At 43.1% G+C, this 72,089-nt stretch overlaps 2 protein-coding genes and 4 pseudogenes across 2 annotated transcripts; 2 read left to right on the top strand and 4 right to left on the bottom strand.

Annotated features, from left to right (window-relative positions):
• Window positions 1–2,801: 2,801 nt before the first annotated feature.
• On the bottom strand, window positions 2,802–3,245 carry LOC136524227 (carboxylesterase 15-like). The gene has a single exon (XM_066517675.1). The coding sequence runs from the start codon at window positions 3,243–3,245 to the stop codon at window positions 2,802–2,804; it is 444 nt and encodes a 147-aa protein (XP_066373772.1).
• A 37,044-nt stretch (window positions 3,246–40,289) lies between these two features.
• Window positions 40,290–40,779, bottom strand: LOC136524226 (uncharacterized; annotated as a pseudogene).
• A 1,461-nt stretch (window positions 40,780–42,240) lies between these two features.
• On the top strand, window positions 42,241–42,723 carry LOC136524225 (uncharacterized). Its single transcript, XM_066517674.1, has one exon. It carries the CDS (start codon window positions 42,241–42,243, stop codon window positions 42,721–42,723), a length of 483 nt encoding a protein of 160 aa, XP_066373771.1.
• Window positions 42,724–46,206: 3,483 nt separating this feature from the next.
• On the top strand, window positions 46,207–47,968 carry LOC136520286 (acyl transferase 7-like; annotated as a pseudogene).
• A 1,593-nt stretch (window positions 47,969–49,561) lies between these two features.
• Window positions 49,562–68,849, bottom strand: LOC136522657 (uncharacterized; annotated as a pseudogene).
• LOC136521753 (uncharacterized) lies at window positions 55,712–58,180 on the bottom strand (annotated as a pseudogene).
• Window positions 68,850–72,089: the final 3,240 nt, after the last annotated feature.

Here is a 72,089-nt window from a genome sequence, read left to right as displayed (position 1 = left end):
AGGGAAGGCAGACCACCTAACCAAGCCTCGCAACCGAACCAGTGAGGATGTACTCGATATGGTCAATGATGTGAAAGTCATCTTTGGAAAAGGACATGGCAGCCAACCTATTCCAAAAGACGCTAACGGTCATGCACCCATGTGGAAGAAGAAGTCCATATTTTGGGACCTACCCTATTGGCAAGTCCTAGAGGTCCGCAGCTCGATCGACATGATGCACCTAACGAAGAATCTTTGTGTGAACCTGCTAGGCTTCATGGGTGTGTATGGAAAGCCTAAGGACACATTTGAAGCACGACAGGACCTGCGTTGTTTGAGAGAAAGAGACAACCTGCATCTAGAGAAGACAGATGATGGACGCCATTACCTACGTCCTGCCAGCTACACTCTAAGCAAGGAAATCATGTTTGAATGCTTAAACAACATCAAGGTACCATCTGGATTCTCCTCGAATATAAAGGGTATTATAAATGTGCCAGAGAAAAAATTCTGTAACTTAAAGTCCCATGACTGTCACGTTCTCATGACGTAATTACTTCCAGTTGCATTAAGAGGAATTCTACCTCCAAATATACGTCTAGCCACCATGAAGCTATGTGCATTCCTCAATCCAATTTCTCAGAAGGCAATTGATCCAACTGATCTAGCTAAACTACAGAATGATGTGGTTCAATGTCTCATCAACTTTGAGTTGGTGTTCCCTCCTTCCTTCTTTGATATCATGACACACCTCCTAGTTCACCTAGTCAAGGAGATTTTCATTCTCGGTCCTGTGTTCCTACACAACATGTTCCCCTTAGAGAGATTCATGGGAGTCCTAAAGAAATGTGTTCACAACCATGCTTGCCCAGAAGGAAGCATTGCCAAGGGCTATGGAACAGAAGAGGTCATTGAGTTCTGTGTTGACTTTATTCCCGACCTTGACTCAATTGGTGTTCCTGAATCAAGACATGAGGGGAGACTAAGCGGAAAGGGGACACTAGGGAGGAAAACATATATTGGTACGGAGGATGATTATTTTAATAAAGCGCACTACATAGTTCTACAGAACTCCTCTTTGGTAGATCCGTATATTGAGACACACAAGGATCTCTTACGATCCGAGTTTCCAGGGAAGACTGAAGCTTGGATTATGCATAAGCACATAGAAACTTGCGGCGGTTGGTTGCGAAAAAAGGTCAAGGTGATGAGAGCATCCATGAGCAACTGTATTTATTGGCTATGCAACCATCATGGCATATCGTCACATACAAAGGGTATGAGATAAATGGGAACATATTCTACATAGTAGCCCAAGATAAAAGGAGTACCAACCAAAATAGTGGTGTCTACATAGATGCCACAGACCCGAATGGGAATAAGCAGACATATTATGGCCGCATAGATGAAATATGGGAACTAGAATATGCACCTACTTTGAAGATCCCATTATTCAAGTGCCAATGGGTCAAGGTGACCAGAGGCGGGGTAACAGTAGACAACGAGTATGGAATGACAACAGTAGACCTTAGTAATATTTGGTACAAAGATGAACCATTCGTCCTTGCCAAGGATGTGAATCAGGTGTTCTATGTCAATGATATGTCTACCAAACAAAAAAGAGGGAAAAACGATAATGACTCAACCAAAGAGCCAAAGCGCCACATAGTTCTTTCAGGGAAAAGAGTCATCGTGGGAATTGAGGACAAGTTGAACATGTCAGAAGATTATGAAAAGGATGACCAAATTCCACCCTTCAAAGTGAACAAAGACCCTAGCATCTTGGTAAATGATGAGGACACTCCATGGTTACGACGCGATCATAACCAAGGGACATACGTAAAGAAGAAGTTCACTGCTGTGCCCACTTGATGATATAGTGATTTAATGTAGTGTGTGTTTGAGATATTATGTAATAATTGTGAATTCAGATGTTTATTATGTCGTGTTTCAAATTAAATCAATGTTTGATTTGGTGGGATTTCTCTCTCGAAAAGTTAAATTAGGATATTGAGTGATGAAAAATTAAAATATTAACGTTAAAATGATGTGAAAACAAATTTCCTATCCAAAACCAATAGTTTTAATAATTTTAATTAAACACTACATTTTTGCATTAACGAAATAATAAATATTAGTTACATTATGTTTTATAATTATAACAAAAAATAAAAAAAGTTAGGTTATAGATTTTTCCTATGTGCAATAAAGAAAAAAATCCATATTTTTAAGAAAAAATAATTTTATGCCTTTTATTTAATTTACTATGTATTTAACAAGACTATTGCATTTTATTAAAAATTTTTGCTCAAAATAGGCGGGAAACGAAACTGTGGCCCACCTTTACTCCCGGGTGGGAATCCCACCCGGGAGTAAAGGTGGGCTGCAGTTTCGTGGCCCGCCAAAAAAACCCTTTACTCCCGGTGCGTATTACCAACCGGGAGTAAAGGTATACCTTTACTCCCGGTTGGTGACACGCACCGGAAGTAAAGGTACCTTTACTTCCGGTTGATAACACGCACCGGGAGTAAAGGACCTTTACTCCCGGCTAGTGGCTGGCACCGGGAGTAAATCTCCCTGGTATATATGCGCCAGTGCCTGGCGCAGATCGATCCCCTCCTCTTCTTCCTCGTTGAATAGCCGCCCTTTCTCCTCTTCTTCCTCGCGCCGCCGCCGGTCGCCACCCCACCTCGCGCCGATGAGCCCTCCACCGCGCGTGCCTTCGCAGTCTTGAGGTGAGTTCTCTCAGACACCGTCCTCTCCTCGGACAACAAGGCCGTGCCGTGCCATGTTCATGTTCATCGAACAGCGCCGTGCCGTCGTCAACAAGGCCGGCCGGCCGCCTCGGACGCCATCCTCTCCTCGGCGATGAAGAAGGGCCAGAGGATGCACCCAGCGATCCGGATGACGGGGTCGAGGGCGAGCTGCCCGCTACCATACCGGACAGCGACGTGGTGCACGCGCAATGTTGCCGCCGGCCGAGTCGCGCCGCAGACGAACACCCTGCCCAGGTCGGCCGAGTCGTCGGCCAGCCATGGGTCGGCCTCGGCCTGGGCGAGGAGCCACGACAGGACGGCCTCGGCGTCGTGGTGCATCGCAGGGAGGCGGTGCTCGGGCGCCAGGCGGTAGTCAGCGGAGAGCATGGGCGCTGGGAGCTCCGCGGCGAGCCTGAGCGTGCCGGCATGGAAGTGGGGCAGCTCGAAGCTACACAGGCAGAAGCCGCTGCCGTGGAAGTAGACAAGCATCGGCAGCTTATTATTGGCCATCGTCATGTTGTCATCGGTGGGCCTGTACATGCGGAGGCGGAGCGCGTGCGCGTCGTTGTAGACGACATCCTTCCACTGGACGGGTAGGTTGGACGGCACCTTGCCCTAGAGAGGGAGCACGGAGTACTTCGCGGAGCGCGTCATGGTGCTGTTGCTAAGAAGCTGCACGATGCTGAGGCAGTCGTCCACAACGTGCGGCGCGGTCGCTAAGAAGAAGTTCACTCCTCGGCTAGCTCCACGACGTTTAGGGTTTATACGGTGGAGCACCACCGCCCTCGTTAGGGTTTATATGGCGGAGCACCGCCACCCTCGTTCACCCTAGGGTTTAGGGTTTATACGGCGGAGCACCACCGCCCTCGTTCGCCCTAGGGTTTAGGGTTTATATGGCGGAGCACCGCCGCCCTCGTTCACCCATGTGTACAAACATATATACGACGGAGCAAAGCACCGCCACTCTTGTCACACCGCCCTCTCTCGCGGCCTAGTCGATCAACATTCGTATTATTGTTATCGTTAACGCTAAACAATCACACTAGGGCAAATTGCGTCGGTGACTAGGGCGAACCACGTTGTTGATGTCACCGACGTGGTTCGCCCTAGTCACCGACACAATTCGCCCTCGGCTATTTATGTATAGCCCTAATTCGCCCTAGTACCGACGCAGTTCGCCCTAGTGTGGCGAATTGCGTCCGTGACCGAGGGGCAAGATTTAATAATGCATATTGTTCGTAGATTTTACGCATGTAAGCAAAGATTTAACGTACTATATATTGGTTTTGTTTTTTGAAGCTAGATGGCCGACCCGAGAAACATGGATGAGGAGGAGTTGATGATGAATTTAATCAACACTAGCACTCAAGTTGCCGGCGATGATGGTGCTAAAAATAACGTGCAAGAGGATGTAGATGACGGGAGTCAGTACTTAGCTCTTGAACAAAATGAGCAACAACATATTGGCCAAGTATATATTTTTTATTATTAGCTATTTATATTATCATATGTCTTATGTGTGACATTAAAAATAATGTTTATGTTTTGTAGCCCTCTAGATCGACATCAACAACTACAACGAAGAGTAAAAATGTTCGAGGTCCCAAAAAGCCATTGGAGGGCCGCTTCATCATCTCAGAGTTCAATGTGGATATAGGCGAACCGGAGGGGGGCCAAATAAAACAAAATTCATGCACCACTGTGGTTACCTTGTATGGGACTGGCTCCCGATCAGTACCCGCGAATGGAAGAAGAAGACCAATGCTCCTCATATCAGTTTTGTCTCCGATCGTGACAAGACGTTAATTTGGAATGATGTCTTGGAACATTTCATGCTCTAAACAGATGGTTATGATGATATAATAGATGGTGATGAATTGAAGGAGCGAGTTAGGGATTGGGCAATGAAGAAGATGGCCACCCAGTTTCAGACTTGGAAGAAACACCTATACACGACGTATGTCAAGAAGAACATAGCACCAGATTTTACTGTCCCAGGCCCGATCTTAAAGCAGAGGCCCTATTAGGATGAGTTTATATAGTACAAGACGTCGGAAGAGGGTGTGAGTCGGGTGATAAAGAACCAACGTAATGCCCAACAGAAGACATACCACCATAACTTGGGATCAGGTGGCTACCCGACTGCCATTAAGAAGTGGAACAAAATAGAAGCATACCTTCTTGCCAAGGGTATCACACCAGAATCACTCGAGTGGGGAGAGCGTGCAAATAATTGGTTTTTCGCTCATGGGTGAACACTGGACCAGGAGACAGGGAAGTGCGTTTATGGCGCAAGACTGCAAGAAGCAGCAGAAAGATTGTTTTATGCTCAGAGAGCTACTACTAGTGGTGCGTTCAGGCCCAACAGAGAGAAGGATAAACTGACATACGCCATCGGGACTATTGAACACGGTGGCCGAACTAGAGGCAAAGGAAGTGTCTCGTGGGAGCATGGATTCCCTCAGGACAGACCTTCCTACAGAAGCCGCTAGAGAAAGAAGGAAGAAGAGGCACAGCGGCTCCAGAGGTTGGAGGAAGCGGTGCGTGAAGCACAGGAGCGGGGAAAAACCTTGAAGCGAGAATGCAGGAGGAAATCAGAAGGCAAGTGCAAATAGCAGTGAGTGCAAGCAAGCAGGCATCAGAGCTAGGAATCAACATTAGCCAATCTGTTCAGTTTAAAAGCAGTTGCGCTTCCACAGAGATACCAAATCAAGGGGACATAGGACTGTGCTTCCCTGTGGATGACGTCACTGAACCTTGTACATCGTGTGAGCTACACATTCCGAAGGGGAATTCCACAATCAAGGTGGCTATCGGTCTTGTTAATCCTATCGACCGAACCAAGACACCAAGGATTCATGGGAATATAATCCAAGAAGGATATGCTACCACCTCGGTAGGTAAAGCTGAAAAAGGTTTTAGTGATTTGCCTCTTGACATTCCTGGAGGTGATGGCGAGAAGACTCTCGGAGAAGCTGAGAAGACATTCATTCTATGGCGCAAGCGCTACATCATCATTCCCGGGATGTCGCCTCCACCTCCTCCTAAACTACCTCACCATAGGTGCGGATGAAAACACTACATCATTAATTTATATTGGCTTAAATAATTAACAATCTGCTTATAATAATATGTCATTCCTTTTTTGTAGCAGATCCTCCCCCAACCTAAGTCTAATTGTTCAATCGCCAGATCATCATAGTGCTCTGTACGATGACAATGTGTTGGAAGGCGAGGCTGCATCCACACCATCTCCAAGGAGGTCTCCAACGCTGCAGCCACCACCTCCAAGGAGGTCTCCAATGCCTCCCCTGCCCCCACCTACCAAGAAGCCAAGTACTAGCAAGAGGCCAGCCCCGCAAACGAAGAACCATCCCTCGCCGGCAAAGAAAGCCACCGTGAAACCAAGGGCTATTCCCAAAATAATATCTGAAGAGAAGGAAGAAGTAATTGATGCATATAAAAAAGATATGTCCAGATTCTATGACAAACTTAAAAATGATCAAGAAGCAAGGAGAAACCTGGAGAAACCATACTTCTTCGTAGCTCTAGATATTCTAAGAAAAAAGGTGGCTTCTTACCAGCAACAACAGCGGGAATCTCGTAAGCCATCCAAATCAACGTTAACGGACTATGACCGCACTCTCACCAAGTCAATTGAGGCGGCACAGAAAAAGAAGCGGGCAGGGAAAGGAGTTGCACAACTCAGACAATAATCGCACCAATCAGTCCCCCCGCTAGTTGTTGGTAATGAATATGGTTCGAATTTAGGATTAATGCATCAGGCAAACATACCTCCGGATGTTGATTTGGATCACCTTGGTGAATTTATTGAAGAGACTGGTCTCGACCTTTACCAGATGTTTGGTGATGGAAACATTGAGAGTGCGGCGGAGGTTGATATTTAGAAGAAAAAATTTGTACTAGGCCAGAGTCTATACAACCCTCAAGCCTTATGTGATCTGGGGACACAAATGTACCTGCTAAACAAGTGGTACATGCAGGCGTCTACCAGTGGAGACTTCTACGTTGGTATCAGAATTAGAGACGAACATTGGTTCCGTGGCGATGATGTTATGTATGTTGACTTTGCAGAATTTCATCAACTATGCCATCTGACCTCTCTGGACAAAGTTATCATTAGCTGCTATTGCCTGTAAGTAATAATTCTTTCGATCTATTATTAAACTCATCATGTGTGTGTATATGCATATAAATTATCCTAACAAGTACTATATATATGCAGATTTACAATGACGGAGCTCAGAAAGGAAGGCTGCAATGAAATTGGTTTTGTTGATCCCCATATAGTATTCAAAGACCCAGTTACTCCAAAGCCTAATTGGAAGTCTGAGTCAGAGAGTAACCTCATGAACTTCTTAGTGAACCAACGCCACAAGAAGGATATACTCTTTCCCTACAACTTCAAGTGAGTGTTAATAATGTCAATCATCCTTAATGGCTCATATGTTGATTCTAGTTAATTAATGAGTGTTATGCGTTATATCCTATAAACACATGCAGCAATCACTGGATATTGATGGACATCGATCTGGTGAAAAGTCACTTGATAATCTATGACTCGATGAGAAAACCACAACAAGACTATCAAGATATGATAGATATTATCCAGAGGTAATTTCGATATCTCTAGTAACTATATATACACACAAACATGATGATTAACTATATCTAATGACGTGGTAAATTTTTTATTGGACAGTGTTTGAAAAACCTTTATTGAGAAGCAACACATGGGAAAATACAAAGCGCCACTGAATATAATCCCTTTGAAAGTAAGTCTCCTAAATCACATCATTTTTATTAATTAAACATATAGCTTTCACCGGATCACCAGATTGGATGACAAATATTTTTCTCGTAAAGTGGTGTCTAAGGCAGGAACAGGGGAACAACTACTGTGATTACTATGTTTGCAAGTTTATCAAGGTGGTCTCCCAAAGAACTCCTACAGAGAGACTCAAAGTACGTTAAAAATACACTATTTATTCATTTAATTATTATTATTGATTGTGTTACTATGTCTTTATATATATATGTACATATATTAATTTATTTTCCTTTAATTCAAACCTGTAGGCTCGATGGTTGGAGGAAAAGGTCATACGGCAAGACCAAATCAAAGCAATTCAAGAGTCTATAGCCGGATTTTTTAATGACCAGGTCATCGATTCCAAGGGCGAGTTCTACTTCGACCCAACACTGCCATGGAAGCCAGGCTAGAGGATGAGAGAAAACTTGTTATATCACAACAACTGTAATGCAATCTTTTGTAATATATGCACATGCAATAATATAATGTAAAATACACATATGCATGCATGCATGTAAATATATATATATATGATGCATGCATATATATATATATATATATATATATTTCTATACTTGAATTGTGTGATTTAATACGTTCATTGTGCTTGAACCGAAACATACTATACGCGCGTATAAATGTATAATTAGCAGCGTACAATACGACTTCAAAAACCTATTTTGAAAAGAAAACAAAAAAATAAAAAGAAAAGAAAAAAAAAACTTTAGTCCCAGTTCGTATTACCAATCGGGACTAAAGGGTGCCGGCCATCGTGGCATGTCAGGAGACACCTTTAGTCCCGATTGATGTTACCCACCGGGACTAAAGGTCCCCCTTTAGTCCCGGTTCCTGACCCGGGACTAAAGGACCCCACTTTAGTCCCGGATGCTTGCTCCCGGGTGGAGAACCGGGACTAGAGGAGGTTCTCCACTGGGAGTAAAGCTCTGTTCTCTACCAGTGAAGTGCTCTGATGGATGCAACCATCACATGCAGGGACGTAGCCAGCGGTGGGGCTAGGGGGGCTTCAGCCCCCCCTACCCATCCTGAGCACGTGGAGTTTTCCTAAGTCCTCTCTTAAAATTTTATGCATACATGTATTAGGTAGGAGGGACTAAGGTTAAGAGAAGATAAAAAAACATCTATTCTTTTGTTCAGCCCCTCCTAAATTTTTTTCTGGCTTCGTCACTGATCACATGTCATCTTCTTGATGCCACCGATATAAGTTGCCCGCAGTCACGTACATCTGGACTACCTGCATATGCATGGATTAGCCCCAGTCGAAGTCGTTGCCACCATGGCATGGTGGTTCGCCACGCCGTCCATCAGAAATTGCAATCGGCGCGCACACAGCACCGGCAGCATCCGGGTGTCACCACGAGCCAAATCGTGCAGCCGCGTCCGGCATCGCAGCGACTCAAACACGCGCGCAACGGAACATGCATCCGTGACCGTGCTAGCTAGCTCATAACTATGGTGCACGATCGACTTAGACTCCCCGTCAGCAGCCCAACAAACATGCATGGCCTGCGTCGTCCATAGCCTCCCCACGCTTATGTGGCCTGTCGCTCCATATGCACTTGGCTGCCGCCTGCATGCGGTGATCTGTCACGCTGTTTTGATGCCTTGTATGTCGCAGCTATCCACGACAACATTGCCAAGGACAAGCACGCCTGGTTGAATCAGGCTAAAGGAGGAAATCTCTTAATAACATATCAAGACTAAAGAATTTAAGCATCGAATTAAGAAAAGGGGCTAGCTAATAGATCCGAAGTCTTATGATTAAGCTTCGAATTCTTAAAGAATTTAAGCATAAGTCATCTATTTCTGCAGAATGGAATCTATGTTTCTCGTAAAAGTGAATATGAATTTATGGTATTTTTGCACACCACCCTTTGGAACATTCAGTTTTTAAAGAAGTTTTTAACCCTAGACCTGTTGTTAATACATATTTACTGTACCCTCTTATATTTTGAATTGAATATATAAGAGTTCATACACAACTTTGAATCTGCAGTTTAATTGTTGTTTTTGCCTAGCTTTATTTTTCAGAATTAAATAGTAGATTAATTCTAAAAATTTTCTACACTTTGAAATTAGTTCTGAAAAATGCTAGCGCAATATCATTATGAATTATATACCATGTAATTGTAAGAATAAAAACTTAAATTATTAAACTAAAAACATGGTATAAGGTATATGGCCTCTCTAAATCCTACAGACCTTAGACTTATCACCTTTGAGAGGCTCATATTTGTTTTTCATAGCATAATGAATTTTTAGGATGAATGAATGGTTTGTATTAATTCTAAAAATTTGCATATACCATAATCTTAAAAAATGTTAGGATGCTTCTAAGAGTATTTGTATAACCATCCGCTATCTTTTTGCACTTCGCCACTTGTTCACATGTAGTAAACTCATACGCAAATGATGATTCCGGTAATAATAATATATGCATGCCTTCATGAAGAAGGAATATCCTAAACTTGTCCTGAATGATAGAATTATATAGCATGTCATTTATTAAATCCTAGTAGGATATTCTACTATACTGAAGTGGAGTGGACCTTAACCATTATAGTTCATGATATTACTCTCAAAGAATGAGTATGTGACCAAACTAAATCCTAAAGGTCTTAGGAGACTCACTACATGAGAAATTCTAGAAGATATCCTATATTATGATGATTGCATAATGTTAGAAATATTGAAAATTGAATTTTCAAGCTTATATGACCATATGGGATATAAATGGTACTCTATAAACAAATACAATTAGCTTGAAACTTTGTGTTAAAAGTCATAGAAGACGAGATGATAAAGACGAATTTGTCTAAATTTTAGAAGAAATATTTCTTGAAATAGAAGATCAAGAGCATTGAAGTACTAGAAGTATCCAATATCATCCAGAATTACTCAATATCGAGTAGAAATTGAGTCAGAATTTTTAGATTGCTCTATAAATTAGGATTTGTGATTTGCATATATTATACTCCTAGAAGGATCGAGCAAGCATGAAGCTGCTAAATGTCAAGCATTGAAGCTAAGACAAGTAAGAATGGATAGAAATTAGAACATTTAAAGTTTCTCTTGAAGAAGAACTTAAATGATGTGCTTATAGATTTATTGCTTTTGAAATTCATATCCTGAATTATTGATAGTAGTGGTGGTGGTGCTTTAAGTTTTAATTCCTGTTGAATTAAGTGGATTATGTAAACTCGTAGAAGAGTTAATGGCTGCTTTATTAGCTTGAAGACTAATATGAAGTTCTTAGTTGCAATTTTTACTGGCAATAATATATGTTAATCTTGCATGGAATGAATTAGATTTATATGTTTTACATATAAACAATTGCCTATTGCCTATTGCTTATCTAAACAAATTTTGCATTGATTTTATTATAAAGAAGCCTCAATTAACTATGAAGGTTATATAGTTGTTTGTGCACTACTAGTGTGTACGTAGAAAGGAAACTGAATTTCTAGAAGCACATGAACAATTGGATTATACTAGCATATTAATTGATCTTAGAAGGGTCAACTTAGTCAAGAAATATTATAATCCATAAACTAAGTATTTAATACTTCAGCCCAGAAACTAGAAGTTTAAAACCTACCCTGAATATGTTGTTGTACCCTGAATAGTATACTTGATATATGAATTTCATGTCAGAACCAATGAATACCAGAAGATTGGATTCTATGCAACATTAGATATGATTATTCATAGGATGATGCATGTAGCATATTACTACTTGAAGTAACTATGGCATGAAAAGGGGAGGAATTTTGGGTAAAGGCATAAAAAAATGTGGAAAATATATATTTAATAGGCATAGCCTTCCAAAATCTATCTTTAAGTGCATGTATCAGGACTTGAAGTCCTAATCCACGTCCCTTCCGGCCAAGTTAACTTTCTCTATATTGCACTAATTGCAAGCAAGCTATTAGCTTTGTATTTTGTTGTTATCTATTACATTGAATTGAATACCAACAGTCCACATTACACATGAATGTGTATCACTATGTTATGCTCTCGTCGAGCTACACTATCTCCACTCCTGTATGAATACTACTATAGCAGATACATTTGTAGCTAGTAGCTACCTTTGCACTTCCCTCATAATTACAATGGCTAGCTAGTATGTTATGTCTATATAGTTCTCGTTGAACTAAGGAATATTTTGCTTTAAATTGCATTGCATGCATAAGCAATAGATTGGTCTAGAGCTAAGTAGGCTAAGATCAGGGGGAGTTGGTTAATCTAAAAGGGCCAATCTGAAATTGGCTAAATAGAGAAGTGACCCACTTGAATAGACTGAATTATAGTGAAAATTGAGTTAATAGATAAAACACTTAATGATGATTTGAGATTTATGAAGAAAAGGCATTTGGTTAGAAAATTATAGAAGAAATTTCATGTAATTTTGAATGTTGCATATTTATACATTTGAAGTATATGATCCATTTTTTTAATTATGTATGAGTAATTGGATCATTTTTTTGGCTAAACAATGAAGAAGCTAGACAATGAAATAGTTTTTTAAACTATTATATGTGCAAATTAGGGGGAGAACATCCATGAGTTTGTAGGACCGCTAAACATTATTAAGTACACTTTATGTATTCTAGCTCGCTGCATTTAATGAATACTAACCCTCGTGTTTAAATATATGCGTGAATATTTTCCATAAAATTTTATCATAGCATATAAGAATGGGCCTCCGCTTGTAGTTGGAGACGCATGAATTTGATTATTTTAAGCCCATGATAGGGGATATCTTTTGAAGTATGCTATTAAAGATCTAATATTGGCATTAGGAAGAGAGAAAGCCTATTTTGAATGCCAAATATTGTTTCCACAGAAGGAAAATGATCAAAAGAAAATATTCCTCGAAGCTTGAAGCGGGAACAATATCACGTACTAAATCAAACAATAGTTTGACTAATGCTCTTGTGAAGCATGAAGAGGAGCATATGATAGATATTTTTGAAAAATGAGAGGAGTAACTTGAAGTTATAAACCATAAATTGTGTTTACTAGTAGTAAACGAAATATTATATGCTATCAAGCTAAAATCTATGGAGACGCCTGTGGATTCTAGTTTAATGTATACTTGTCAAATGAAATAAGAACAAACTCCTCCATTCTCATGAAGAGAACACCTCATGAAGAAGGTTAAGCACCTCATGAAGAGGATCATCATGAAGATGAAATCCAACACACTAAGCGCGCACATCATTAGTGTTGGATATGCAGAGCAACAAATCATCTCTTGTTTAGAAAATAATAAAGAGATAGAATAATCTCACATTATGAGAATATTGGGAGAAAACAATAGTTGTCGACAACTCTACCTCTATAATTGCAAATGTTTCTCTTATGAGAACCCGGATTCGAAAAACAAAGTCTATGGCAAAGTCGTCTGTAGCGATTATATCAGGTCAATGAAGAATGCAATTGAGGTTGAATCTCCTACTAAGAAGAAATAAATGTTCTACTATATCTCTGGCAAATGAATTGAATTATGCAGTTAATAAGTGGATTATGAAAATCCATATAATTCCTAAAGAATATAAATCGCAACATATGAAAATTAAATCTCATACAAGTACTAAGAAGTCTAAGGTAGAATATATTTATGATGAATATTGAAGTCTCAAGAAGAGCATATACTAGAAAGAATAGAATCATCGAATGACTTTATTGTGAATAACACTATTTCATTGTGTATATCACATAATAATCTCTCATGTAGTAGAGAATATATTTCATAGAAGAGAAATATTATTCACCAAAAATGAGAAAGCCCTTGAAGGAGTTAATCCATTAAGGATTTATCAGTTGATTCTTGAATAAACACCATTAATCCCTGAAGTGAATAGAGACCCGAGAGAAAGGAAATGACTAAATACCATAGAAGGTATAAGAATAATGGTGACTTCGGCAATTGAATTATCCCCTAAATGCCAAATACAAGATTGGATTTATTATTTAGTGGTACAATCTAAATTTTGAAGATTTGTAGAACATATAATATGAAAATCCACTAAGGAAGAATTATAACTATTCAAACTCTAGTATGAGATTTGATGCACTATCTTGAAGATATTTAATATTGTAACTTATTTACCCCTATAGTCCCCTGAAAGGATTTATTACCCTGAAGGATAAAATTTATTTGTTTTGCACAACTAATAAGTGGTTATTATGCATGAAGCATATTGCTCTTGTTTATACCCATATAATTCATAGAGGAATTATAAGCCAGCTTTTTTGAAAGATATAGTATTGTGGTATTGCGTACCATTAATTAAGCACACATTTATATAAAGTGTGATTTGAACAATGAAGTTCAAAATTTGGCTTTATGAGGTGTAGCATATTTTTATTGAATCTACCTTGAAGATAATCCACTAGAATTACAAATATCAAGTAGATCATATATTTGCTAAAACACTAAAGTTTATGCATAAATCATTAAGGTCAATATCTATTCATGAAGAATAGAATATCCTGAAGAATACATGACCAAGAAGGTTAAATGTTGTACTCTTTTTCACTATGTGAGTTTTTACTTGAAGGTTTCTCACACAAGGTTTTTAATGAGACAACATGTGCAAAGCAATTAACGAATGCAATGTACTCTTTTCTCCAAGAACCATTTTTCCCCACTGGATTTTCGGATGGAGTTTTTAACGAGACATGTGCATATCGTGGTAATCGCCTAAGGGGGAGTGTTGTAAAACATACGAACTCTGTCCTAGAAGGAAAGGAGAAGGATGAATCTTAATCCTAGTCCGTTTGCATGTGGGCTCTTACCAAAACTCTTAAGCCTTGGTAGGACTATATATGTGTGGGAGCTCTATGTTGTAATGACCAATATTGAGAGAAATAAAGAATAGTCTCCCTATCTCTTGTGTCTATGTGTTCTATTTTTTTCACTATCTTGATCATGAGAGACGGAGAGGGGAAGATCCTCACCGCTGGTAACATGTTTTATAACACCATCGACCAATGAGCTGCCCACTGCCTCGACGCCGACGAATAAGGATGGCAACGGGGCGGGTCGAGGTCGGGTGAAGCATCTGCGGACCCAACCCTAAAACCCGACAAGGAAACCTAACCTGGCCCCGAACCGTGATTCGGGTGGAAATCTGCACCCGCCCCCGAACCCGATTGGGGCCCGAAACCCGAGGATGCTTGTCAATTGTTAGCTCAAATAGGCTGCAGGAACATAATTATAGAACGACGTACATGACAGATGCCTTTGGCCATAGCAGTAATGAAACACACAAGTGCATTATTACAAGATATTTGCTGCCCAACGAGTAGATTACACAAAAGAGAAGCAGATTAGACCTAACCATCTGCATTTTGCCCAAACTAGTTTCTCCATCACGCCGTGCAAGAATAAAGGAGGAACCTACAGAGACCAATTCACGATTCGCAACCATGCGCCTGCTGTGCAAGAACCTAAAGGGACCAAAAGCACGACAATCAATAAATCAAGTTGCAAGAACCTAAAGGAACCTACATGAACCTCAACATTCAGAGACTTCACCTGTTGTCATGTGCGTGATGAAGCAGCGGCGAGCAGGAGAGTACACGAGCGGATCAGCAGGTGCTAGCATGTGCATCCCGTGCGGCATCAGCCGGAGGTGCTGGCGCGTCCCGAGTCACCGGCGCAAATTCGGTTCAGGACGAATAGAACAGACTATGTCGAGCCAAGAGTATTTTCATTACTATAGAAGCATTGGACGTGGCACTGCGCCTGGGTGAAGCATCCGCGGACCCCACCCCGAAACCCAACAAGGAAACCTGAACCGCGATTCGGGTGGAAATCTGCACCCGCCTCCGAACCCGATGGGGATCCGAAACCCGAGGATGCTTTGTCAATTGTTAGCTCAAATAGGCTGCGGGAACATAATTACATAACGACGTACATGATAGATGCCTTTGGCCATAGTAGTAATGAAACACACAAACAAGTGCATCATTACAAGATATTTGCTGCCCAACGAGCAGATTACACAAAAGAGAAGCAGATTAGACCTAACCATCTGCATTTTGCCCAAACTAGTTTCTCCATCACGCCGTGCAAGAATAAAGGAGGAACCTACATAGACCAATTCACGATTCGCAACCATGCTGCCTGCTGTGCAAGAACCTAAAGGGACCAAAAGCACGACAATCAATAAATCAAGTTGCAAGAACCTAAAGGAACCTACACGAACCTCAACATTCAGAGACTTCACCTGTTGTCATGTGCGTGATGAAGCAGCGGCGAGCAGGAGAGTACACGAGCGGATCAGCAGGTGCTAGCATGTGCATCCCGTGCGGCATCAGCCGGAGGTGTTGCCATGTCACCGGCGCAAATTAGTCTGTTCGGTTGGCTGGTTCGTATCGTTGCTGGTTCGTGAAGAAGTACTGCTGGTTGGTTTGTGTGAGAGAAAAATACTATTCTGGCTGAAAATTTACGATCGTTTACGACAAGCCATAGTCAAACGAACAGGTTGTGGCAGTTCGGGACGAATAGAACAGACTATGTCGAGCCAAGAGTATTTTCATTACTATGGAAGCATTGGACGCGGCACTGCGCCTGCGTGATGTGCTCGAGACGAGAGACAGGGATGGCGGCTGGCCGGCTAGAAGGGGGAGAGAATGGATACGGATGGATAGAAGTTAGGGTTGTTCCTGCTACTTATATACCAATGGTCACTCATGGGCTGTGAAAATTTCAGGTCCCCACAGGGAACCGCGGAGGAAATCATAGACCCGGCCCCGACCCGGCCCGTTTCGGATCCCCGAACCCGCAAACCCACGGGACAAAAATTGGACCTAGCCCCGCCCCCGCCGGGTCTGAAACCCGCGGGTTTCGGGTCCAGACCCGACCCGCTGCCATCCTTACCGGGAGCCGGAGCCGGAGCCATCAGGAGCGGCACCAAACGGACACATACTGCCTTCACAGAATTTATTTGTCCAAGTTATATAGTTGGTGAAGGATCACATCGCACTAGCTAACCTTTGCAACCCCATTCCTTCCGTAGCACAAGGACGACTGTTGTAAAGGCAATTCCTAGTTTCCGTTCACCCTAGCTTTACTGCGTAAGCCCGTGTTTAGTCGGTGGAACGTTGAAAATTTGGCTACCGTAGCACTTTCGTTTTTATTTGGTAATTAGTGTTCAATCATGGACTAATTAGGTTCAAAACGTTCATCTCGCAATTTCCAACCAAACTGTGCAATTAGTTTTTTTTCGTCTATATTTAATGCTTCATACACGTATCGCAAGATTCGATGTGAAGGGTACTGTAGCACTTTTTGAGAAAACTTTTCGCGAACTAACTTAAAGCTGCTGTTGACTTTAGATCTACAATGATCACTCACTCCTCGTATCATGAAGCGAGCATTGTGCAACAAGCAAACCAGGACAGCGGACGGCGTAATTGCAACCGCTTCGCAGGACTACGGAGCCAATGCAATGACCTGCGTGAGTTCGGTCTGCTGGTCTAGCGTGGTGTGGGGCTATATATGGGCACATACGGTGCGAATTCAAAGTGATTATAAAAGGAGTGTTTCTTTTTTTGAACTAATGGCACAGTACTAGTATGTTTGTTGTGAGCTTTCATCGAGCCCGACAGCGCAGCTACAGGCGTTGCCTACTCCCGGAGCTGATTCTCAGCCTGTTCGCTTGTTGGTTTCAACCAGCCCAAACCAGCCAGCCAACAGTGTTTTCCTCTCACAACAAACCAGCACCAGCCAGTCCAAACCAGCCCAGAAACCAACCAGCGAACAGGCCGTCTGATTGCAACCGAAACCTATGACGCGGCGCTAGCGTTGAAATGTCGACTGGACAACGACATGTGACGCGGTCTTGTTGGGTGGGGTGATGCGGGTCCATCGGCTTTACGGTGAGTAGGAGTGCAGACGTACAGTACGTCCGTGGCCACAAGGTTGTTTGGCTGTGGCTTGTCGTAAACAATCGTAAATTTTCAGTCGGAACAGTATTTTTCTCTCACACAAACTAGCCAGCAGCACTTCTTCACGAACCAGCAATGATACGAACCAGCCAACCGAACAGGCAAGTCTCCCTACCGTACCATCGATGATGGCCTCGAAGCCTACTAGCCCAGTTCGGATGGTATAGTTTCGGACGAATTTGAATGGCCTGGAGAAATTTTAGAGGAATTTGTGAGAGGAAAATACTATTTCGGATGAAAAAAGAAATTGATCATAAGTCAGGTTTAAGAGCACGTGAGAAGTAGCAGTTAGCCCGCTGCGCCGTACTCCCTCCATCTATAAAAGAATACAATTATACAATCCGTGTCGGTCAAATTAGCTCAAGTTTAACTAAATTTATAGCAAATAATATTAATATTTATGTCTCCAAATAAATTTATTATGAAAATATATTCTATGACTAATTTAGTGATACTAATTTTACATCAGGAATATTATTATTTTTTATATAATTTTGATTAAAGTTTAAACTGATTGAGTTCTCAGAAAGCGAGAATTGCATTCCTGTGTGGCCAGAGGGAGTACGTGCTACGTGCACGCGAAAGAGAGGCTGGCCGAACGGTCTAGTAGCTGTTGACTGTCGGCAATGGACCTGGATTAGTATTACCGGATTTGGACGCTTGTGCATGCAATCCGCGAGGATTACGCGTGCACATGGACGGATCTAGCGGTGGGGCTAGGGGGGCTTCAGCCCCCCTACCCATCCTGAGCACGTGGAGTTTCTCTAAGCCATCTCTTAAAATTTTATGCGTACATGTATTAGGTAGGAGGGGCTAAGGTTAAGAGAAGATAAAAAAACTTCTATTCTTTTGTTCAGCCCCCCCTAAATTTTTTCCTGGCTTCGTCACTGCGCGTGCAGTTGGTGTTAACTTTTCAATCGGATACAAAAATTGATGTATTCCTACCTTACTAGCAGCTCCATCTAAAAAAATATAACTCTAAATGCATTCTTAATTAATAAAATATCTAAAGTTTGGTCAAATATATAGATAAAATATTAATTAATGTTTATGGTATCAAATAGATATATTATGAAAACATACTCATGATAAATCTAAGGGATTTGCTAAAATTTTCCTTTCATCGATGGTTATTGCATATATTTTATATTAATATTATATTTCTTTCACTGTAATTTTTGTAGGGGCAATCCGTAATTTTTTTGGTATGCAGAATAAAAAAACCGTTAGACAAAACTATAAATATGACAAAATCTTATTTGTGTTGGCACAAAGACAGTTAACAATTTACAATTATTTTTATAGGAAGACAAGGACAAAAATTTAATGTGTTATGACACAAAGACAAATAACAAATAACAATAGTAACAATTTATCCTGTACTAGTTGGTAGTACAAGAGTATTGTCTGAAATCAACTTAAAATTCAGACACCTGAAATATAGGAGAATCGTAAATCTAATGATATCTATTTGATATTATTAATATTAATACTTTTACTTAGTTAAATTTAAAATATTTAAACTTAGTGTTGTGCTAAAATTGTATCTTCTAGAACATATAGGAACACTGGATGTAGGGGATGTTTGGGGCCTGTTTGTTTAAACTTATCAACCGACTTATCAGTTAGAATCTATATTATTTTTCTCTCACAATAAAACAGCTTCAGTCGACTTCTCAGGCCACTTTTATATCAGCCGATCGTCAAGGGCTCAAAATCGACGGCTTGGGGAGCGTGGCCTGGGGTGCTCGCCCAGGCTGGTCTATACTATCGTCAAGCGCTCAAAATCGACGGCTTAGGGAGCCAGGCAACTATGCCGGGGTCAAAACCAAACAGGCCCGTACTGCTTCATTATGGCGACAAAACTTTGTGCAAAAAGCTGGGCCCTGTTGGTTGGTTAGAGAACGACCGTAGTAGTTAGATTATATGGTCAACACATAGTACATTAGTACCCCAGTACTGTAGGTAGCAAGCCTCAACGGCATGGATCGATCTTTTTTTTTCTTTCCCTGTTTCAAAAAAAAGACATGGTTTGGTTAGGGTATGTTCGTTTAAACTTATCAGCCGACTTGTCAGCTAAAATCTTCAGTATTTTTCTCTCACAATAAAATAGCTTTAATCAGCTTAACAGCCTGGCTTTAATACCAACCGACCCTAAGTGGACACACGAGGGAGGGAGATACAACAAATCAGCGACAGGAGCGCACATGAGGAATAGCCGCCAAAACACACACGATTAACTGCTTAAGGCTGCACCGTGCAAGCATCTATCGCGAGACCGATCAGATCGAGCAATCTGCCGGCCGGCGCCGCTAGCAACCGGTTCCCGGACGTCGGACGACCTACCCCTACTATGGTTGGGATGTCAAGATACTAGCACTTCTTTTTCGTCGTTGCTCCCCCATCGCATTTTCCACTCTTTATTGAGCGTAGCCATGCGGATGATAGATTGACAGCCTCTTGTTGTCCTATATTTAGCAGAAAATTCCTTATATGAGTACTACTATATATATAAACTCGCTTATTCCCTGTAATATCGTCAAAGTGTAGACTTTCCTGTTCGACATAGCTTCAAATTTTATGCCTTACCTGACACTCCTATCACCTCTATTAGCTAACATAGTTAACTAACACATGAAAAGATCAAACTGCCCCCGAGGAAGCGTGTAACCATTTATGATCATATTTCATCATGTATGCTGGTAAACCTTATTTGAGAATATTAGTGAAAAGACCAAATATTTGTGTATACTTGTAATAGTCCTTATTTGAGTTTTTTTTGTAATTATACAGTACAACTCAGACACTCACAACGCACGCACACTCTCACTCATATGAACGCACACACACAAACCCTATCCTTACTAGCATTTTCGAAGACTGGGTTAGTAAATCCTCGAGATTGACGAAGTCACCATATGCATCTCGCTGTCGATAGAAATGTCGTCTACCACTTGAAATCACATTACATATTAATCAAGTAAAAGAAGGAACCGGATGATAATATTTGAACATGCATCGAAATACATAACTTTTCGTCAACATTGAAGTCCATCAACACCGTAGAGCTCGCAGAGACCAGCTTTAGAATAAAATCGAGCATGATCCCTCGCCTTGAGCGCTTGGCCTAAGTGACGATGGTGCCCTTGGCTCAAGCGGCATGAAGCCCCGCCAGAGCATGTGGTCTGAATGTCGCCCGCGCCCTTAGCCCAAGCCACCGCACCATCACCTCCCACCTATTCATGTCCTGTTCGCTTAGCTGATAAACAATGGCTGAAAGTATTATTGGCTGATTTATTGTGAGAGAAAAATACTGTTCGTTGACTGAAAAAATACGACTTATAAGCCGAGCGAACAGGGCGCTCGCTCGAGCAAGTGCACCGCCGCAAACCTCCTGCCTAGCCCTAGCCACCTAATTGGTCTGACGTGCTCGAGCTGTTGTTGCACACCACGTCCCTAATTCGGCGCGTCGCTTGGTGGCCTTGAGTGAGCGAGCACTGAATGCCACGACCACACTAACCACCCCAACCACACTAACCACCCCCAACCACCGCCTCTGAGCGACCTCGACCACTGATAGATCTGGCATGTCCTGGTGCCCCTATGCCAGACTATCGTGCTGGTGCCTGGGTGTTTCATAGGGACAAGGGTATTTTTGTCACCTCCGCAAAAATCTGATAAGGAATAAGGATAGGCTACTTACTTAATAGTTAATAGAGATGCCTAATGAAAATCATGGAAGTGTCACATCAGGTATAAAATCTGAAGACAGGGAACTTTTATCATTACACATGTCTTGAATCCATGGTGCCATGGTGGGTACTCATAGTGCTTCATGTGATCGTCCCACTCAATTTGTTTCCTATATAAGCTTGACGTTTAAAATTATTCTCGGGGTGTACCCCTGCTGTCCATTCCATGCCGGCCAAGGCCCATGGTAGATGGCGGAGCGGGCTTCAATTGAGGGAAGGGATGAGAAGGATGGGCAGGCCCGCTAGAGGCTTCAACCTGGCCCAAGGTGAAAACGTGGCCTGGGAAGGTTGGCTCCTTATTTAATATATATAAAAATAAACATATTTTGTAAATTAATTGGAATAAATACCTCTGTTGGATTTCAAATGAATTTGAGTAACAGATCAAATTCATTTATTCACTCAATCATTTATAAAACCATAAAGGATCCAAATCACCCCTATCACTTCATCATGCATATTAGTTTACATGAAAATGCATCACATTATTATTTTAGAAAACATATACATATACACTTCGAATTCTAGTGAAAGCTTGAATTCAACCTAGTTTTATTTTTGGAAAATGAATTAGTTTTTAACCAAAAGATGTCACATGACTTGACCTATGTCAAGGCATAACAAGGTTATTTTTAAAATCGCTTGAGGTTTAAAATTCAATATCTTACTAAAAGAGTTTTAAATTTATTTAAGACAAAAATAGAAAAATATATTTTGCAAGATCTTGATTTGAGTTTTGAGAAGAGAGAGGTTGCACTTTTAAACCGGGACATTTTCAAATATTTTGAGCTATTAATAGACTTGAGCACAAGTAGCTCTAGGTTTTGAAACTAATTCTTCCAAAAAAAGTGTTTTGTCTCACAAAAGCTTTTTAGAGCATTTTGTAAGGCAAAATTTATAGAATGTTTTCACAAAAAAGTTTGAATTTGGGTGGTAGCACAAATTCAACACTTAAATATTGTAATATTTTATTTTGTGTAAACATAGGTTTAAACTTGGTTTGAACACATTTCCAATTTAGGGTTAAAACATTTCCAAAAAATCCAAAAGGTAATCATTTGCAAGCTTTCGGAATGGCTATTAATTTTCATGTTCCTTTGGTACGAACCAAAGCAAGTTGGTTGGAGAATGTTTTGGAAATATTATTAGCTCAAAATATGTGTTGTTCAGAACCAAAAACCTTTCTAGGATTTTGGTTTTGCCAACTTTCTTTAAAATACTTTTATAACGGAAAACATGGGTTGGGATTTTGAAATGTTATACGAGACGACATAGGGTTGGTTATAAATCTACATGCAAGCCCATTCAAGAAAAAAAAATAAAACCTCTTATTTTTGTATTAAAAACCGAGATGTTACGTCTCTATTGGAGGCATTACCACGACGTTTATCTTATGCACTGGAAAAAAAATCCCGCGCCTTCTGGAAAACCGAGAAGACACTCTTTGACTTTATTTGTTTCTCCGCGCCCACCTACGCTCGGCCCGCGTTAGAGGGGAAGATTGTCATAGCGGAAAAAGACAGAGGGGAAGCTACATCTTATTATCTTCGCACAATCGCATCCAGGATCGGAGAAGCATTCGTAAGGGGCAATGCCTTCATTTCATTAGCAGAAGCAGAAAAGATCGGGGTTTTTCTTTTTGGAAAACCTTGTGTTGGATCGTGCCATGTGTCCTTATCCTGTGCTTGTAGCTGTATTGTGTATAGGGTGACGTTTGTCGCCTGGTGCTTCTTTTGTTTCGTTGGTGTTCTTCGTTGTGGTCTACATTTTGCCATCGCTTCCCCTGTATGGGTGCTTTTTGTTTCTTGGAAAGTTGCTTCTTCTTTATCAATACTATGTCGATTTTTTGCCGGTTGCTTTTTTAAAGAAAAAACTCCATGTAAACTTCCAGTTGCCTGGTGAAGAGATCGTGCAGTGCAAGTTAAGCAGATACTACGCGAAGCAAATGCCTGGTGACCACATCACCACACTCGAGTCGAGTCTGCAAGTGAGCATCCGTTCGTTGCAGATTCACTTACCTCATATTTGATGTGTTCCTTCACTGTACGGTCGATACCGAAACACGGAGTGAATTAACGGCGATGCAGATCTGTACCTCTGCGAAGACTGGTTGGGACACAGGTTATGGTCCGTCGTTGTTGCTTGCTGGAAAAGAGCAACGCGCGCGAAAGGCTGTGTGCGCTTCAGCCTTCAGCTAGGCTAGCACCGAGGCCATTCCGTGCTGAACCTTGGAAGGCTGTGTGCCCTGATTTGAAACAGGCTGCAGGTCTGCAAAGGTGCTACCAGGCCTGATTTTCTATTACCTCGGCCTGATCCAGTTTACAACCAGGCTAGGCTGGTTTCTAATGCAGCCCGGTCTGATCCGATGAAGTCACACGATCACACGAACCAACTTGTCAGGGGCTCCGGGCCTACTAACTCAGCGTCTCCGCCCAAGAAGAAAATTAATGTAGTAATGCTCTCTACCGAGCATCTCCCGGCCAGACGTGTCTTTATCGGACCTGCCAACCAGGTCTGACTTGCCAATTCTTAAAAAAAAACTAGATGTTTTCACCGGGATGGAACCGCTTCGTGCCACACGCCCCTACGCCTCACGCTCAGGCCTCACGCCCTGACCCGCCTCGTGTCATGCACCCCACTCGTGCCGCGCTCCGCTCGCGCCTCATGCCTCATGTCGCGCTGCCGCTCGTGCCTCATGCCTCGCGCCTGCCCACACCACGCCAACCTTCATTGGACGGCAACAAGTAGATGAGCACACTGTTGCAACCGTATATTTCATGTGTTTAAGATGTATATAGCATATGTTTTATCTAGAATGTTATAAAAATAGATATGGTGTTGCATATGTTGCAATAGGCTATACACTGTGTGTTACAAGTATATGTTTCAAATGTTTCAGCTGTTTCAAAATGTATGTTGCAAGTATTTTCATCTAGATGTTGCATATGTTGTTGTGGCTATACACGTATGTTGTAACTGCGTTTTTCAAATATTTCAACTGTTTATTTGAATGTTGCATGTTTTATCTGGATGTTGCATATGTTGCAATGGCTATACATGTATGTTACAAGTTTATGTCACAAATGTTTCACCTATTTTAGACGTATGTTGCAAGTTTTTTTTTATCTAGAATATTGTTATATGTTGCAAGTGGTTATACACATATGTTGTAAATATATATTTCAGTTGTTTCACCTGGTTTCAGTATGTTGCAGCAGGTATTGCTCCCCACGCTGCTCTGACTCGTGGGCATGGATGCGCTTGCATGCATCCATCCAGCGCTTTGAAAGCTCTAGTTTGGTTTTGGTGAATTGATGAAACCCTAAGTGCTAACCTAGTTTATCAAAGTGATTATGAGATATGTGGCACATTCCAAGTGGTAGGAGCAAATGAAGATCATGACATGATGATGGTGATGCCATGGTAACGATCAAGTGCTTGGACTTGAAAAGAAGAAAGAGAAAAATAAAAGGCTCAAGGCAAAGGTATAAGTGGTAGGAGCCATTTTATTTTGGTGATCGAGACATTTAGTGAGTGTGATCATATTTAGGATCGATAGTCATACTATTAAGTGGAGTAAAACTCATATCGAAATACGGTTATCAAAGTGCCACTAGATGCTCTAACTCATTACATATGCATTTAGGATCTAGTGGAGTGCTAACACCCTTAAAACATTTGTGAAAATATGTGCTAACACATGTGCACAAGGTGATACACTTAGTGGTTGGCATATTTGAGCAAGGGTTGGAAACTTCACCGGCGGAGTGTCCGCCCGTTGAGTGCAGACAGTCCGCCGGTGCCACCGGCATTCTATACAGAAAAGACGGAGGTCACTGTAAATGACCGGACGCTAGTCTTTGAAGGACCGGCGTGTTCGGTCAGTGGCAGCAGTGAGTGTGCGGTTTCAGTCTCATGACCGAACGCTGGCGCGAGAAATGGCCGGACGCTCAGGGCCTGGGTCCGGTCAATATGACGTATGTTGACATATGCAGCGCATAGGGGAGACATTGAGTGACCGGACACTGGGTGAGTCCGTTCAGGCATGACCAGACGTGTCCGGTCATGATTTTTCGCTTCTGGTACCTTACTGGAAACAACCGGACGCTGGTGTTGGTGCGTCCGGTCACTTTGAGCAGTGTGTCCGGTCACCACTTAACTGTACTGATGACTGTTGAGATTGGACGATTAGCATTTGAAGCCGATGACACGTGGCAAGCATCGAGCGATCAGACGCTGGGGTCCTGCGTCCGGTCGATCTGACCAGGGCATCTGGTCACCCCGTGTTGTGCCCAGTGAAGGGGTACAACGGCTCTATTTCGTGGGAGCTTCTATTTAAGCCCCATGGTCGGCTCAAGCTCACTCTCTTGGCCATTTGCATTGACATAGCAACTTTGTGAGCTTAGCCAAATCCCTCCCACTCATCTCCATCATAGATTCAACATCTTTGTGAGATTGGGAGTGAATCCAAGTGCATTGCTTGAGTGTTTGCATCTAGAGTCACTTAGTGTTCATGTTTTGTTGTGGGATTCAGCTTGTTACTCTTGGTGATTGCCGCCACCTAGACAGCTTGGAGCAGCGAGGATTAGTCGAGCGGAAGGTTGGTGATTGTTTTCAGGCTCGGATCATGGTGATTGTGAGGGGTTCTTGACTTTTCTCCGGCAGGAGAGCCAAAAGGTACTCTAGTGGATTGCTCGTGGATTGTGTGATCCTCATCTTATGTTGGTTGTGTGGCACCCTATTGAGGGTTTGGTGCGTGATGCTAATTAGCGCGTGAACCTCCAAGTGAGTGAATCGCCACAACAAGGACTAGCTTGCCGGCAAGCAAGTGAACCTCAGGTAAACAATCATTGTATCATCATTTGATTCCTGAGATGATTGGTTTTAATTGGTATTCATCCTTGTGATTGATTGGCTCATTCTCGACACGGCAGTATAACCATCTTGCTCATTCTCTTTATATTACCGTAAATTAGTTGTCAAGCTTTTAGTGTAGCTAGTTGTGAGAGCTTGTTAGTTTGGTTAGTGTGGCTCTTTAGTTAGCATTTGAGAGCACACTAACTTAGTGTAGTGACATATCTATTGTGTGGGTAGAAACTATACAAACTAGAATTGTGATAGGTGGCTTATAATTTTAGTAGGCTAGCACAATACTTGCTTCGCCTCATTATTGTCTAACCGGTTTGTTAAGTGTTGTTGTAGAAATTTTTAATAGGCTATTCACCCCCCCTCCTCTAGCCATTAGGACCTTTCAAGTGGTATCAGAGCCGAGGTCACCGTGATTTGAGGCTTAACAACCTTCGGTATAAAAATGGCTCAAATCAACAACACCAAGAAGCCACCCCAATTTGATGGCTCAAATTATCCCTATTGGAAAGTTAAGATGACAACTTATATCAAGTCAATCAATAGGAAGGTTTGGAAGGTGGTAGAGACAAAGATTAAGATTAAAGATGAAGAGGCTCCCACCGCCACCAAAGAAATGCTACTCCAAAATAATGACATTGCTCTTAGTGCCATCCACGATGCTTTGGATGAGAGAACTTTTGAGCAAATCAAGAACATTGAGAGAGCTCATAAGGCATAGGAAGAAATTGGAGGAATTATTTGAGGGCACTCAAGCCATGAAGGGTGCAAAGGCATATATTCTCAAAGAAAGGTTTGCAAGCTTCAAGATGAAGGGGGATGAGAGTGTGCCAGATATGTTTCATAGGCTTTAAGTGCTTGTCAATGATCTCAAAGCACTTGGAGAAGAGGTGAAGGACAAGGACTTCTCCCACAAGTTCTTGAGATGCTTACCTTCAAGATTTGGTACATTGGTCACTATTCTAGTGAGGAGTGGTTTGGACACTATGACACCAAACCAAGTGTTGGGAGGTATAATGACCGATGATACATATAGAGATGATGATGAGAAGGAAGAAAAGAAGGAGAATAAAGATTTGAAGAAGGATGACAAGAAGAAAAGTGTGGCATTCAAGGCCACATCATCCAAGGGTAAGGCAAAGCAAGATACATCAAGTGAAGATGATGCCTCATGGGATGATGATGATGATGAGAAGAAGATGGCTCTCTTTGTCAAGAGATTTGATAAGTTCATGATGAAGAAGGGCTACCGTGCTAGAAGAAAAGAAGTCTTCATTCAAGAACAAGTAAGAGTCAAGAAGGTGCTTCAATTGTGGAAGCAAAGATCATCTCGTTGCTCAATGCCCATACAATAGCGACAAAGATGATGACAAGAAGAACAAGAAGAAGGACAAGAAGGAAAAGAAAGAGAAGAAGGACAATATGTCCTTCAAGAAGAATAAGAGCGGTTCATATGTGGTCACTTGGGATAGTGATGCTTCCTCAAGTGATGATGATGATGATGATAGTGATGATGACAAGACCACCAAGAAGAAGGCACTTGCAAGCATTGCTATCAATGAGAAGCCTTCTCTCTTCGACACTCCATCATGCTTCATGGCTAAGGCCACTAAGGTACAAATTTGTGATGATGGAAGTGATGAAGAACATGATAATGAAAATAAAATGAAAGTGATAGTGATAATAATGAACCTACTAAGGGTAAACTATTTGACATGCTCGAAGATGCTAATAAACACTTTGGTATTAAGAGAAGGGAATGCAAAAGCTTGTGTAAGGAACTAAAATCTCTTAAGAAAGCCTTTTATGAGCTCAATGCATCTTATAAGAGGCTAGAGGAAGCCCATGAGAAGCTTGGCAAGGCTCACAAAAAGCTTAAAAAGGCTCATTCCTCTTTGCTTGATGAGTAAAGTAAAAAGAACATGTAGAGACTTGCAATATAGGTTTAACTTGTGATATAATTGATGAATCATTATCTATGCCTACCATTGTTGCTCCCGCTAACCCATCTTATAGTACTTCTACTTTCACTTCATCTAGTAGTGATGGTTTCACTTGTGATGCCTCACTAATGGTTGAGAATGAGAGCCTCAAGAAGGAGATCAATAAGCTCACTCACACCTTGGCTAAGGCCTATGGTGGTGAGGACCGCTTGCTTATATGCTTGGGTAGCCAAAGAGCTTCTCTCTACAAAGAGGGATTGGGCTATACCCCAAGAAAGACAAGGCGGCCTTTGCTCCTTACAAGACTAGTTTTATGAAGAACAATGGTCAGTTTTACACTAGTTGCAAGCAAGTTGGTCATAAAGAGCATGAGTGCAAGAAAAAGAGCAAAAATGCTAATGTATCCTCAATTAAGATTAATTCTTTCTATGTGCTTACTAAGGGTACAAATGGTGTGAAGGCTAAGTTCATTGGTAAACCATGGATGGGCTCAAAGAAGAAAGCTATTTGGGGACCAAAGAGCTTAGTGACTAACCTTCAAGGACCCAAGCAAGTTTTAGTACCTAAAAGGAATTGATCTTCTTTTGTAGGTCAATTACAAAGCTGAAGGAAGATATTGGGTTCTTTATAGTGGGTGCACTCAACACATGACCGGTGATGCAAGAATATTCAACTCAATCAATACCAACGGCAATGACGGTTATGATAGTATCACATTTGGTAACAATGGCAAATGAAGGTCAAAGGGCTTGGTAAGATTATAATATCCAATGACATGAGCATATCTAATGTGTTGCTAGTAGAGAGCATGAACTTCAATTTGCTATCCATAGCTCAATTATGTGATCTTGGATTCAAATGCATATTTGAGGTAGATGATGTAGAGATCATAAGTGTAGATGGCTCAAATTTGATCTTCAAAGGCTTTAGATATGAGAATCTATACTTGGTTGATTTCAATACTAGTGAAGCTAAATTATCTACATGTTTATTCACTAAGTCTAGCATGGATTGGTTATGGCATAGAAGGCTTGGTCGTGTTGGAATAAAACAATTGAATAGATTGGTTAAGCATGACTTGGTTAGAGGCTTGAAAGATGTTGTGTTTGAGAAGGATAAGCTTTGTAGCTCTTGTCAAGCCGGCAAACAAGTTGGAAACACCCATCCTAAGAAAAGCATGATGAGCACTAGTAAAGCATTTGAGTTATTGCACATGGACTTGTTTAGGCCAACACAATACACTAGCATTGGTGGTAACAAATATGGCTTTATGATAGTGGATGACTATACTAGATACACTTGAGCATTCTTTCTAGTGGACAAAAGTGATGTGTTTGCAACATTCAAATCATTTGTTAAGAGCATTCACAATGAGTATGAAACAACCATCAAGAGAGTTAGAAGTGACAATGATAGTGAGTTTAAGAACACTAGAATTGATGAGTTGTGTGATGAATTTAGAATTAGACATCAATTCTCGACCATGTACACTCTATAATCAAATGGTCTTGTTGAGAGAAAGAATAGAACACTCATTGATATGGCAATGTCTATGCTTAGTGAGTACAATGTGAGTCAATCTTTTTGGGCCAAAGCTATCAACACGGCTTGCTATTGTAACAACCATCTCTATTGTCACCCATTGAAAGAGAAGATACCATATGAGCTCTTGAATGGTAGAAAGCCCAACATTACATATTTTTTAGGTCTTTGGTTGCAAATGCTATATTTTGAAGAAAGGCACTAGATTGGGTAAGTTTGACAAAAAATGTGATGAAGGATTCCTATTTGATTACTCCACTACAAGCAAAGCATATAGAGTTTGAAATTTGGATAGTGGTACGCTTGAGGAAGTTCATGATGTTGCATTTGATGAAACCAAGGGTTCACAAGAAGGGAATGAGAACTTGAAAGATGTTGGAGGCATTCAACTTTCAAATACCATGAAGAACATGGATATTGGCGAATTGAGGCCTAGGCAAGTGAATGATGATGAAGATGATCAAGTGCAAGTGCTCTCTAACTCAAATGTGCAAGATGATATAAATCAAGCTAGTACAAGTGGTTCTCATGATAATGAACAAGATCAAGTGGCTAGTACATCATCTCAACCAAATGATCAAGCAAGTGCAAGCAATTAAGTTCAAATCCTCCAACCAACCAATATTGTAAGGGGTCATCCATTGGACACTATAATTAGAGATATTTCTAGAGGTGTACAAACAAGATCAATATTGGCTTTATTTTGTGAACATTTCTCATTTGTGTCTTTCATTGAACTAAAGAAGATAGATAAAGCCTTGAAGGATGTTGATTGGGTGAATGCTATGTATGAAGAATTGAATAATTTCACAAGAAATCAAGTGTGGGAATTAGTGGAGAGACCAAAGGGACACAATGTGAATTGTTGGGAAGATCACTTGTTTCATGGTCATCAAAAAGCAAAATAGTATTGCATTATCAACCACCAAAGCCAAATACATATCCATCGGTAGTTGTTGTGCACAAATACTTTGGATGAAGGCCACCTTGAATGACTTTGGAATCAAGTTCAAGAAAGTGACATTGCTATGTGATAATGAGAGTGCAATCAAGTTGACCAACAATCCGGTTCAACATGCAAGAACAAAGCACATTGATGTCCACCACCATTTCATAAGAGATCACCAACAAAAAGGAGACATTTGCATTGAGAGTGTAGGCACCAAAGATCAACTTGCCGATATATTCACTAAGCCATTGGATGAGAAAAGGTTTTGTAAGCTAAGGAATGAGTTGAACATATTGGATCTCTCAAATATGTGTTGATGCACCCTTCACTTATATGGCATGTCTCTCCCTCGAGCAATCTAAGATAAAAGTTGATTGGCATGGCATACATCCTTGCTAAGGACATGTTTAGTGCATCTAGACATCTTTCATATTTAATAGGCCCATTCATGAAAATCAAATGAATTTGATGATTGTATGGTACCACTATTGCTTCTATGCTTATTTTAATCTAGTGGTAGCATATGACATGTTTGTGGGCTTGTAAACCTAGTGTTTGATCTAGAAAATAATCTCTAAGTGTTTAACTCAACATGATACAAGATAACCCTTATTTGGAGGTGTAAAGAAGCTTGTCCTTGGATCAAACTGAGTTAAATATCTTTGACAAATGATCTAGATTGGACTAAATTTAAGAAAATGATCCTTACCCCATTGATTAACATTGATAATCTCAACCTATCTACATTTTGAACCTTTGTGGTCATTGATGACAAAGGGAGGGAAAAACAAAGATATTAGTATATGGGGAGAAAAACAAAGATATTAGTGTACTAAGATAATGAAAAGACAACAAAGGGGGAGAACTTGACATAGGGAGAGAGATATGACAAAGGAAAGGGATCAATTAAAATTTTGAGAACACAAGTAGGGGGAGCAAGCTCATGAACTTGTATGATGTATTTGAATGTGCATTTCATATGTTTGCTTGCATGGCACAAGTTTTAAATTTCAATATCTATGCTTATGTGGTGTATGCTAGTTGTAGGTTTGAATGATGAAATGAAAAACTAGCATGCATAGGTTATCAAGTGATTTCATTTCCAAGTGGTATCGAGCTAACCATGGTGCTAAGGATAATATATTGGTGCACTCCGATTGGTATCACGCTTCAAAGGTCCATCTTTTATACCTTAGCATCATTTGGTAGACATTGTCTCCTATATTTCCTATCTAAGCATATGTGCAAGCTCCAATTCAAACTCTTAGCACATATGTAGGGGGAGCAATTGCTACCATACGGGATTCATGAAACTTGTCCATATCCTTTTACACATGGTAAACATACTTGGGAACGCAACATGGATTCAATTGAATTTCAATTCATATCTTTGTGAAAGGGTTGTCATCAATTACCAAAAAGGGGAAGATTGAAAACTCTAGTTTAGTTTTGGTGAATTGATGAAACCCTAAGTGCTAACCTAGTTTATCAAAGTGATTATGAGATAGGCGGCACATTCCAAGTGGTGGAGCAAATGAAGATCATGACATGATGATGGTGATGCCATGGTAACGATCAAGTGCTTGTACTTGAAAAGAAGAAAGAGAAAAACAAAAGGCTTAAGGCAAAGGTATAAGTGGTAGAGTTATTTTGTTTTGGTGATCGAGACACTTAGTGAGTATGATCACATTTCGGATCGATAGTCATACTATTAAGAGGGGTGAAACTCGTATCGAAATACGGTTATCAAAGTGCCACTAGATGCTCTAACTCATTGCATATGCATTTAGGATCTAGTGAAGTGCTAACACCCATGAAAATATTTGTGAAAATATGCTAACACATGTGCACAAGGTGATACACTTGGTGGTTGGAACATTTGAGCAAGGGTTAGAAAGTTCACTGGCGGAGTGTCCGCCCGTTGAGTGCGGACAGTCTGATAGTGCCACCTGCATTCTATACAGAAAAGACGGAGGTCACTGTAAATGACCGGACGCTAGTCTCTGAAGGACCGACGCGTCCGGTCAGTGGTAACTGTGAGCGTGCGGTTTTGGTCTCATTACCGGACGCTGGCGCGAGAAATGACAGGACGCTCAGGGCCTGGGTCTGGTCAGTATGACGTATGTTGACATATGCAACGTACAGGGGAGATGTTGAGTGACCAGACACTAAGTGAAACCGGTCGGGCATGACCGGACGTGTCCGGTCGTGATTTGTCCCTTCTGGTACCTTACTGAAAACGATCGGACGCTGGTGTTGGTGCGTTCGGTCACTTTGAGCCGCGCGTCCGGTGACTACTTAACTGTACTAATGACCATTGAGATCGGGCGATCAGCATTTGAAGCCGATGACACGTGGCAAGCATCGGGCGACCGGACGCTGGGGTCCTACATCTGGTCAATCTGACCGGAGCGTCTGGTCACCCCGTGTTGTGCCCAGTGAAGGGGTACAACGGCTCTATTGCATGGGGACTTCTATTTAAGCCCCATGGTCAGCTCAAGCTCACTCTCTTGGCCATTTGCGTTGACATAGCAACTTTGTGAGCTTAGTCAAAGGCCTCCCACTCATCTCCATCATAGATTCAACATCTTTATGAGATTGAGAGTGAATCAAAGTGCATTGCTTGAGTGTTTACATCTAGAGACACTTGGTGTTCTTGTTTTGCTGTAGGATTCGCTTGTTACTCTTGGTGATTGCCGCCACCTAGATGGCTTGGAGCAGCGAGGATCGTCGAGCGGAAGTTGGTGATTGTCTCTTGCTCCGATCATGGTGATTGTGAGGGGTTCTTGACCTTTTCCCGGCGGAGAGCCAAGAGGTACTCTAGTGGATTGCTCGTGGCTTGTGTGATCCTCGTCTTGTGTTGGTTGTGCGGCACTCTATTGAGGGTTTGGCATGTGATGCCAATTAGCGCGTGAACCTCCAAGTGAGTGAATCGCCACAACGAGGACTAGCTTGCCAGCAAGCAAGTGAACCTCGGTAAAAAATTATTGTGTCATCATTTGATTCTGAGGTGATTGGTCTTCGTTGGTATTCATTCTTGTGATTGATTGACTCATTCCTCGACACGGCGGTATAACCATCTTGCTCATTCTCTTTACATTACCGTAAACTAGTTGTCAAGCTTTTTAGTGTAGCTAGTTGTGAGAGATTGTTAGTTTGGTTAGTGTGGCTCTTTAGTTAGTATTTGAGAGTACACTAACTTAATGTAATGACATAGCTATTGTGTGGATAGAAACTATATAAACTAGAATTATGGTAGGTGGCTAGCAATTTTAGTAGGCTAGCGCAACACTTGCTTCGCCTTATTATTGTCTAACCGGTTTGTTAAGTGTTGTTGTAGAAATTTTAATAGGCTATTCACCCTCCTCTAGCCATTAGAACCTTTCCACGCTGCCTATCTCTATCATGCGGGCCAGCTTCAATAGTCGGACGTGCATCAACGATCGGTCAGTGCCTAAATGGTCGAGCACTCTCCGGTCAAAATGCATACGCGCATGTAGAGCGTCAGAGCGGGCTAGCACCCAGGGGACGCAGAACCAGGCGCCCCTGCACCACCAGGCTTGGTCCCCCACGGTGGAGCATGCAACCGGGGTCAACACGGGTACGTGCGCTATGCTACCACCGTCTCTCTCGCATGCAGCTAGGTGAGCCCATGCGCATGCTCTCCCATGCAGGCGCAGTAGCAGCATGCGTGGACCTAGCGGCACGTGCAGAACGCAAAGCATATGGGCACGCGCGCAGCAGCACGCTCGGGGCGTAGCAACAACATGCACGGACCCAGCAGCAGCAGGCGCGGGTGTGCGAGCATCGAGACACGTGCGTGCGTCTGAACGTGCAGGCACTAGCCAGATCCGAAAATCAAAGGACGAGCTATCAAACCTGCCTAGTGGTTCACTAGTTTTCAGAAAGAATAAAATACATCTTATTCCCTTAATTATTATGTAATTCCGATTACCTCCCTCAAATGGAAGCTAAATTTATAGACTTCTTCAATTCTTGAAATCATCTGATTTACCTTTATCAGCAGTTTTAGAAGCGGTTTTGGCTGATGTAGCACTAAGTCCGTTGTGCTATGTGACACCTCATCAACGAGTGAGGTAAATCAGGCTTTCACAGTAGTTTAGAAGTCAATCAGACTATGAAAAATAAAAATATTTTTCAAAAAAATATTCAAATATTTTTCTACAATAAATATGCATTTCAAAATACAAAAATCTGATTTAATATTAGAAAATTATTTTTAAATTGTATATTTATTTCTAAATTCATTCTCTAATATTGAATCAGGTTTTTAGTATTTTTAATGCATATTTATTCTTGAAAAATATTTGGAGAATTTTTTAAAAGAACATTTCTACAACATTTTTTAAAGTTTAATTGACCTCCCTCGTGACTGACGTGGCATCACGTCAGCCAAAACCGTAGTAAACAGCTTAGGGAGGTAAGTTGAAAGGTTTCAAGAGTTGGAATAGTCTAAAAATCTAGTTTTTTTAAATTTCTTAGATAAAGGAAATAACATCCAGCTTCATCCTCTTACAATAGGAACCAGACCAAGCTTATTACAAGGTTTACCAAATAAAAGGACACAAAGTTCTCAAACATTTTTAATTAAAACCAAGTCTAAAAGTAAAGGCCATCCATGGGAATCCAAGAAGGCCATCGTTGCAGACTCCAATTTGCCACATGCATGTATTTTGCAATCTTTTTCTTCATCACTTCGCTGCTATGGGGTCAAAATAAAATGTAACCAATGCGTCCCTTGAACAGAACCTGCATATACGTTTTAGGTTGATAATTATTAAAAACCTTTTCATTCCTTGTTAGCCATATCGACCAACAAAAAGCCACAGCACCGATCTGTAAGAGTGAATTGTACTTATTGCCTCCCTGTTTATGCCAACCATTGAACAAAGTTTCCACACTAGCTCACAGGTCATTAAACCAAACACAATATGTAGAGCACACCACAGAAATCTAGCATGATAACATTCAAAGAACAGGTGATGGATGGATTCAATATTTACTACAGAAGCAGCATAATTTACTACAATTCCAGATGCTTCTTCTACCTAAATTATCTTTAGCAAGGATGACCCTCTTCTTTAGGAACCATAAGAAGACCTTGATTTTCAAAGGTAATTTTGTTCGCCAAATTTCATGTATGACCTTAATACCATTACTGACTAGGAGCCTATATAGAGGCTTCAATGTGAAGGAACCATTTTTGTTCAAGGCCATAAAATTGAATCACTACCAACTTGTGATCTACCATTCGCAATACGTGCAACCGGATATGCCAATCCTGTAATTTGTTTCCCACCAAAGCTCTTCTAAAAGAGATATTTAGCCGACTTACACAATAATTGACGGAGGTTAGATGTACTTTCTCCATCTTAGAATCCTAGCTAATTCGTTAAAATCCAGTATAACTAAAAAATTGTAATGTTCAATTCAGGCGCACACATTGACAGAGGAAAACCATTTGTCGGTGTGGATCGTCAGGATCCAAGATCGAAACCTTGCCCACGCACTCAAATTGTTGCTGCCCTTGGCGCAGCTTTTATAGAAAGCTTAAGAGCATAGTTTGCTGGAGTTACCTGCATACAGAGCAAGTGGCAAAACAAACTCTCAACCGTAGCCTCACCCACTAATAAGTGCTTAGAACGCTGCTGAGCAGCCACCCGGCCCTCTTTCAAACCGTTGCACCCTGTTCGGCTGATACAGTTTCAGCTGATTTCGGCTGATTTTGGTTGATTCAATAGTGTTCTGTGAGAGAGAATAAGCTGAAACAAGCCGAAACTGGATCAGCCGAACGGGCTGCCCTAGCCTAAGACGAAACATTCACCTTATCTTGTTTCTTGTGAGTGATACAATTTCGAAAACCAATAGACTGGTTTGGGCTTGGGTGTTGGGGTTTTTGGGCGAAGGTCTTGTTTGGCCCTTTGGCTTAGGCCGATAATGGTGACGCCTTTGGTTGCACATCCCTCATTAGAGACATTGTCGTGAAGCCCCCTTACACTTTAGGAGTTTGGTTGAAAAACTTTGGTTCTCCTTTCGGCGTTGATGACATCTACGGATGGCATTCCCCTCCTTGGAGGCATTGCTGTGGAAAGCAACTCCTCCTTCTAGTTCACATCGCCTGATGCTTCTGAGGATCGTGGGCTTTGTGTTTTATTGCGGCAGTGGGTTTGTTGTTGCCTCCCTCATGAGCTTGTTGTTGTTTTGTATTGCAATTACATCTTCTCTATTAATACATGCCCAACATATTCGTGTCGTAAATTTCTTACTTAATATGCATATTTATTGATCTTAATCACCATTTTAATAGACACTTGATGGATTTTTCAATGAGCAAGGAGGGGCCATGGCCCTCCTTAGCCTGCATGTAGCTCCGCCGGTGCTTGCCGGCCCTGAGCCAATTTGTGACCTGAAGAAGGAGAAAGGTTCCAGAATCTCATACAAGAGAGAACACAATGTTGATAAACAAACAACGGCAAACTGCTCAGGGCCTGTTTGGAACGTAGGAATTTCATAGGAATCGCGCAGGAATTTCATAGAAATCAGTTCAATTTCACAGAAAAAACGCATGGGCGAAAAATATTTCCCGCGTTCCAAACGGGCCCTCAAAGTTTACGGCCATACTACAGTACTGCACGCCTGCATTTTTGGTAGACCTGCTCGTGCAACCTGCCGAAGAAAGCTGTGTCGTCCCTGACTGCCTACGTGATATTTAATTTAGGGTGCATTTAGTATAGATCTAGATTCTCATAGAAATGTTTTGGATCTAGATTTTTCTGAAAAAAGTTTCGGATCATAAAACGTTTTGCTAGTAGGTTGGATTCTGATTTATAAGAAAAAATATTTTTTCCTAAAAATTCTTATAAGTAAAAATATGCTTCGAAAAAAATCTAAACTTTTTGTGGCGAAGAACTTAATATTTTAATTTATTGCACTAAGTGGATTATAACGGACAAAAATACAATTACTACCGTATCAGAGAGACAAGAGAAAATGAAGCGAATCACTGTGTTTGCAGGCACGAATGCAAAAATGTTTCTATGTTGAAACGTTTCAATGTTTCACTGTTTGGCACTGTTTCTCCGGTTCCGGCCTAGAATCTGGAACGATTCATGTTGCCAAACGGCCCCTTAGACTCTGCTTGGCAACCAGAAACGTTTCGGATTCTTACAAGAATCAGTAGAATCACTACCAAATGGGTTAGATGAGAAACATTTCACTGAGAATCACTAGAAACATTTCTCTTTTTATGCCTAGCAAGGAGAAACACCTATCATTAGCTGGTTTCGCGTGATTTTGATTCCTCCCCCTTCTGTATTAGCATCCATAATTTTTTAGTTAATTATTTTTAGGTAAAATAAGTTAAAATTGGTTGTATCTAAGGTGTTCTTCACCCACAAAAAGTTCTTGAGAGAAACTGAATCATTCCAGAAATTAGAATCCATCCTACTAGCCAAACGGTTTTACGAAGTGATTCTAATTCATCACCAGAAACATTTCTTGAGAGAAACTAGATGTGAAACATTTCTTCGAGAATCTAGATTAACGCACCCTTAATTTCCATGATAGGGTCTCCTCTGTTAATAAGTGAAATGTTATCGTCAGTCTCTAAACTTGGTTTAGAATAGCCTTAATTTAGAAAATGTTATTTTTGGGTTGCTGAATTTTGCTTAGTGTGTCATATGAATCCGAGCAAATCCTAACATGGTTCCATACACTAACCTAGCATGTTGGCATGGACTGTCATTTAGGACCCATGTGTCATATACATCTTTGTTCTCTCTTCCTTGCTCTCGTCTCTCTATATCTTTCTCGTGCACACCATCGCCCGTCCATTATGCTAGTGCCCCTTCTTACTTCCTTGTTATTATGCTCTCCATCCCCTTCATGCCTTGTCCTATCCTAGCAGGAGCAACAATTAGGCTCCGTTTGGCAGGGCTTCTCCACCGACTTCAGGAGCCATTTTCTACCAAACGGGGTAAAGTAAAATAGCTTCACTTGTGAAGCCCATAAAAACATGCTCTCACAGTGATTTGGGGTGGGATGGAGCCAAAAAAAAAAGTGGCTTCTCCCGGCTCCTCCACCAGGCCCCTAAAAACATGCTCTCACAGGGAAGCCATTTTGCCAAACGGTTTACTAAAACCGCTTCAGCTCCACCGGTGGAACTGTTCGTGGAGCTGAAGCAAAAAAAAAATGGCTTCACTAGTGAAGTGAAGCCCTGCCAAACGGAGAAGAGGAGAGATGGAGATGACACGTAGGCTTCACGTCAACCAATAGTCCACATGCCACGTTACCACCAGCGCGGAACGGGTCAGGATCCATTTAGATTTGGATGGCATCCGGAGTCAAGTTTAGAGATCCGAAAATAATGTTTTCTGAGTTAAAAACCTAGATGACAGTCATAATCAAGTTTATGATCTGAAGTTAGTTTTTTTTAAGTTAGGCATCCTGTCAAGTTTGAGAATCACCTCATCACTTGTAGATTTTACTCATTTATTACTAATAATGAACGAACACCTGCCGGCTACTAATAATTTTACTCTCTTGGTTGATGATGTATTACAGCTATTCCGGCTTCCTATGTCAAGGCCTGCTTACAATGAGTTGTTGATCTTGCAAGACCTCCTGAATTCATATAGGAATGCTGAGCACAATGAGGATACCTGGTCATCTCTTCCAGTAAGTATTACAATCATTTTTTTATGGCGATAACTCCCCCAGCGCCCTTCACATGGATATGGAGAACTCATTGCATGTCAAAAGTCAAATTCTTTGGGTGGCTGTTACTAAGTGACCGGTTACACACTAGAAACATCTTGAGAAGGAGGAAGAAACACCTTGATGAAGGCTACAATTGTGTTCTTTGCCATGATGATGTTGAAGAAACTGCAATGCATCTGTTCTTTGAATGTACTTCTAGTGTTACACGGTGGTTCTTCATGGATCTATTTCTTATTGAAGCCTGGTGCATCTGGAAGGAGCGGAATGATTATATCTTCAACAATCATGTACCTTCCATAGCTGCTTGGAAAAGCCTGTTTTATAAGCCCTTGTTTAGTTCCTCCCCAAAACTTTACATCATATTTCATTGAATGTTTGGGCACATACATGGAGTATTAAATATAGACTAAAAAAATAACTAATTGCACAGATTGTGACTACTTTGCGAGATGGATCTTTTAAGCCTAATTAGTCCACGATTTGACAATGTGGTGCTACAGTAACATAGGCGCTAATGACAGGTTAATTAGGCTTAATAAATTCGTCTCGCGGTTTACTGACGGATTCTGTAATTTGTTTTCTTATTAGTATCCGAACACCCCATACGACACCCCATGTAACATCCGATGTGATACCCCTAAATTTTACACCCTAGGTCTAAACACCACCTAAGTGTATGTCGCTACCCTCCAAACCTCCCACATGTAATAGATCTTTGGTTCAGTTCGTTGTGATAGGTAGCTCTATCTTTGTAAGGTAAGGCTCTGTCCTGGTTAGCTCCTAGCTAACGTGTTTTGTAACTTGGCCTTTGTTTGTTTTAAGAGTTAAATGCAAGGGTGGTCTATCCATTTGCGCTCTAGTTTCACTTAGGTCCATCAACTCTGAAAGTGGGTTTTTGTGTCCATAATCTTTGTTAGTGGCACATTCCTAGCCCATACCCCCTTTGTTTCAATTTTTTAACCGACGTGGCACCTCCAGGTCCAGGTGGACGCCGCACACACGCATGTGCATGCATGCATGATGCATGCACGTCGGCGTCTTGGCGGTGGAGGAGGCAGTGAGCGCCTTGAGGTTCTCGGTCGATGCCGGAGAGCCACGCGCGTCGGACGATGCGTCGCATGTTGCTCTGTAGGCTCCGCTGAACCAGCTGCCGCACGACGCACTTCTCGGCGCTCATGCCGGCGTCGTCGAACTCCCCATCCACCGACTCCTCCTCCCTGTGGCACCTGCGCTCCTGCGGCGCCGACACCATCGCCACGACGCCTGAGACGTCGTCCGCGACCTGCTTGCCCCTATCGGCATGGAGAATCTCCAGGATCCTGGACGCGCGCTTCTGCGCGAGTGCCGTGCCCACGAGCGTGAGCTCCAGGAGCACGGACGAGGCGGCGGCCTCAGCCATGGCCGCGCGGTCACCATAGCTCCGATGCGCCAGGACCATGAGCATGTAGGCCACCTTCTCCTAGCACCTGGGCTCGTCGGCCCAGTTGAGCACGTCGACGAGGGACGGCACCGCGTCGAGGGCACGGCTCAACGCGCGGCGGCCCTCGGGGCAGGCCGCCACGAGGTTGCAGAGCACGGCGAGCGCACGGTCCGTCACGGGGGCGGCGTCCCCCATGGCAGCCACCAACGCCGGCGCGAGCCCGGCCGCCAGCAGGTGCGGCGCGTTGGCGGGCGTGATGGAGAGGTTCATCGTTGGAGACTCTTCCGGTTCATCGCACGGCCTGGAGCAAGCACAACCTCCGCCACCACACGGCAAGGAGATCTCTCAGTTGGAGACTCTTCCGGTTCATCGCAGGCCACAACAGCCCCCGCGCCGCCGTGATCGCGACACCCTCATCACTTGCTCGGTGGCTGCACCTAGGGCCTGGTCGCGGCATCTTGCTGACGCGCGCGACATCCTTCGCCTACGCCTAGAAGGACACGAGCGAGCATAGCCTCCGTCGAGACGGCCAGGAGCGCTGCCGTCGACCTCACCTGACCAGGGCGATCTCCATCACCACGTGACGCCACCACACGTCCAGGAGATCGTGGATTGGAGACTCTTTCAGTTCCAGGTCGGTTCACTTTCTATCTTTTGATCCGACCATCGGTGGCGTAGGGCGGACAAGGCGGACGCGGGGTTGACGCGAGGCACGTTGCTTCGTCTCCGAGCTCCAAGCAAGATGCAGGAGCAGGGGTGCGGGCGCTGCCGGGCAAGGCGAGGCCGTGGTAGAGGCATCCTAGGGGCCAGGGCGGGGACGTGGCAAGGCCGGTGAGGCGCGGCTCTGCTTCGGCCTCCAGGCGCCGCGCGCGCACTGCGCATAGGCAGGTACCGGCGTAGGTAGGCCGCGGGCACGAGGCACGGACAGGTCGTGTGCAACCGGTGGCCGCGGCGAGCAGCTGCTTCGGCAGGCGGCCGCGGCGGGCAGCTTTGGCGGGCGCCCACGGTAGGCGCCGGGCAAGGGGCAGCCGCAGCGGGCGGTGACCATGGAGCGGCCGCAACGGGTGGCTCCTGCGACCTGCAGTGCCGGCACTGCTGCTTCCTTGCTGACTTTTAGAGTTCAGAGTTTTCACCAAACGACCGCTACTGCTACTGACAGCTCCAGCCTCCACTGCAACTACGGCCTAGAGCGAACACAACCTCCGCCAGCAGGTGCGCCAGTAGGTCCTGAACCTCTCCATCGCGCCCGCCAACGCGCCGCACCTGCTGGCGGCCGGGCTCGCGTCGGCGCTGGTGGCTGCCGTGGGGGGCGCCGCCCCCGTGACGGACCGCGCGCTCATCGTGCTCTGCAACCTTGTGGCGGCCTGCCCCGAGGGCCGCCGCGCGGTGAGCCACGCCCCCGACGCGGTGCCGTCCCTCGTCGACGTGCTCAATTGGGCCGACGAGCCCGGGTGCCAGGAGAAGGTGGCCTACGTGCTCATGGTCCTGGCACACCGGAGCTACGGTGACCGCGCGGCCATGGCCAAGGCCGCCGCCTCGTCCGCGCTCCTGGAGCTCACGCTCGTGGGCACGGCACTCGCGCAGAAGCGCACGTCCAGGATCCTGGAGATCCTCTGCGCCGACAAGGGCAAGCAGGTCGCGGACGACGTCTCAGGCGTCATGGCGACGGTGTCGGCGCCACAGGAGCGCAGGTGCCGCGGGGAGGAGTCGGTGGACGGGGAGTTCGACGACACCGGCATGAGCGCCGAGAAGCGCGCCGTGCGGCAGCTGGTTCAGCAGAGCCTACGGAGCAACATGCGGCGCATCGTCTGGCGCGCGTGGCTGCCGCAGGATTTTGCTCCGGCATCGACCGAGAACCTCAAGGCGCTCACTGCCTCCTCCAGCGCCAAGACGCCGACGTGCATGCATCATGCATGCGTGTGTGCGGCGTCCACCTGGACCCGGAGATGCCACGTCGGTTAAAAAATTAAAACAAAGGGGGTATGGGACTAGGAAGGTGCCACTGACAAAGATTATGGATTCAAAAACCCACTTTCAGAGTTGATGGACTTAAGTGAAACTAGAGCGCAAGTTGATGGACCACCCATGCATTTAACTCTTGTTTTAATATATTTCTGGGGAGCTTTGGTCCACAGTTTCAGTCAAAAAAAAAATGGTAAGGCCCTGAAAGGAAGGTGAGCTGCGGTGACCGGCCATTTTCCTCCAACTAACCATGACGCCATGGTTGTCTTCAGGCCACGAGAGGGAAACGAAAACGCTTTTTTTTAGTTCCCTTAACTGAGAAGACACCAGAAAATCGGAGCAAAAGCAAGAAGATTTCGAGACCTCTCGTCTAGTCTGAATGTCTGATGAAGTCCGTCGAGCTCTGGTCCGGAGCGTACGTGACCTTTGACGGGGCCTCCACGGCCTCCACTGCTTCGCCAGGAGAAATTATTCGCTCCGATTGGCTGCTCAGCTCAGATAGCGGATGCGTTGGTGTCGGTGATGGCTACGCCAGCTTTGCTTCCAGAAGACCAGAACGCACACGCAGAGTCGCAGCCACGCGCGCTGCCACGGAGGGGCATTGACAAATGCTACGTACGTGCCGCGGCGTAAACAAATTATCTAGGCGGTGACTGGAACACACGGTTATACCGGTTCAAACGTTTGTAAAATTCAATGCACGCGCTTGGTGCTTGAACCGGAGCGCCAGTTCAGTACCGCCTGCGTCGTACCAATGAGGTCATTTTGCCATACTTTTTTTTATATATAAATAGAAAACAAAATCACTAGAGAAAAGGTTAGGGAAAGATATGTTAGGCCCGTTCGTTTCGCTGAAAAAACAAGCTGAAACACTATTCTGAGAGAAAAACACTGTTCCAGCTGAAAAGACAAACCGAAAAATACGAATTATAAGACAAGCGAACAGAGTTCGGTGCTTTTGGAATTGTTGCTGCCAGGCTTAGAGTAAGTTTGCTACAGTTTTGTCCAGCCGGTGTCTTACTAAGTGATGAAGATGGTCAGAACCAGTGGAGCTAGTTAATTTAACGGCATATTGCTATGGGATGGATGTTGGATTTAATTTAGACTTGGCTCATATTTAATCTAATTAAATCAAATAAATCCTAATATTCATATTAAATGCTAGGTATATTAAAGTCTTAGTTCCACATAGGATTGTGACTAAGGCCCCGTTTAACAGGTCTTCTCCACCGGCTTTAGGGGCCGTTTGGAGCCGTTTTCTACCAAACGAGGTAAAGTAAAATAGCTTCACTTGTGAAGTCCCTAAAAACATGCTCTCACAGTGATTTGGGGTGGGATGGAGCCAAAAAAAGTGACTTCTCCCCGCTCCTCCTCCAAGCCCCTAAAAACATACTCTCACAGGAAGCCATTTTACCAAACGGTTTACCAAAACTGCTTCAGCTTCACCGATGGAACTGTTTGTGATCTCTTCTCTGACAAATATCTACTAGCTTTGTCGTGAACAAATCTGACAAATATGTACCATTGTTATGGTGGGGGTGAAGATGTGATCTTGTGTTTGTATGTTGATGACATACTAATATTTGGACCTGGTCTTAATGTGATTAAGGAGGTGTAGTACTTCCAACAATTTTGAGATGAAAGATTGAAGAATGGTTGATGTTATTCTTAATATCAGCTGCTAAGAGGAACCAATGGTTATGTTACAATTCTGTAGTCCCACTATGTGAAAAATGTATCGATTCATTTGGGCTTAGTGACTGCAAACCTGTTTCAACGCTCTTATGAACCAGTGTATACTAAAAAAGAACTGAAAAATAGCAAGGGACCAATTAAGATACTTACGAATCATGATTCACTTATGTATTTAGCTAGCGCTCTAAGGCTTATTAACTGGGCCGACAGTGACGCAACTGGCGACGGCCATGGCGATGAAGTGGCCGTCAAGACTGAGGTGTCGCCAACAACCCATCATGTGGGACTAATTTTTTATTTTTTAGTAGTGAGATTTTTGAAAACATTTAGAGGAACCTAACAAATATCACAATTTTTTTAGTGACTTGACAAATTAATTAATTTTGTAAACTAATTTTTGTGAACTATTGGAGATGCTCTACTGGCTAAAAAAGAAAGGGTAAAGTCTAATTTACACCCTCCAACTTTCACCAAAGTCCGGATTTCAACCTCGAACTTTAAAACCGGATAACTTTGGCTCTCCAACTCTTAAAACCGTTCAACTTTCAACCTTCTGGGCGGTTTTGCGGATGAACAGTAACTTTTGATATTTTCGGGTGGCGCCGAAATTTTATATTATTTTTTCGAGCATCTTAACGTCCTCAAATGAAAAAACTCAAAACTACAAAGTTGTAGATCTCGTCGAGGTCTACAATTTACATATAAAAATTATCTTCATCCGACATCGTATTGAATGGTTTTTTATTTTTTGAAATTTGAGTCTTATCACGCGACAAAATATGGTGCTGAAATTTTATATTATTTTTTCGAGCATATTAACGTCCTCAAATGAAAAAACTCAAAACTACAAAGTTGTAGATCTCGTCGAGTTCTATAATTTACATATAAAAATTATCTTCATCCGACATCGTATTGAAGGGTTTTCTATTTTTTAAAATTTGAGTCTCATCACGCGACAAAACAATTTGCCGCGTGATGAGACTCAAATTTCAAAAAATAGAAAACCCTTCAATACGATGTCGGATGAAGATAATTTTTATATGTAAATTATAGATCTCGATGAGATATACAACTTTGTAGTTTTGAGTTTTTTCATTTGAGGACAGTAAGATGCTCGAAAAAATAAAATAAAATTTCAGCACCATATTTTGTCGCGTGATAAGACTTAAATTTCAAAAAATAAAAAAACCATTCAATACGATGTCGGATGAAGATAATTTTTATATGTAAATTATAGACCTCGACGAGATCTACAACTTTGTAGTTTTGAGTTTTTTCATTTGAGGACATTAAGATGCTCGAAAAAATAATATAAAATTTCGGCGCCACCCGAAAATATCAAAAGTTACTGTTTATCCGCAAAACCGCCCAGAAGGTCGAAAGTTGAACGGTTTCAAGAGTTGGAGGGCCAAAGTTATCCGGTTTTGAAGTTCGAGGTTGAAATTCGGACTTCGGTGAAAGTTGGAGGGTGTAAATTGGACTTTACCCAGAAAGAAATAACAAATAATACAAGCAAGCACCATTTCTATTCGAAGACTCAAACCAGGTGAACTAACTCACCGAGTAACCAAACTAAGTACAGGTTTAACTAGTGTTGCAAGGCATTTGCAAGCATGTTCCAAAGTAGCTCGAGATAGCTCCTAGATGCGCAATGGCTGCTGCATCTAGTTGCTTCACCTTTGGATCGTGCGGTGGGCAATCCTTTTCAAACCCACTCATGGCCGACGCAAACAACTAGTCGTAGCGGCAACACCACGATTTTACCAAAAACCTTATAAAACCCGGTACCGGTCGTACCTTGCTTCCCAGGTGAGCCAGCCAGCAGCCAGCGCGCGCACCCACCACCGCCAGTCTACCGCCGCCGCCGCCGCGGCCCAGATCCCTCACCGGGAGCGAGCGGCCACCAAAATGAGGAGCGCGGGTGCGGCGGCCACCGTGACGCGCCTGGCGCAGCGGGTGGTGGCCCCGTCGGCGCCGACGCCCCGGGGCCAGCTCCCGCTGTCCTGGCTCGACCGCTACCCAACCCAGCGCGCGCTCATCGAGTCCCTCCACGTCTTCAAGGGCCGAGCTGACCCGGACGCGGAGGCGGAGGCGGAGGCGCCCGCCAGGGCCATTGAGCGCGCGCTGGCCGCCGCGCTGGTGAGCTACTACCCCCATCGCCGGGAGGCTGGCGGCCTCGGACGAGGGGGAGCTGGTGGTGGACTGTACCGGCGACGGCGTGTGGTTCATCGAGGCCGCGGCCAGCTGCACCCTGGAGGACGTGGACTACCTCGAGTACCCGCTCATGGTGCCCAAGGACGAGCTCCTTCCGCACCCCAGCTATCCCCCCGAGTCTGACCCCCTCCCTGAGGACTCGCTCATCCTCCTTGTCCAGGTACCAAATCCTTCTCCTTCCTAGTGTCCCGTTTGCGTGCGTTCTGGAAGCAATTGGTTGGTTCTTGAGAGAACAGAGAAGTCAACGGCTCGTCGGCCATGGCGTTTGACTGATCGTTTGCCGTCCATTCCTGAATGCAGGTGACGCAGTTCGCGTGCGGCGGCTTCGTGGTCGGGTTCCGGTTCAGCCACGCGGTGGCGGACGGGCCCGGCGCGGCGCAGTTCATGACCGCCGTCGGTGACATGGCGCGTGGGCACGCGGCGCCGCTGGTGGCCCCGGCCTGGGGCCGCGAGGCGATCCCGAACCCTCCCTGCGCGGCGGTGGGCCCGCTCCCGGTGCCGACGGAGCTCCGGCTGCAGTACCTCGCCATGGACATCTCGACGGACTACATCGAGCACTTCAAGGCCCGGTTCCTGGAGCAGACGGGCGGCCAGCGGTGCAGCGCGTTCGAGGTGCTCATCGCCAAGGCGTGGCAGTCCCGCACCCGCGCGGCGGGCTTCGCGCCCGGCTCCTCCGTGCACGTGTGCTTCGCCATGAACGCGCGCCCGGCGCTGCAGGGGCGCCGCTCGCTCCCGGGCGGGTTCTACGGCAACTGCTACTACATCATGCGCGTGTCGGCGCCGGCCGAGGCCGTGTCGGACGCGTCCGTGTACGACGTGGTGCGGCTCATCCGCGAGGGCAAGAAGCGGCTGCCCGCCGAGTTCGCGCGGTGGAGCGCGGGGGACACCGGCGCCGGCGGGGTCGATCCCTACCGGATCACGTCGGACTACCGGACGCTGCTGGTGTCGGACTGGTCGCGCCTGGGGTTCGCGGAGGTGGACTACGGGTGGGGCTGCCCCGTGCACGTCGTCCCGCTCACCAACCTGGACTACATCGCGACGTGCATCCTGGTCCGGCCCTCCGCGCACAAGCCCGGCGCGCGGCTCATCACGCAGTGCGTCGCCGCCGACGCCGTCGACGCCTTCCACAAGGACATGATGCGCCTCGACTGATCATTATGCCACTACGACTGCTGTAGCACACTTGTTATTCATCCAGTTGCATAATTTAATTCGTTGGTTCGTTGTTGTATCCCATGATTGGGTAGTTGAGTGGGAATAAAAAAAGATACTACGGTCTACGAGCATCACCATGAACATGTTGCGTGCCTGTAATGCGAAGCATTGTTTATTCTTCCTTCGACTTCCTTCTACCGATGGAAATTCGTTGCGCTTTACATTACATGTTGTATATACATGTGATTAAGGAGCATAGAAATGAGCCACTTTCCGCTGTCCCCTCTTGCTTAAGCAACTGGGAATGATGCAGTAATAATGGTGCTAGAAAGAGTCCAAGCGATGCATCTGTTGTTTGTCACTGCTTTCATCCTGGGAGGTTGTTGATGTGTGGTGTAACGGACCTGTCCAGGCGTCGCAATCTCGGTTTGTTGAGCTCCGGAAGTGCGTGTAGTTGGCCTACAGTGCGTCATGGTTCGAGAACGGACCACAAAAAGGTTGAGGACTCGGATCGTTGCTTGCTTCACTTGGCATTTTCGGGTTCGCTGGTGATCCACTCCAATAGAGATACTAGTACCTCAGCCATGTTTGTTTTGGATGAGTCTCGGCCTCGCGATCCCTGGGGAATAGCAGGAACGGAGCAAAGCCACGCGGAGTTTCAGCGTGTCGGTCGGACAATTGTGCCCGCCCGGGACACGGCGGAAGGGTACAAAAATCTGTCGGTGGAGCGCCGCTGTGTCAAAGCGAGGCAGTGGGGTCGTAGGGACGCGTGCGGGATGGCCGTTCGCCTTTCCTCTGCGGTGGTGCCGGAGCCGGACCGGCGCCTGCATCGTCAGGTCGGGTTGACGTTAGCACGGACACGCGGGCAGCTGGGACTGGGAGCAATGCCTGACTAGTTCCCAGGGCCAGAGGATGCTCTACGCCTCCTAGACACGAACAGTAGTAACGCGAGCAGTGAGCTGGAGCAGCCTGGAGGACCTCAGTTTTGCTGTCGCCTACGTCCGCCTTCAGATAACCGGTCTCAATGAGACAATGACCATAACAACATAGTAAACGACCCCCAAAAAAAATGGAGTAACCGTAAACAGGCGATTTTCCTCCTACAGAGAGAGAGAGAACCAAACATGGACATCATTTCTAGACATGGAAATCCAAACCGTCGCACAGCACGAAGGTTAGAGATACAGCACAGAACAACAGAAACAAGCTTTTCTTTTCTGCGACCGTGCTTAGCCACGACAGAAAGAACCAGGCTTTGGTTTCAAGTCACGTCAGAACAGAGTACTCGACCCTTCATCCACATCCTGCTGAAGTGTTGATGAGAAGTCGCTTACCTCATAATTTGCACCTCGCTGAGATTAACCCCTAGCGTAAACTGTCACAGGCTGCGGAAGTTCCGTTGAGGATTTCCGGAGCGATCAACTACTTGCTAGTGCGGCTTCCAACTTCCAAGCCATGGCTCCCTGGCTCCTCTCAGTGAGGTCGGCTTGGGCACAACCACGTCGGGCTCCACAACAAACCTGGTCCCCTGCCGGAAGGCTTGCCACTGAGGGCTGGACTGCCAGCCAGGCTGCACGGATAGAGCTTCAGCATGGTGATTCCAGGGCCACTGCACGGTCATGGCATGTTCCTGAGCCAGAGTGTAAGCCTGGGACAAGGGGCATGGCAACACAGGCTGCTGCTGCCTTGCATTATACCGGCGACCACTCAAGCTTGGATCCCATCCTGGTAAGTCGTCATGGCTGCGGTCCCAGGGCTGGGCTCAATCATACATTCATCCATACTTGCGAACCAGTTGACTGACTAGGTCCATTGGGGGAGAAGGAGCCTGCCCATGCTGCTGCCTCCCGTAGGAATATGGCATTAGCTTCATTTGGGGACAGGGATCTGCTTGAGATGCTAGCACGGTCATATACAGGAAGGTCATTGTCATCCTTGACGACGCCTTTGGCCAAAGCCCGGAGGAACATCGTAGGTAGCATCATACTCAAGGCAATGATGCTCATTGGGGTGGACAAATTGGGAGGCAGGTCTGGTAAGCTGGGAAGACATGGGCACGGAAGTAGTAGCAATCACAGCCTGCTGCTTCCTTGAGATGGGCATAGACGACTGCACCGTGGAACCCTCATGCCTTGTGGGTGTTTGGGTACAAACACGGTGCCTCTGCCACACAAAGACACCAATAACAGGTACTCCTCGGGATGCCCGAGTGCTCCTTTGGCAGGTGATCTGTGAGAACCTGAGCTGTCTTCCCTTGAGAAGGGCATACGTAGAGATCCACCCCTTCGGCAGGCTTTACGAGTTCTACTCTCTCATCTTCAATACATGAGTCAATTGTCTGCAGGAATGTAAGTTGTTGTTAGTGTTGAGCTGGACTGCTGGACCCATATAAAGTGGTAACAGATGATAATAATTGAGAACAGGGACCTGCATGAATTGCTGCCGACCACTTTCATGAGAACCCTCCTTCCAACGCAACTCAGTTACCTGCAGAACAAATGATAGTAAAAGGAAAGAACACATTCTGAAGAGCTAGACCAAAGAAAAGGCTACAGGACAATTTTGGTAACCAAGTTAGCATATAAATGTAACTTCTAGAATTTTATATTTTTATTCAAGGTGTAAATGAAATTTGATTGCAAACGGTTGCATTAAACATGAAAATAATATACCTACATCGATATTAAAGTATAAATGGTACGAGTTCAGGCACGAGAAAGTTCTGATTTTTTATTAACATAAAAGTGAAAATTCCACATGTAAAAACCAAAAGAAAAAAAAAATCAAAATCAAGCCGATACAGTGCAACACGTAAGATTAGATAGTACCGTGACAGTCCAAACACTGAGACTAAACGTACATATTCTTACCAATGCCTTCCATTTTATTTTTGTTTTATTTACTTATTTTCCAGTTAACTCTACATTACCAAATAGTGATAAATGAATGATAAAAGCATATAAAGGTCCACTCTAAGTTCCGAATGTATGAACATTTATTATCAGCTTCGTTGTCAAAAGCATTTGGTTTTACGATAAAAAAGAATAGCAGTTCAAGAAATTCCAGTGCCACAACCTAACTCTAAATAGTATTACCACAAAATAGAATTAAACTAACTCTAACAAGGGCCAACCAGGTCTAACAGACTTATATGTAGGTTTTGGTCTTTTGCTCCAGACTCCAGACAAGCAATTTGCATGTGCACATCTATCTGTTCAATTTGGAGCATGGTTGCTTGGTTCTTCTTTGTTTCTAGATTGAATTTCAAGGAATTGATTTCTGCCATAATTACCAATTAAACATAGAGCCCACAGACAGTAGGTGGTCCTGAATTTTAAAGTAGGCGAGAAAAGTATAGCTGCAACGCAAAAAAATGCTTATTGTAATACTCCCACCGTTTTTAAATATATGAAGTTTAGGACAAGCTAATTAGTTTAAAATTAACTAATTAGCTTGTCCTAAACATAGTATATTTAAAAATGGAGGTAACCAGGTAGTTATTAGATGATCCAGGTGAAAGCTTTAGTTTGGTTTTGGTGAATTGATGAAACCCTAAGTGATAACCTAGTTTATCAAGTGATCATGAGATAGGTAGCATATTTCAAGTGGTGAAGCAAATAAAGATCATGACATGATGATGGTGATGCCATGGTGATGATCAAGTGCTTGGACTTGAAAAGAAGAAAGAGAAAAACAAAAGGCTCAAGGCAAAGGTATAAATGGTAGAAGCCATTTTGTTTTGGTGATCGAAACACTTAGTGAGTGTGATCACATTTAGAATCGATAGCTGTACTACTAAGAGGGATGAAACTCGTATCGATATGCGGTTATCAAAGTGCCACTAGATGCTCTAACTCATTGCATATGCATTTAGGATCTAGTGGAGTGCTAACACCCTTGAAAACATTTGTGAAAATATGCTAACACATGTGCACAAGGTGATACACTTGGTGGTTGGCACATTTAAGTAAGGGTGAAAAAGTTAGAGGTGAAAAGGAGTTAGTCTTGCTGGTCACTGAGTGACCGGACGCTGGTCTCAGAGGGATCGGCGCGTCCGGTCAAGTGTGGCAGCGTAGACGCCAGCATCGGTCATCGACCGGACGCTGGGTCTTGGACTGACCGGACGCTGAGGTCCAGCGTCCGGTCCTGTTGTCGGGCAGCGCAGAAGAAAGTCACTATGTGATCGGACGCTGGCAGGGTCCGGTCAAGCATAACCGGACGCGTCCGGTCAAAAAAATTCATTTCTGGAACCTTACTGGAAACGATCGGACGCTGGAGGCTGAGCGTCCGGTCAGTTTGTGCGCTGCGTCCAGTCAACAGATGACCGTTGAAATCTGACGAACAGTATTTGAAGCAGGGGGACACGTGGCGTGTATCACGTGATCGGACGCTGAGGGCCAGCGTCCGGTCGATCGGACCGGAGCGTCCGGTCACCCCGCGTTGTGCCCAGTGAAGAGGTACAACAACTCTATTTCGTGGGGGCTTCTATTTAAGCCCCATGGCCGATTGAAGCTCATATCTCTTGGCCATTTGCATTGACATAGCAACCTTGTGAGCTTAGCCAAAGTCCTCCCACTCATCTCCATCATTGATTCATCATCATTGTGAGATTAGGAGAGAATCCAAGTGCATTGCTTAAGTGATTGCATCTAGAGGCACTTGGTATTCGTGTTTTGTTGCGGATTTTGCTTGTTGCTCTTGGTGGTTGCCACCACCTAGACAGCTTGGTGCAGTGGTAGAGGATTGACACGAGTTGGTGATTGTTCGTGGTCATCTCCGGTGATTGTGAGGGGATTTGTACCTTCCCCGGCAGAGCGCTAAAAGGTAACTCTAGTGATTGCTCGTGTCATTGAGTTACCTCACTTGTGGGTAGGTTCTTGCGGTGTCCAATCGTGTGGATAAGATTTGTGCAACACCTCTTAGCCGCCGAACCATCAAGTATTGGTCGACACAATGGGAACGTAGCGTGTTGGCAAGCACGTGAACCTTGGAAGAAAATCGGTTGTCTCTTGCCATTTGGCATTCTCTTTGTGATTGATTTCATCTTCATCTTGTGATTAGTTCATCCCTCTACATGGCGGTATAATCACCCTACTCACTCCTTTATATTCTTGCAAACTAGTTGTGACAAACACTTTAGTGTAATTAGAATTGAGAGCTCTTAGTGAGTAGTTTCATAGCAAGTTGTGTGTCTTGTAATCATTGCAACTAGAATTGTTGGATAGGTGGCTTGCAACCCTCGTAGAGCTAGAGCAAGTTTGTATTACGCTATTTGTTTTACTAATCAAATTACTCTAGTTGATTTGTAGAATTTTAAATAGACTATTCACCCCCCCTTTAGCCATATTAAGACCTTTCAAGTGGTATCGGAGCCATGGTCACCATTTGATTAAAGGCTTAACAACCTCGGTGTCAAATTATGGCTTAAGTTGTGTTCAACCATGTGGGGGGTAAACCATCGTTCTTTGATGGCACATGCTATTATTATTAGAAGAGAAAGATGATGATGTATCTTGGTTCAATCAATGATCAAGTATGGGAAGTGATCGAGAATGACTATGCTATCATTGATCCTGATGATCCCACCAACCAAGATAAGATCAACAAGCAATGTAATACAATGCCATTAATTCCAAGGTGTTTGAGCAAATCAAGGATTGTGAAAGAGCAAATGAGGTGTGGAGGAGATTGGAGGAAACATATGAGGGCACACCGACGGTGAAAAGTGCTAAGTTGTACATTCTCAAGGATAAGTTGACAAGCTTCAAGATGAAGGAAGATAAGAGTATTCCGAAAATGTTCCATTGGTTGCAAGTGATTGTAAATGACTTGAAGACATTGGGAGAGAAGATCAAGGATGATGATGTCTCTCATCGGTTCTTGATGTGCCTACCTCCAAGATTTGAGATGTTGAGATTGCTCATCATAAGAGGAGGATTGAAGGAGATTACCCCCAACCAAGTACTAAGTGATGTCATGACCCAAGAGACATACCGTGTGGAAAGAAAGGGGGATGACAAGAATGACAAGAAAGAAGAAGAAGACAAGAAGAAGAGTATAGCATTCAAGGCTAGCTCATCATCATCCAAGAACAAGGGCAAGTCCAAGAAAGAATCAAGTGATGATGATGATCTTAGTGATATTGATGATGAAGCTATGACCCTCTTTGTCCACAAGATAGAAAAATTCATGAAGAAGAAGGGCTATGGTGCAAAAAAGAGAAGAGATCACACCAAAAGCAAAGAATATGTTAGAAGATGCTACAATTGCAAGAGCCCCGATCACGTTGTAGCAAATTGTCCCTACAATAGTGACAATGATGAGGATGAGAAGAAGAAGCTCAAAAAGGATAAAAAAGAAAAGAAGGAGAAGAGAATGACCTTCCAAAAGAAGAAATGTGGAGGCTATGTGATCACATGGGATAGTGATGGCTCTTCAGATAGTAATAGCTCTAGTGATGATGACAAGAAATCTATCAAGAGAGCACTAGCAAGCATCACCATCAACGACAAGCTCTCCATCTTTGACACTCCATCGACATGCCTCATGGCAAAGCCTACCAAGGTAAAATATGATATGAGTGATGATGATAAATGTGAAAGTGATACTTGTAGGAATAATGACAATGATGATGATGAGAATGAGGAGTACACCAAGGAAGAACTCTTGGACATGTGTGAGCAAGTGCACGCTTGCAATGAGATGAAGAGAAAGGAGTGCAAAGAATTACGCAAGAAGGTAAAATTTCTTGAGCAATCCTTTGATAAGCTCAATGCCACTCATGAGAGGCTAATGGAAGCCCATGAGAAGCTTGGCAAAGCTCACTCTAAGCTTGAAAAGGCTCACTCCTCTCTCATTGAGCAAGTCAAAGTGGAGGAAGCCAAGAAGGAGCAAGTGATCATATCATGTGATGTGGGACTAACTTATGATCTTATTGATGAATCTTTTTATAAGCCTATTGTAGTTGCTCCCACTAACTCTTCTTGTAGCACTACCACTTTTACTTCACCTTTGAGTGATGGTCTCTCTTGTGATGCCTCACTAATGGTGGAAAATGAGACCCTCAAGAAGAAGGTGAATGAGCTCACTCGTGCCCAAAGTTCAGCTAGGCGCTAGGCGGAATCTAGGCGCTGACCTATTGCCTAGAGCCTAGTCGGGAGTACTCGGTCCTAGACGCTCCTAGGCGTTTTGGCAATATAGCCATAAATTATATATATATATATATATATATATATATATTATGTATATAACTACTATATATGAGTTACAGTAAGTATAAAAAGAGGGCCAGTAGATATATCTGATTCCTAGCTGGCTTACTCTTGCATGTTCCTAGCTCCTGCAACACATTTTGACAGCTAGTAGTTAGTAAATTAGTCAATAGACAGCTAGCTGTTCATAAAAAAAATAGAAAACACTAAGTTGTGACTTATCTGGATGATTTCAGTAGCCTCCCATCCATAAGCACACCATATCAGCAGCTGGTAATTACAATACAAGTGGATATGATAGTAATATAAGTGCACAACACAATTTATAATAAAGGACAGCGCAAGCACATAGTTCTTAGTTCAGGTCTCACAAATCACAAAAGAAGACACATAGACACAAAGTGACACAGCTGTAGTTCATAAGACCAGGGCATCACAAAAGGACTTCACTACTAGATGGAGATGGTCCAGATCATATTTCTTCTTCACTGTAGTACACATCCTCATCGTCATACTCTTCTTCTTCAGACTCAAATTCTTCTCCTTCATAGAGCTCCCTCACTCTTGCACTTCTACGCAGCTCAAGCTGTTCATCTGCTCCCACTACCTCTCCAATGACAGACCAAGGTATCCCTATACCTTCCATCTCATCTTCCTCCCCATCTCTAAAGTCAACTAATGCACAATCATCCCCATCCCTCTTGGAGAAAACCTTGAGCTTCAGTTGTATCACTAGACAAGAGAACATCAGTGATTTTGTTTGACTTGATCTTTTCTCTCTTACTAAGCAGCTTGGAGTTGAATTGGATATACACCAGCTTGTTGAGGACGGGTTGTAGTAAGCCTATTCCTCTTCTTAGTGTGTATCTACAATTTAAAAAGAGTATTCTCAGTTCTACAATTTAATTGTAATGCTGCTGAAACTGAAATGTTCATAATAGATAGGTACTAACCCCTTCAAACCCACTCCAATTTCTTTCACAACCAGAAGAGCTTGATGTCAAAGATAGGATCCTTGTAGCCATCTTCTGTAAAGCTGGTGTTTCATATCCATACAGTCTCCACCATGATGCTGAAATAAAAAAAACACCTCTATTAGTTTAGAAAACAGCAAACAACAAACAACCATGAGCCATGCAAGCTTATAGGAAGTACCTCTACCTGGGTTGTAATCAAAGTTTTCAAAAGTCCTAGCAAGCTTCTTGCTAAAGGGTCCTTCTCTATTCTGAAACTTCTTTAGTTCAATGTTGGCAGCCTGATGCTGCATGTCCTCATCATGATAATAAAATTTCTCAACACAAGCTATAAACCCTTTTGATATTTTGGGCTGATCAAAGATTGATGGGTCACTATAGCTATAGTGAGGATTCAGCAAATAGGCTGTCAAATGCAATGGAGAATCAAGTCTTCCATTCATCTTCTTGTCAATAACAGCTATTACATCCTTGAACCGAGCCTCAACATTTCCAAAGGCCTCTTTGATCTGTCTCTTTGCCTTTAGTAGTTCTCCATAAAGGAAACCCATGGATGGCCTCACATCCCCATCAACCAAACGGAGGACTTTGACCAATGGCTCAAAAACAGTCAATGTTAGCTTCACATCCTTCCAAAAGCTTGGACTCAATATAGTTGCTGTTGCCTCTTTTCCTTTCTTTGATTTCACATCCTTCAATGAGTCCCACCTACTATGAACCACCATCTTCCTTAACTGGTCCTTCTCTTGCATGCTACTCAAAGTGAGAAAGTTTGAAGCAAACCTAGTCACTCCTGGCCTCACTACCTCTTTTCCCCTCTGTGAAGTATCTCAAGCACTCCAATGTCCTTGTGTGGCCATAGACAAATATGGTAAATGCCTTTGCTTGGTCAACCACTTTCTTGAACCGAGTCATGTTGCCAAATTCCTTGGAGCATAAGGTTGATTGTGTGAGCTGCACAAGAGGTCCAAAATATGTGTGGTCTCTTCTCTTCCAATAGCCTCTTTGCTCCCATGTTGTTAGAGGCATTGTCAGTCACTACTTGCACCACATTGTCTGGACCAATCTCTTCAATTGCTTTGTCCACAAGATCAAAGATGACCTCACTGGTATGTGAGACATGTGACATCTCCTTAGAGCTGATGAAGGAGGTTCCATCAGCACAATTGGTGCACAGATTCATTATGCTTCTCCTCTTCCTATCTGACCAAGCATCAGTCATAATAGAACACCCATTTTTCATCTTCTCGGCTTCACGCTCCTGCAGCAAACTCTTGGTTCTTTCATATTCTTCTTCCAGCAACTTCCCTCGCAGTGCATCCTGAGTTGGAGGTACAAGTCCTGGACCAAACTGTCCAATTGCTTCGCACATTTGCTTGAACTCATCATTATCACATGCATTGAAAGCAATTCCTGCCAACACAACATTGAAAGAAGCATAATTAGTGTTCAGTACAGGAAAACAACATCTAATGAACTTTGAAATGTAAAAACAGCATAGTATACTAGCAATTTACCATGTGTATAGGCCCATCTTGCAATGTACTTATGCACCTCATTGGTTCTTTCTTTCCAAAGTTCCTTGTTCAGCTGCTGTTGCTTCAAAGAATCAGACTTGGTAGCTTTAGGATCAATAGCACGTGTCCATTTGTCAATGGGTCCTAATTTGTGGGGCTCTGAACTTCCAACACAGGTGACTTCATCTGAATCTGTTCCAACCCTAGATACATGAACTTCCTCTCTAATTTCTAGCTCACGAACAGTCTTCTCCTCCCTCTTCCTTTTTGCATCAGCTAGTGCCTTCTTGCACTTCTCTTTAGCCTCCATAGCCTGTGGTGTTCTTGCTGTGCATTTCTTCACATTCTTTCCTTCATGAGCCAAATGCTCCTTCAACCTATGAATCCCTCCTCTCATCTCCTTGTCACAGAGCTTGCACTTCACCTTGTCCTTGTTGCTAGCATCAACAAGAACACCATATTCCCATCCAACATCATCTGAGTTCCTTTTCAGGAGATTAGTTGCCTCAGTTCCTGTTGCATCTGGTGCAGAAACACCTTGTTCTGTCGACATCCTACATTCAAATTCAAGAGTTCACCAATGAACCGCAGTACAGAGAACAGGGAACAGAGCATGCACATTAGACATTCAGTAAACTGCAACTGCAATCATTCAGTAGGAAATTCAGTAGGACAGAGCATGCACATTAGATATTCAGTAGGTAAACTGCAACTGCAATCAAAACTGAAATTATTGGAAGACTTCACTGAACAAACACATTTTTACTGTTAACTAATGATGACAGCAGCACTAGTCTCATATTCAGTAGACTCATTCAGTAAACAAAAGACTTCACTGAACAAACACATGCAGATTCAGTCATACAGGGGAGATGAGCAGGGGAGGAGCTGCCGGCATGGGAGGGGAGAGGAGCATGGGAGGGAAGGGAGCTCACCTTGGGGACTTGGGGTGGCCGGCAGGGAGGGGTTCCAGTCGAGGACGAGCACGACGGCGGCGGCGAGTCGACGACGAGCAGGACCGGTGGCGCGCGAGTCGGGGACAAGCAGGGGACGAGCTTGGATGAGCAAGGGAGGAGCAGAGGAGGAGCAAGACCGGCGGGAGGAGCTGGACCGGCCGGGAGGATGTCGTCCGACGGGATGGACCTCGCCCGGCGGGATGGACCTCGCCCGGCGAGGAGGACCGGCAGGGACTACCAAATCTTACGTGGGGAGAATGACGCCACACTCCCTTCTAATCTTCCCGCACCTGGGCCTCATGGCCGCGCGGGAATTCCTCCGTGCTCCGATTTGGCGCGCCAAAATTGGCCGCCCTCGAGCTCGCGCTCATCTCGCGCGCCTACACGCCGTGTCTACGCCCGCCTAGCGCGCCTACGCGCCGCCTAGCGCCGCGATGCGTGACTATGCCCCTAGTCGTGGTGACGGGCTTCGCCCAGCGACTAGGCGCGCGTAGTCACCGAGTAGTCGCCGCCTAGCCGAACTTTGCTCATGCCTTAGGCAATGCCTATGGTGATGCCCGCTTGTTAAAGTGCTTGGGTAGGCAAATGTTTTCTCTCAACAAAGAGGGATTAGGCTATACCCCCCAAGAAAGGCAAGGCGGCCTTTGTCACTCCCAAAGTTAGCTTTGTGAAGGGCAATGGTCGGTTTTACAATAGATGCAAGCAAGTTGGACATATAGAGCAATATTGCAAGATTAACAAGAACAAGCTACCTAATGTATCATCAATTAAATTTGATTCTTGTTACATACTTTTTAAGGGTGCAAATGGTGTGAAGGCTAAGTTCATTGGTATACCAATTGTGGGCCCAAAGAAGAAGGTCATTTGGGTATCAAAGACCTTAGTAACTAACCTACAAGGACCCAAGCAAGTTTGGGTACCTAAAAAGAATTGATCTTCTTTTGTAAGTCAATTATAAAGCCGGAGGAAAGCATTGAGTGCTTGATAGTGGGTGCACACAACACATGACCGGTGATCCAAGAATGTTCAATTCAATCAATGAGAACAAGAGCAATGGGATTGATAGTATCATATTTGGTGACAATGGCAAAGGCAAGGTCAAAGGGTTTGGTAAGATTGTAATATCCAATGACTTGAGTATTTCTAATGTGCTAGTAGTAAAGAGCTTGAACTTCAACCTTTTGTCGGTAGCTCAATTGTGTGATCTTGGTTCAAGTGCATATTTGGTGTGGATGATGTAGAGATTATAAGTGTAGATGGCTCTAACTTGATATTCAAAGGATTTAGATATGAAAATCTATACTTGGTTGATTTCAATGCTAGTGAAGCTCAATTGACAACATGTTTGATCACTAAGTCTAGCATGGATTAGTTATGACATAGAAGGCTTGGTCATGTTAGAATAAAACAATTAAACAAGTTGATTAAGCATGACTTAGTTAGAGGCTTGAAAGATGTCACATTTGAGAAAGATAAGCTATGTAGTGCATGTCAAGCTGGAAAACAAGTTGGTAACACACATCCTAAGAAGAGCATGATGAGCACATCTAAAGCATTTGAGTTGATGCACATGAACTTGTTTGGACCAACCACATACACAAGCATTGGTGAAAAATAATATGATTTATGATTATGGATAATTTCACTAGATACACATAGGTATTCTTTCTTGTTGACAAGAGTGATGTGTTTGCAACATTCAAATCATTTATCAAGGGCATTCACAATGAGTTTGAAACAACCATCAAGAAAGTTAGAAGTGACAATGGTAGTGAATTCAAGAACACTAGAATTGATAAGTTGTGTCATAAATTTGGAATTAGACATCAATTCTCGGCCAAGTATACTCCTCAATCAAATGACTTAGTTAAAAGGAAGAATAGAACTTTGATTGACATGGCAAGATCAATGTTGAGTGAGTACAATGTGAGTCATTCATTTTGGACCGAAGCAATCAACATGGCTTGCTATTATAGCAACCGACTCTATTGTCACCCCATGATAGAGAAGACACCTTATGAACTTTTGAATGGAAGAAAGCCCAACATAGCATACTTTTGGGTTTTTGGTTGTAAATGCTACATATTGAAGAAAGACACTAGATTGAGCAAGTTTGAAAAGAAATGTGATGAAAGTTTCTTGCTTGGTTACTCCACTACTAGCAAGGCTTATAGAGTTTGAAATTTGGCTACTGGTACTCTTGAGGAGGTTCATGATGTGGAGTTTGATGAAACAAATAGTTCCCAAGAGAAAGATGAGAATCTAGATGATGTAAGAGGCACTCAATTGGTCAATGCAATGAAGAACATGGACATTGGTGATATAAGGCCTAGAGAGGTGATTGATGTTGAAGATGACAAGAATCAAGTACTCTCTAACTCAAATGTGCAAGCTAGTGGTTCTCATGATCAAGTTCAAGTAAGAACTAGTGATGACAAAGTGCAAGATAAACAAGTGGCTAGTTCATCATCTCAACCAAGTGATCTATCAAATGCAAGCAATCGAGTGCAAGTGCTTCAACCAACTAATATTGCAAGAGATCATCCCTTGAACACTATCATTGGTGATATTTCAAAAGGTGTGCAAACTAGATCAAGATTGGCTTCATTTTATGAGCATTTCTCATTTGTGTCATCCATTAAACCTAAGAAGATATATGAAGTTTTGAAGGATGTTGATTGGGTCAATGCTATACATGAAGAGCTAAACAACTTCATAAGAAACCAAGTATGGGAGTTAGTTGAGAGGCCTAAGGATCATAATGTGATAGGAACCAAGTGGGTCTTTTGAAACAAGCAAGATCAAGATAGGATAGTAATAAGGAACAAAGTAAGATTAGTGGCTCAAGGTTACACTCAAATTGAAGGTCTTGACTTTGGAGAAACATATGCCCCAGTTACAAGATTGGAAGCAATTAGGATCTTGTTAGCCTATGCTTGTGCCCACAACATCAAGTTGTACCAAATGGATGTGAAGAGTGCATTTCTCAATGGGTACATCAATGAGCTTGTGTATGTTGAGCAATCTCCCGATTTTGAAGATGAGAAGAAATCCAACCATGTTTACAAGTTGAGAAAGACTTTGTATGGATTAAAACAAGCACCTAGAGCATGATATGAGAGATTGAGAGATTTTCTAGTCTCTAAGGGGTTTAAGATAGGAAAGGTTGACACCACTCTCTTCACCAAGAAGCTTGAAAATGACTTGTTTGTAATATAAATCTATGTTGATGATATCATTTTTGGGTCAACAAATCAAATTTTTTGTGAGAAGTTTGACAAGATGATGACAAGTAAGTTTGAGATATCCATGATTGGAGAGCTTAGTTACTTCCTTGGTCTTGAAATCAAGCAAATAAAGAATGACACATTTGTGAGTCAAGACAAGTATATCAAAGACATGCTCAAAAAGTTTGGAATGGATGATGCTAAAGCTATTAGTACAACAATAGGGACAAGTGAAAGCTTGATAGTGATGCTAGTGGCAACATGGTGGATCAAAAGATGTATCGGTCTATGATTAGAAGCCTACTCTATGTGACCGTATCAAGGCCGAATGTGATGTTTAGTGTATGTATGTGTGCTAGATTTCAAGCCTCACCAAGAGAAAGTCATTCGAAAGCAATAAAGAGAATATTGAGGTACTTGAAGCATACACAAAATGTTGGATTGTGGTATTCCAAAGGAGCAAAATTTGAGTTGATTGGATATTCGGACTCCGATTATGCGGGATGCAAAGTTGAGAGAAAGAGCACATCGGACACATGTCAACTATTGAGAAGATCACTTGTGTCTTGGTCATCAAAGAAGCAAAATAGTGTAGTACTTTCAACCACCGAAGCAGAGTACATTTCGGCCGGTAGTTGTTGTGCTCAATTACTTTGGATGAAGGTTACTTTGAGTGACTTTGGAATTAAATTCAAGTAAGTGCCATTGCTATGTGACAATGAGAGTGCCGTAAAGCTCACCAACAACCCGGTTCAACATTCAAGAATAAAGCATATTATGTCCGTCATCATTTCATAAGAGATCACCAACAAAAAGGGGACATTTACATTGAGAGTGTGGGCACCAAAGATCAACTTGCCGATATCTTCACCAAAACACTTGATGAAAAGAGGTTTTGCAAGCTAAGAAATGAATTGAACATACTTGACTTCTCCAATATGTATTGATGCACCCCCACTTATATGACATGCCTCTCTTTCGAGCAATCCAAGGTAAAAGTTGATTGGCATGGCATAGATCCTTGCTAAGGACATGTTTAGTGCATCTAGACATTTTATATTTAAATAGGCTCATTCATTAAAATCAAATAAATTTGATGCTTGTATGGTACCACTATTGCTTGTATGTTTAAAATAATCTAATAGTAACATATGACATGTTTGTGGGCTTGTAAACCTAGTGTTTGATCTAGAAAATAAGCTATAAGTGTTTAACTCAACATGGTATAAGATAACCCTTACTTAGAGATGTGAAGAAGCTTGTCCTTGGATCAAACCGAGTTACATATCTTTTGAAGTGATCTAGATTGAACCAAATTGGGAAAATGATCCTCATTTCACATGGTTTCACCCCAACCTATCTATAATTTGAGCTCACCTTTTTGTGCTAATTGTTGACAAAGGAAGAGAGAAATTCACAAAGATAGTAAGATAGAAGAAGCAAACAAATAAAATGACATTGCAAATGAAATGACATTGTAAGGGGAAAAATAAAAAAATACACACAAGTAGGGGGAGCAAGCTCATAAACTTGTATGTTGCATTTAAATGCGCATTTCATATATTTGCTTGCATGGCACAAGTTCTAAATTTCAATATCCATGTTTGTGTGGTGTATGCTAGTTATATGCTTGAATGGTGAAATAAAAAACTAGCATACATAGGCTAAAGTAACTAGACTTATGCTCATTTTATGAAAATTAGACCCTTGCTTGTAATGTTAATCTCATGGGGTATTATAGTTTTTGTGTATGTATAGTTACTAATAGTGCTAAGGATGGTATATTGGTGCACTCCGATTGGTATCACGCTTCAAAGGTCCATCTCTTATACCTTAGCATCATTTGGTAGAAATTTACTCCTATATTTTCTATCTAAGCATATGTGCAAGCTACAATCCAAACTCTTAGCATATATGTAGGGGGAGCAATTGCTACCAATTGGAATTCATGAAACTTGTCCATATCCCTTTACAAATGTTAAAAATGCTTAGGCAAGCAACATGGATTCAATTGAATTTCAATTCATATCTTTGTATAAGGGTTGTCATCAATTACTAAAAAGGGGAAGATTAAAAGCTCTAGTTTGATTTTGGTGAATTGATGAAACCCTAAGTGCTAACCTAGTTTATCAAGTGATCATGAGATAGGTAGCACATTCCAAGTGGTGAAGCAAATAAAGATCATGACATGATGATGGTGATGCCATGGTGATGATCAAGTGCTTAGACTTGAAAAGAAGAAAGAGAAAAACAAAAGGCTCAAGGCAAATATATAAATGGTAGGAGCCATTTTGTTTTGGTGATCGAAACACTTAGTGAGTGTGATCACATTTAGGATCGATAGCTGTACTATTAAGAGAGTGAAACTCGCATCGATATGCGGTTATCAAAGTGCCACTAGATGCTCTAACTCATTGCATATGCATTTAGGATCTAGTGGAGTGCTAACACCCTTGAAAACGTTTGTGAAAATATGCTAACACATGTGCACAAGGTGATACACTTGGTGGTTGGCACATTTAAGTAAGGGTGAAGAAGTTAGAGGTGAAAAGGAGTTAGTCTTGCTGGTCACTGAGTGACCGGACGCTGGTCTCAGAGGGACCGGCGCGTCCGGTCAAGTGTGGCAGCGTAGACGCCAACGTCGGTCATCGACCGAACGCTGGGTCTTGGACTGACCGGACGCTGAGGTCCAGCGTCCTCCTGTTGTCGGGCAGCGCAGAAGAAAGTCACTATGTGACCGAACGCTGGCAGGGTCCGATCGAAGAAATTCGTTTCTGGAACCTTACTGGAAATGACCGGACGCTGGAAGCTGAGCGTCCGGTCAGTTTGTGCGCTGCGTCCGGTCAGCAGATGACCGTTGAAATCTGACGAACAGTATTTGAAGCAGGGGACACATGGTGTGTATCACGTGACCGGACGCTGAGGGCCAGCGTCCGATCGATCGGACCAGAGCGTCCGGTCACCCCGCGTTGTGCCTAGTGAAGGGGTACAACAGCGCTATTTTGTGAGGGCTTCTATTTAAGCCCCATGGCCGGTTGAAGCTCATATCTCTTGGCCATTTGTATTGACATAGCAACCTTATGAGCTTAGCCAAAGTCCTTCCACTCATCTCCATCATTGATTCATCATCATTGTGAGATTGGGAGAGAATCCAAGTGCTTTGCTTGAGTGATTGCATCTAGAGGCACTTGGTATTCGTGTTTTGCTGCGGATTTCGCTTGTTGCTCTTGATGGTTGCCACCACCTAGATGACTTGGTGCAGCAGTGGAGGATTGACATGAGTTAGTGATTGTTCGTGGTCATCTCCGGTGATTGTGAGGGGATTTGTACCTTCACCGACGGAGCGCCGAAAGGAAACTCTAGTGGATTGCTCGTGTCATTGAGTTACCTCACTTGTGGGTAGGTTCTTGCGGTGTCCAATAGTGTGGACGAGGTTTGTGCAACACCTCTTAGCCGCCGAACCACCAAGTATTGGTCGACACAACGAGGACGTAGCGTGTTGGCAAGTACGTGAACCTCGGGAGAAAATCGGTTGTCTCTTGCCATTTGGTATTCTCTCGGTGATTGATTTCATCTTCATCTTGTGATTGGTTCATCCCTCTACACGGCGGTATAATCACCCTACTTACTCCTTTATATTCTTGCAAATTAGTTGTGGCAAACTCTTTAGTGTAATTAGAATTGAGAGCCCTTAGTGAGTAGTTTCATAGCAAGTTGTGTGTCTTGTAATCATTGCAACTAGAATTGTTGGATAGGTGGCTTGCAACCCTCATAGAGCTAGAGCAAGTTTGCATTACGCTATTTATTTTACTAATCAAATTGCTCTAGTTGATTTGTAGAATTTTAAATAGGCTATTCACCCCCCCTTTAGCCATATTAGGATCTTTCACCAGGGTAAGTCATTACCGCTTCTGTTCATTCCAATTTGTTATTTGTAAGAACTTATATATGTGCTGTTCTGCACGGTATTTGCTGTGCATAGCAAGGTTGAGCAAACTCTCTTCCGGAGAAACATGTTAAAGCACATTCTGTGGTGTTGAATGTGTGTGCGCGCGCGGGGTGGGGGGGGGGGGGGGGGGGGCGCAAAACAATGCAACAAATACAGGATAAACAGAAAACAGCACATGCATTAACATAATAACATGTATTTGGTGTGAAGACTGAAACAAAGAAGGTATTCCAATTTCCAACATGCAACACATGTTGATCAGAACTGCATAAAGTACGGTAACATCCAATCAGCCAGTTTATGGATTCCCAGGCTGTGAGTGAACTCACTGATTTCAATGAAGATACACTTGAAACCTAAGCACAAATTGACAGGTAGGGTGAATATGCATTCAGCACCTATTAAAGGTTGCAAAAAAAAAAACTGCTTCAAGGCAACTACTACAACTACAAGAAAGAATATATTTCAAAACCAACAAGGATGTAGGCCAACTGATAAATACTAATTTTAGTAAAAACCAAAATCACCATTTGAGATATATGAAACTAAGCACAGAAATAAGTTACTGTTACAGCACGGCTCCTGGATTTAGGCAGTTGTTCAAGGAAGTCTTGAAAAGCAGTAAGACTCACTCTTCCCTTGATCTCAACAAAGCGGCACCACTCATTTGTTGATGGTTTTTCACCACTGCAAAATAGAAACATTAGAGGGAGTTAGGATATGATAACAGAATGTTAAGATGTGTGTTAGGACAAGCATTTTTAGAAAATGGAATGTGGCATACAAGCTTATATATAAAAGTGGGATTAATCTGAGTTATAAATCATAATGTTCTTTTGTTTGGCTAAAATATGGGAGCTATATTGTTTTAGTTAATCACCTACATTAATTACAAGCAACATAGGAAAAATAAACCTTTTGAAGATAGCTACAACATTTATACGTGAAGACAAATTTAACTGAATTGTTCCCTCCCATAAAGAAATTGCATTTGACTGCATAGCACATCCAGTATCAGGTATTTCAGCATCCATCTTTTCAGGGGAAGATTTGATTAACAAACCTCCCTTTGGTTGTTAAGCCGGACTCAAGATGCGAATTGATCCATTTTTGGGTGATCTTATGCCGACCTGACAATTATCTTGTGGTGATGGTGCAACATATGTGCATCCGAACTCTGATGGAGCAGCATTATCCTCCCCTATATGATTTTTCTCTGGCTTCAACGTGTGGAAAGCTCTATCAGTAAAATTAGGATCATCTTGTGCAGTTTCAGTGGAATGGCATTCCAAGGGTATATCAGAATCAGGGGCCTCCACGAAATCATCCAGACACACAATTTCTGGAAGATTCTCTGTATACTTCATGTCATGCACTTTTTCCTGAATGAAAGCAGTCTTCTAGTTTGCTACGCATTCTAAATTACTCAAGAGACTACTGTTGCCAATCCCAGCAAATCCATCTTGCACAGTGTTATCAGGTTCCATGTCTCCCCTGTGTACACTTACTCCATCATCAGATTTGATTCGACCTTCAATAGATTTTGATGGAATATGAGAAAGCAAATCACCTCAGAGCTCATCGTCGACTGAAATGCTATCAGTCTCCTCCACTTCAAGATGAAATTCACCTTTATGTGTTTTCCTCACCAATCGTTGAATGTTCACTTCTCTATTAGGACGAACAACCATCTTACCAAGCTCTTCAGCTTTAGCCAGCTGCCAAGCCGAAAGCTCCTTTGAAGCAAGTTCTTCAGTAGTCATTGAACATAGACATTTGGGTGTAATCTCACCAGATAAGACCCGTCCCCTCAGCACAGGATTACTTTTATCTTTCAAATTAAACAAAAGTGATCTGCCTTTTTCCTTGTATTTCTTACTCACCCCTCCACATAGTTTGAACAGATCCTCTTCAATTCTAAGTGCCAAAGATTGCCCCTTTAGAACTATACCCTTCTGTTCCCATGGTACACCATCTGAAGTCTTTGTTCTTTTAAACTCAGGCTCATTCAGAGGTACAGTAGCCCCATCATCAGTATCAGAAGTTGTGGCTCTCTTTGAATTAAACGGTGAAATGGATTCAGAAGCTCCAACGACAATGTCAGGAGCACAGAGAGGCCCATGGCGTTGCAAAAAATCATCTGAAGCAACAGTGCTGTTACCCGATACATCATTTTCCAAACAAACATGTATTGATTGTTCCTGTGCATCTTTACTCACTTTGATGGCCATGTTTGATCCCAAAATTCCACCGCTTAACGTATCATGTTATTCGCTTATGCTACCAACAGATTTGGGGCCAGTACCAGTATCAGCTTTACCTTCATTCAGGGTTATGCATGTGCTTGGTTTCTGCAATGTACCACCGTCTGCATGCTTTGTGTCACAGGCAGATCTAAAAGTTGAAATATTTCCAGCAGATTTCTGCACAATCTGCTGATCAGAATCCACACACAAGGCAGCACCTAGATTCTCCCTGAACTTTGATTTCACGGTCTCAGAGTCAGACAACTGTGGATGTGCTTTCAATAGAGGCCCCTTTTGCACAAAACCCTTGCTAGCAGGTGGTACCTGGGATGGGACAGGCTTCAACATCTGAACCTTGGGCGATGCTGCCACCTTCTTTCTCATAACAGACGGAGCTGGTGATGCCCGAATCACTGGCAAAGTCGGCTGGACACTCAGCACCTGCTGCGGCGGCCTCAAGGACACCCTACTCACAGGCCTCGCCCCAGGATGGTGGGACGCGTTGGGACTAGATGCACCAACCTGCGCCGGCTGCCCACCCATGGGCACGATCAGGTAGGCGCTGGTTGGCACTTGCGCCCCCCAGTTGCCAGGGCCAACCATGGCGTGGTTCGCGGGCTGCTTGGAATTGAGGGCCGCCGATGGCAACGGTCGCGAAGCCGGCCCGCTGCCCCGCGCCTGCTTCGAGAGCTCCATCGCGCCGCAACAAACGCCTTCCCGAAACGCGCTAAAACGATATCAATCCACGGTTATAGCAAAGATTATTATTTTTTTGTTTTATCAGCATTTTTCGGGCGAGAAATGCACTGCGCAACCGAAGTGAAATGCGGGTTTCGAGAGGGTTCGGGCGGAGGACGGAAGCGTGGCGCTCACCTCGAGACGATCGCGGAGGGGCGGGATGCTGCGACGGCGACGAGTGTGCCCAGCGAAGGCCGGACGGCGGCGCACGGGAATGTAGGGTTTGGAATTTGGGGGTTCGAACACCTCCTCCCCCGTTTCTATCCGGCGCGGAAGCAAGGTAGGAGGAACCTCCCAGTCCTCGACGCCGCACGCAGAGTGCGTGACTGCCGAGGCCGAGTGCAGGGTGGGGTTGGGCCTAGAAGGCTAGAAGTGTGAGTCAGTGAGTCTGTGAGTGTGACGGGGCCGTCCGTGATTCCGTCCATTCTCGTGGCCCATGAACCATGGTATCGGTCCAAAATTAGAACCACGTTTTGCAGGTTGAGAAATTAGCTATTTCCTGAAGTGGTTATGTAAGAAAAAAAATATTCCCCTAAAAAAAATATAATCACGTTCCAAAAAAACATAATCATTTTTCGATCTACTGATTTTTCTGAAATGCTTTTTAGCAGCGCAAAAAGTCTCTTTATATCCTTCTTGGTTTCTCTTTTGTTTTATTACCATAACAAAGTCCACTGCTAATGTTGATTGAATTCTACACTGCTACTCGGTCCAGTGTATAAGGGGCAATAACACATATGAAGATTCATACTTTACAATCTCTAACTTAGAAGTATTTTTTAACTCTTACAATGCAAAGTTAATATAATTAAATTTATAATCCAACATACTATCCATAATCATAAAAAAATACTCCTTCTGTCAGTCTGTCCGTCTGTCCTGTAATATAGTGCATTCTAGCATTCAAAATTTATCCTCTAATATAATGCATTCTAGAGGACAAAAACTAGTTTTGAATTAAATACTTTTCATTTATCAACCAATCACCATTAGTCACGTTGATAATAGCATCTGATTAGGAAATAAAATGAGGGTACATGCGCCTTTAATGTTCTCTCTTAATTTGTCTTAAAATTTCTAGAATGCACTATATTACAACCTTATAGGACAGAGGGAGTATAATATAAACAAATAAATGGTCAAAGTTAATTTATGAAATTGTGCCATGCCAAATTGCACCTTATAAATTAGATCATAGGGAGTAGTTCTTTTCATACATGTTCTATTTGCATGGAGGTCTTATTTATTTTTTACTATATCTTATGGTAGATAGGTTGTTACAGTATAAATCTATAGGATCAACACTGCATTTTTTAACCCTTAAATAAAAGTGAAGAGATGATTATTTGTAAACTTTATTTGGCAACACATTATTTTTTTATTTCGGTGCCTTTTCCAACATATAGAAATCAAAACTATTTTTTACATAAACTTTAATTTAAGATTAGCAATTTAATAATTATAATGTATATGAACTCTTCATTTAGGTATTTTTAAATTCACTTGTAGATCAAACTATTAACATTTCATAGTTTTTCATTCAAAAATTGTTTTTACTAGTATAATTTTGTTTTACATGGACTCTTTATTTAGGCATATTTTTGAACTCGTATGTAAATCAAATTGCTTTTATTAGTTTGAATTTAATATTTATTAATTATATTAGGTATGTATCATTTGTTTAATATAAGTTATTAGATCATCATATATAGAATTCAGTGTTGTAGGTTACTTTCTAATAATCTCTTAACTATAAGGACCGCTTTTAAAGTTACTGTACTAAGATATAATAGATACTCCCTCCGTCCACGAAAGAATACAATTCTTATTTTTTGAGAAGTCAAACCGTTTGTACTTTGACCAAAATTATATAAAAAAATATTAACATTGATAATACAGAATTAGTATTATTAGATTAGTGATAAAATATATTTTCATAGTAAATTTATTTGGAGACATAAATAATAATAATATTTATTATAAATTTAGTCAAACTTGAGCAAACTTGACCAGCACGGATCCCATAATTGCATTCTTGATTCTTTTGTGGACAGGGGGAGTATGTTCCATAGTGATACTCATTTGATATGGTAAAATATTAATATATTTATTATAATTTAAATTAACTTATGCAATTTGATTTACCACAAATTCAGTTATACTTGTATATTTTACGATGGAGGGTCGTCTTCCAAAGCAGTGGTGGACCTTGTCTAAAAACGGAGGATGAGAAAGGAGCTTGATGGAGCGCTGGTTCTAGCTGCTTCATCTCATCCCCAAAACCATCATTGTAGGTCGCAGCCATAGGGGTTGAGGTGCTCGGCACAACCACAGGCTGGAGCAGGGATGTCGGTCGCCGCCGCGGCTGCCATGCGAAGGGCACGCGCACCGCTATGCGCTGGGGTATGCAAGGGCAGAGCTAGAGAATTATGGAGGGGGTGCGGCCTTGCGGTCTAATGGCAGAGCAATAATGTAACTTAATAGTATCATAGCCATGATTTTAGCATAAATAATTTAAAACAAATAATATTGATGTACATCAACAATGAAGCAGTGCGGTAATAGTAAGGTTTGTGCTTACCATTTATTTACCAAAAAATAGTAAGAGAATCCCACAAATCATAACAACAAAAGATTGTCGGCATTGGCAAAAATCATCAACCACAAAATCCTCACTGACCTAAATAAAAAGAAATAAACCGATATTGTAAGCAAACAATTTATATAATGTATGGTTGAAAAAATGAAAAGAGATACATTGCCTCTTATAGATCAAATCTACGTCATTTTCCTTCCATGTTCACGAAGCGATAAACCACAACATCATTTGTAACTTAATTTAATTCTTCTTTCTCCACATAGACAATAATGTATTTCTTGCATTACCACTGCCTGGTGCTTTTCTTTTATAGAATCTTTCCATGTATAATGTATTTCTTAGCACCCACAAAAAAATTAATAAATATCACAGAAAGAACACAAAAACCTAACCCTAAAATCTGGAAACACTAACAAGAATTACAAATTAAATTCATTGGATGATCAGACATTTAGACTGACGGAAATTGAAAAAAGAACGATGAAGTTCCTTACTTGACTGCACCTGCGCAGCTGCCTGTTACCGTGCTGCCAACGCTGGTGCGCCCAGCACCCACCAGCAGCAACGCCGCCTGCCGTAGCCGTCGATCTGCTAGCCGACAAGAGCATGATGCCTTCCCTAGTTCCCTGATTGATTGTGCGTGGAGAGGAGGTGCGAGGCTGGAAGACGAATCGACGAGCAGAACGAGAAAGAGAGAAGGCCGCGGGAGCAGAAGAGGCGAAGCGTGCAGTCGAAGAGTCGGATGGCCGCGGACACGGAAAGCTGCGTACGTGAGATTGTGCCTTGTGAGCTGTCTCCTGCAATCCAGTTGGGAATCGTGGGCTGTGGTGGGCTCTCCGCGCTGGGCTGTGGGTGCAGCTGCTTGGCCAGGGGTGCCTATAGGCC

The sequence above is a fragment of the Miscanthus floridulus genome, chromosome 18, assembly GCF_019320115.1.
Source record: "Miscanthus floridulus cultivar M001 chromosome 18, ASM1932011v1, whole genome shotgun sequence".
NCBI classification, from domain to species: domain Eukaryota; kingdom Viridiplantae; phylum Streptophyta; class Magnoliopsida; order Poales; family Poaceae; genus Miscanthus; species Miscanthus floridulus.
This window is presented reverse-complemented; position numbering and strand designations above follow the sequence as displayed.

Coding starts and splice junctions, on each gene's coding strand:
- LOC136524227 (XM_066517675.1), bottom strand. CDS start 3,245: ATGGCCAATAATAAGCTGCCGATGCTTGTCTACTTCCACGGCAGCGGC.
- LOC136524225 (XM_066517674.1), top strand. CDS start 42,241: ATGGTCCTGGCACACCGGAGCTACGGTGACCGCGCGGCCATGGCCAAG.